Source organism: Nilaparvata lugens, chromosome X (assembly GCF_014356525.2).
Source record: "Nilaparvata lugens isolate BPH chromosome X, ASM1435652v1, whole genome shotgun sequence".
Classification (NCBI taxonomy): domain Eukaryota; kingdom Metazoa; phylum Arthropoda; class Insecta; order Hemiptera; family Delphacidae; genus Nilaparvata; species Nilaparvata lugens.
In genome coordinates, this window is record NC_052518.1 from 98,337,937 (window position 1) to 98,410,025 (window position 72,089).

At 34.8% G+C, this 72,089-nt stretch overlaps 1 long non-coding RNA gene across 1 annotated transcript; it reads left to right on the forward strand.

Annotated features, from left to right (window-relative positions):
* The first annotated feature begins 22,094 nt into the window (after positions 1-22,094).
* Positions 22,095-37,769, forward strand: LOC120354860. The gene is made up of 2 exons (XR_005573256.1): positions 22,095-22,570; positions 37,492-37,769. It is a non-coding gene; the product is annotated as an uncharacterized LOC120354860 (long non-coding RNA).
* The last annotated feature ends 34,320 nt before the right edge of the window (positions 37,770-72,089 follow it).

A 72,089-nucleotide genomic window follows, 5' to 3' on the forward strand; every position in this document is an offset into this window, starting at 1 on the left:
TTTTACAGTTATATGACGAGGCACAACAGGCTTATGCCCAAAAATGTCCCCTTTCAAATTTATACTACAGTCCAAATCAAAATCTAGGTTAAGCTACTATCACTCATCAAAATAACAATATTTATTCACACTTCAAAAAACAAACACATTATCAATTACAAATAGATATACTATGAATTCGATTTAGAATCATATACTATGTTTGCTGAGTTATTCTTCTCGTGAGATCAGCTAAGGAATATCCCACATATGCACTCGCTCACTCACTTCCATTACGTTATCGACAGATGGGAAAATTTCCAGCTGTTTTTCCAAGGACGACGTATTTATTCTTTTAATGTCCTTCAACGAGTTATCCCAGGGTTGAGACCTAGTGCAATCGAGTTCTCGTATCATAAACTATAAAATAGCAGAGAATAAAATAAGTTTAGAAAGAGCTCGAACCACCTTGCATGAGATTCTACGAAATAAATATGATATGGAGATAGATAAGATAGAGACAGAAGTGATGGTCTGCTCAAAAATCCCAGAGTATGTGTTCATCAAATTAGATAATCACGACCTGAAGTAAGTTAAAATGTTTAAATATCTTGGGAACATTATATCAGAAGATGGAAAAGATAGATTGGATATAACGCGATTGGATATAAGGCAGCTTCTTCCCTCAAACAGTCTATCGTTGGAAATAAGGAAGAGACTAATAAAGAGTTGCATTTTGAGTATAGCTCTCTAGGGGTCTGAAACGTGGACTATTGGTAAGGCTGAGGAAATTACGCATGCTTTTGAAGTGTGGTGTTGAAGGCGAAAGCTCAAAATGAAATGGACTGAAAGAGTCATGAATGAGGAGGTATTCCAGAAGGCGGTGGAAAAGAGATCTTTTCTGAATTTTCTCAGGGACAAATGACATTCTTGGATTGGACACATAATAAGGCACAACGAATTCACGTCAAGTATTCTGGAAGGTATAGTTGATGGACAAAGGGGTCGTGGGAGGCCCCGGCTGAGGCAAATGACGAAGGATTTGATTGCTATGAGCTATGTACAATGGAAGAGAGTAGCAGTGGACAGATTTAGATGGAAGGCTGCCAACCAATCAAACGATTGAGCTGAAGGAAGAAATATGATATATATCTATCGATTATAACATTAATTTATCAATATCAGTTATTACTGATATTCAGTATCAGTTTGAACTTCGAGCAGAAAGCATCGTTTGTTTTCGCTCCGTTATCTCTAAAATCCTACCGACAATAGTGAACCAGTGAATTCGGGCGTGATTTGATTTTGCTTTGTGTTTCGCCTTGACTTTATACTGTTTTGTATGGAAATTAATTAAATTTCAACTATTAAAATGTCGTGTAAAATCTGTTTTAAGTCGGTGCGAAGCAGTCATAACTTTGATAAGGTTGCTTGTGGCGTGTGTTCGGGACTAGTGCATACAACCTGCGCTGGACTTGATGCTAATGACGTTAAATATATGACGGACAATAACCAAATTTGGCGCTGTAGGGAGTGTAACTTGGAGCGACGAAAAAGTATGTCGAGTGAGGCGCCGGTGACAACCGTTCAGTGTCGTCATTATCCGATGTAATCTCATTACTCAGAAAAATAGAGACTGATTTGGGGAATTTCACTGGAGGCGTGTCATGCGGAGATTAAGGAGCTGAAGGAAAAACAGGAGACTCGTAACGAGAAATTTGAAACCTGTCTTAACACTATCGAGACTTTAACTAGGAGAGTCGTGAGTTTAGAAAAGGAGAACATTCAATTGAAGGAGCGTGTAGAAGATTTGGAACAGTATTCCAGAGTTAATATAGTCGAGATACGGGGCCTGCCTCAGCAAACTAACGAAAACCTCACCTCGATGGTTTGTAGCATATCTGGTGCTCTCGGCTGTCAGATCACGGAGGATTCCATCGACACATGTCACCGAATAGGTCGTGCTGGACCAGAGGGGCCGGCTCCAGTTGTCGTCAAATTCGTCAGGAGAACCGACAAAAACGCGCTGCTTCAAAAGAGGAGAGTTAAGCGTGACTTTTCAAGCAGACACATCGGCGGTAACACGGATCAACCGATCTACATCAATGAATGTCTATCACCATCAAGGAGGAAACTTTTCTCATTGGCCAGAGCTGCACATAAAGAGCATCGATTTCGATTCCTGTGGGTGGGAGACTGTAAAATTTTAATAAGAAAAAAGGAAGGTAGCCCAGTGATTGAACTCAAGTCAGTCGAACAACTAGAAAACTTGATAGCTCAAAGCCCATTGCCAATAATCAATGCTGATAAAAGTACTGAAAGCACCTCGAATGATTAACTTAGAAGATTTTGCGTTTAATTCAACTCTATTTAATATCGCTAGAGAATTTTTCATGAATTATATGAGCGATATAAGCAGCATTGAATTGGTTAGGGAATTGGTTAGGGCTTTACAGAATGTTAATAAATTATTAATTTGTCAATTTTCATTTAGGTCTGACTTGTTTTTTCTGTTTTTGCATATTTTTTCAGCTAAGAAGATCTCTTTCTCCCTCTGTTTAATTCTATTTAACGCGTTTAACTACATAATTGAAAATTGTTATCAACTGGTTCATATTGTATATAGATCTTCTTATAAATAATCTTACATTTTTAAATATTCCAGAAGAGAAAAACAATGAGAAACCATGTCCAACGGGATACTTACCTGAAAAACCACCCAAACATGAATTTATAAATAGTATGCTGGAGCTCAGAAATCTTCTGAGTCAACATGATCAGATAAATTCTATTATTTACTATGAAATTCTGACTAACATTACAAAAAAAAACTTATTGAGCTCTTATTCGTACCTAATAGAGATAAAGCGTAAAGAGATGAATATTTATGATAATAATCTAAGAACATTTCTATGGCCAACTAGGAAAAGTTATAGAATGGGCTTCTGCTTGGATAACGAAGGAACCTACGTGGAATTCAACGAGAGTAATAAAAGATTCTTAACAAAAGAAAAATACATTCTTGTTAGTAGAGATACACAACTCATGTTAAACGGTGAGCTGTATCAGAAAATATCATCAATTGACATTTCTGCTTCAAGTCTTCCTAATATTACGTGGATAGATGGTGTGCCAGGGTGTGGAAAGACGTTTGAAATACTGAACCAGCATAAACCAGGAATAGATTTAGTTCTCAGTCAAACAAGAGCAGGAATCAAAGACATCAGAGAGGCTGTCATTCATAAGTACGGTAAGGATTACTGTAGAAAGATAATAAGATCAGATTACAGAACCGTTTCATCTTTCATTATAAATGGAGTGGGCAAGAAATATCATCGTGTCTTTATAGATGAGGCTGTACTGATGCATGCTGGCTACATTGGTTTCATTGCGAAATTATCAGGATGCTCCGAAGTTTTCCTACTTGGTGATTCTAAACAGATTCCTTACATCGAAAGGAGTGGACTGAAAGTTAGATGGTCTCATCCTTCAGTTTTTTGTGAGTCCACACGGAAAGTGACTTTAACTAGAAGATGTCCGATCGATGTATGCTGCGCACTATCCAAATTCTATGGTAAAATTGAAACAACTAGTGGAACTCTTCGCTCAATTAGGAAGACCATCTTTAACGGCGGTCTTCCACAGCTTGATCCAGAAACACTTGTATTAACATACACGCAGAATGAGAAAAAAATTATTCAAGAGTTACTAGGTGACAGGATTGATAAAACAATAAAAATTCACACGATACACGAAGCACAAGGTCTTACTTATAGAAATGTTATTCTAGTGAGGACAAATTCAAAGGATCTAGAGATCTATAACAGTGAAAGTCATGTGATTGTAGCACTCAGTAGGCACACTCATAGTTTCAACTATCTAACAACAGCGGAGAATGATCTCATATCATTGCTTATAAAAAACACATTAAGCTTTGATGATAAATATATAATGAGATGGCAGAGGAAAATAGAGGAGAACAAGCATGGAGGGGTGCGTATGAATAAGCATGATGATGAGTAATAATAACGTGCTGGATGTGGCAAATGAACTTGATTCCGTGGATGAGATAGAGGACAGTGTGATTGAGGATAAACAACAACTCCACGTTGCTCTTCAACACTCTAATATAACTGTATTTTCTCTCAATATCAGAAGTATTAGGAAGAACTTCGATGACCTGATGATTCAACTACAGGATATGTCCCATGATTTCGATATAATAATACTAACAGAATGCTGGATCAAAAGAGATAATACACAGAAGCAACTGAAGGACTACAATATTTTTCACTCTTTGAATAATCGTACTCAAAATGATGGAGTAATTGTATATGCAAAGGAAAATCTCAATGTACAATCGGTAGAACTAAATATCAGACAGGCCAACGTTCTTCATCTACGACTTCAAACATCAAAGGAGAGATATAATATATTGGCAGTGTACAGATCACCTTCCTACGCCAGCATAACAGAGTTTTTAGAGGACTTTGAAACAGTGCTTGGTAGACTGAGAGGTCAACTTATTATTTGCGCAGGAGACTTCAACATTAATACGCTACAGCCACATCAGCATTATCAACTTGATGATTATTACGACTTATTGAGTGAACACGGTTTGAAGAACTGCATTAAAAAGGCTACCAGAGTAACAGCGGGAACGTCTTCTTGTTTGGATCATATGTTGACCAACTGTAAAAGTAAAATCTATCCAATCGTGTATCACTCGAGTATCACAGACCACTTCATTACAATTCTTGGACTGGAAGAACATCAGTTAGACAGAACAAATGGGGATGAACAGAGCTCAACTAACTGTCAACTCTCAACTAACTGTAAATCTGTCAACTTGAACGGCTTGAGGAGAGGACTGCGAGTGGAACAATGGACGGAGGTTTTTGAGTCAAATAACACAGACTCAGCTTACGAAAAGTTCCTAGAAATTCTACAAAAACATATGGAGAGCAATACACATCATTACAGACAAAAGAAGAGGATCAAGAGCATAAAACCATGGATAACACGAGGACTTATCTCAGCTATAAGAACAAGGGATTCTCTAAATAGAAGAAGGAAGCTGGACCCAGAGAACGGAGAACTCGCTAACTACTACCGAAGATACAGAAATACACTGACGTCACTCATCCAAACTACAAAAGAAAATTATTTCAAGATGCAACTAAATGAAGCAAACAATGATGTAAGGAAGACATGGAAAATAATCAAGGATGCTACAGATTCAGATCAGAAAAAGGATATACAACTGAATGCTTTGAAAATTAATGATGACATAGTCACACTGAAAGATAATCCTAGAGAACTATTGAGTCATGTAAATAATTTCTTTGTTAATATTGGAGAGAGTATGGCTAACAAAATATCTGAGAGTCTGAATAAAAATATTAACGAAATTATAGCAGATAATGTACCAGAATTGCATGTACAGAGTAATATGTTTCTTTTCCCCATAGATGAAAAGGAAATAATAAACACAATTGATTCTTTACACATCAATAGTGCACCAGGCCTAGATGGATTAGATAACAGGACCTTGAAAGGAATAAAAGATTTAATTTCTAAGCCTTTAACTCATATTTTTAATCTGAGCTTGTTATATGGTACTTTTCCAAGAGCAATGAAGCAAATCTGTGTCAGACCTATACATAAAGCAGGCGATAAACTAATTATTAGTAATTATAGACCTATTTCACTGATTAGCAATGTATCAAAAATTTTAGAAAAACTAGTTAAATCAAGATTAATAAGCTTTTTAGAAATTAATAATATTCTTTCTCCTAACCAATTTGGCTTCCGCAAAGGTATAAGTACAGAATTAGCTGTACTAGAATTATCAAAATTTGTAACTAGCAATTTAGAGGAAAAGAATAAATGTCTAGCAGTATTTTTAGATTTAGCAAAGGCCTTCGACTCTGTTTCCCATGACTTATTAATAAAAAAGCTTGAGGCAATAGGTATAAGAGGAGTGCCACTTGAATGGTTCAGATCCTACCTCAGCAATCGACAGCAAAAAACAAAGGTTGAGAACCATATGAGTGCAGAGGGTTCCATGAAGTTTGGAATACCTCAAGGAACAGTTTTAGGACCAATTTTGTATTCGATCTTTGCAAATGAGTTGTGCTCCATTCAAATTCAAGGTAGAGTTATAGCCTTTGCTGACGATACAGCACTCCTTTTTCAAGGAAAAAACTGGGAAGAAGTGTTCCAAACAGCAGAGATAGAACTCACAAAAATCACTAGTTGGTTAAGAAATAACTTATTGTCATTGAATTCAGAAAAAACAAAATTTTTAGCTTTTTCTTTAACAAATAGCACAAAACCACACATGACAACAATGAAGCTCCATAATTGTGATAGAAATTGTAACAATAATTGTAATTGCCCACTAATAGAACGCTCTGACAATATAAAGTATTTAGGAATAATAGTAGATGATTCATTGAAATGGAACAAACACATAACATATACGACTGCCAAAATAAGGAAGCTTATATACAAATTCTATCAATTAAGGCGTATCATAGACAAAGAAATGTTAAAAACTGTATACTTAACATTAGTTGAATCTCTTTTAAGGTACGGTCTGTTAGTTTGGGGTGCAGCTAACTTCAGTTTTATAGATCCATTATTTAAAACTCAAAAACGCATTTTGAAAATAATGGGAAACAGGGAAATCCAGTTTTCAACTGTAGAATTATTTATAGAAAATAGAGTACTCAGCGTTAGGCAATTGTATATATTGTTGTTATTAGGGTATATGAAAAAACATCAAAATAGGAACCATATCATAAATCATAGCCATAATACTAGAATAAGAGAACGTTACAATCAAGAAGTACCAAGAATGAATACAGCGTTTGGGCAAAGATCACTAGGATATTTAGGGCCTACAATATCTAATAGAATACCATTAGAAATCAAAGGAGAGGAAAATTTCAATAGGTTCAAAAGAAAAATTAGACATTGGTTATTCAGTATTGGGATACAAAGTAGTGAGGAACTAATAGTAAGTAGGATTTAGATTTAAGCAGTATTCTTTTTAAATAAGGTAATTTATAATTATGTAGAAAATAGTACCTCGGTTTAGTATCTTTGTACTAGGTGATGCTTAGGGTAATAGATATAGTTTTAGATTTTTGGAATTTTTGTATTATCTGTTGTAGCATAAATTAGTATTAATTTGATGATAACCTCGACACATATATTATATAGTGAGGTATCATTTTTGTAAACATTGAATATTGTTATATTATTGAAAATATATGAAAAAAAATATGTAATGTATGAATTTATGAATAAACTCCTCTGGATGTGTCGTCCAACATCCAGAGAAATTATTATTATTATTATTATATAGATACCAAGCTAATATTGCGGTTGCTTTGATCACTTTGCAATCACTTTTTATTCATAATGGTAGTTTATGTAGTCAGCATATTCTTCCCATGACGTATAATTTCACAAGATGTATTAGTAATGAGTTCATACGGCGCTTTCCAGTGTATTGCCCAAATAGTATAACTATTACAATTAGCGATATGAAAAGGTTTTGCAAAATAATTAAGTTTTCAGGTGAATCAATTACCGTGACGCTTCATAGGCTTGTTTTTTGTTATCAAACTACCTATTGTATAATAAATCTTGTAACTTACAATGACTGAACTAAGTAACGATATATTTAATTACACTCAGCATAACAACATTGTAATTGTACAACAAAATATTCGTAGTATTAGAGCTAATTTTGATGCTTTCAGCCTCCAACTCGAAGTTTTAGAAAGGATACCAGACATAATAATTTTAACCGAGATATGGGTTGACGAAAATGAGATAAGCCAGTATTATTTGACTAATTATGAGGTTCATTTTAAGTGTAATAATTCAAATAGAGCAGGAGGAGTGGCAGTGTATGTATCGGATAGGCTGTCTTGTGTTGGTCTTAATGATTGCAATATGATTAGGCCTACAGCAGATTGCAAGCACTTAGTGTTATCGTTATCTCACACAAAAATCGACTTACTGGCTATCTACAGATACCATAACTTTTCCGAAGAAGCGTTTACTAGAGAACTGGTCACTTCGATAAAGCTTATCAAAAACTCTAATTTAATTATTAAAGGTGACATGAACCTCAACATCCTGGAACAAAATAGGAACTCTGATTCTTATTTAATTAACATGGCTAGTCTCGGATTTAAATCCCTAATCAATGAACCCACTCGTGTCACTAACACTTCCAAAACTTGCATTGACCACGCATTCGTTAGAGACAAAATTAATAGTAGACTAAGTTATAGTTCTAAAGTTATTCAGACATCTATAACTGATCATTGGATGACTGTCCTTTGCATAAAAATGAATGAAAGGGAAATCTATCAAAAATTAAATGAGTCTAAAAGAGTAGAAGAAACTAAATTTATAGCACTGATAGAAAACGTGGATTGGAGTGACATATTTTTATGTCCTACCGTTTCACAAGCTGTAGAGAAATTTATTTACAAAATTAAATGTTGTATTGATCAATCTTATAGTACACAAAAAAATAATAAAAAACTTTTAAAACCATGGATGAATGTAGAGCTAAAACATGAAATTGATAAGAAGAATAGATTGTATAAATTGTATAGGCAACAGCCAGAAAATACTAATCTTAAGCGTGAATTTAACATACAAAGAAATAACTTAATAAACAAAATAAGATTTAAAAAACAGGCATATTACTCTGCTGAACTTGAAAAGAATATGACTAACAGCAAAAAACAATGGGCAATAATTAAAGACTTGACTGGTGAGAAGAAGATTAATAAATCTATAACACTCAGCGATGAAGCAGGGTCCCTAATAACATGTGATAATGAAGTAGCACGAATGTTTAATGATCACTTTTGCACTATAGCTGATGGTTTAAGAGAACAAATTATGTGTGATAATAATCAAATAAATAATGCATTCAAGAAGTATGAGAAAAATTTCCAAAGCAATAGAATAATTAAATTAATTCGATCTTTTTCTACCCGACGACCGAAGTGGAGATCTTGAACATCATATCAGAACTCCAAAATAATAAATCACCAGGATACGACAATATAACACCATCACTAATAAAATCTATAGCACACTATATCATTGATGTCCTAGTATTTATATTTAACCTAAGTTTAAGTACGGGTGAATTTCCTGCGGAGTTTAAAAAAGCTGTAGTTATTCCCTTATTTAAAAAAAATAACAGAATGCAGGCTACAAATTATAGACCAATTTCGTTGTTGTCAGTATTTTCTAAAATACTCGAGAAAATTGTTAAGAGCCGGGTCACGAATTTCCTGGAACAGCATACAGGTTCAGCAATCATGGAACTGATGTCAGGGGTATATGATAGTATCAACGAAAGAAAGTCATGTGCTGCATTGTTTGTTGACGTCATGAAAGCCTATGATATGGTTGACCATGATATTTTATTAGATAATATGTATCGAGCAGGAATAAGAGGCATTGCACACAAATGGTTCAGATCCTACCTCACTGGTAGACTGCAGCAAACTAAGGTTAATAGCAGTGTAGTCAGTGATTTTAGTGAATTGAAAATTGGAATACCACAGGGATCAGTGTTATCGGGTTTACTTTTTTTAATCTATGTGAATAACTTATGTAATGGTACTTTCAAGGGAAACTTGGTTGCATTTGCTGACGACACTGCACTCCTTTATAAATCAAATTCATTAGCTGAACTACAAGAAGACATGCAGAACGACGTCAATGCACTTAGATGGTGGTTCACTCGGAATATGATGGTAATGAGTCCTAAAACAAAATTTATCATATTCAAACTAAGAAAAGATGTCCAATTTCCCTCCCCACTCAAGTACCATAACATCAAATGCTCCTTACTTGCTGACTGCGATTGCATGGACCTTGAACAGGTCAAGAGCATGAAGTACCTGGGTGTGTGGGTGGATAATAGAATCAGTTGGCATGAACACACAAGATATGTCAAGAAAAAATTGTTGAAATATGTAAGGATATTTTATCTTCTTAGGACTGTTTGTAATGCGGAACTGATGAGAAGGATCTACTTCGCTCTCATTAACTCGAATTTTGAGTATGGCCTGGAAGTTTGGGGGGGAGCATATATAAGGCAGCTTTACAACCAATAATTATCCTACAGAAATCATTCATAAGAATTATGTCTTATAGAAGTAGATATGATCACTCTGCACCGGCTTTCAATGAACTCAGAATACTGCCAATCAGAAACTTGTATATCTATAAAACACTAAAGCTTTTTTTCGATCGGAGTGGAGAAATGCGGTTGATTAATACGCGCAGGGTTGGGAGGAATCAGCTAGATGTGCAAGTCCCTAAACCAAACCTATCTATTTTTAAAAAATTCTTCTCATACCTGGCACCAACATTTTTTAACAAGCTCCCTGTTAATATAAGAGGATGCAGGCAGAAGACATCCTTCTGTAGTTTATTGCACAAACACCTGATTCACGAAGATGTATCAAAGTATTATGACAACATTGTGTAGTAGAGCTGCAGGGTACATTATGACTGCACTAATCAAAAATTAAAAGGTACAAAATTGTTATAATCTACTCTAACAATAATGTTTTTCTAATGGCTGTTAAGCATAAAAAATCTATTGAACTTGTAATACTATTATGTAATCTATTGGGCAATGTTATTAGTTTCCTTTTTGTAATGTTCAACTGATGCTGAAGTTTTCTTTCTTTTTTTTCTTTGCTTTTGTCGTTTCAGTTTTTTAACTTCTTTCCTTTGTTCTTTTGTTTTTGTATTGTTCAATTATTGTAACAACTTTTTTATCTGCCCAAACAGGTTCAGTAACCTTTGGGTTTATTTTCCAGTGTAAAGATCTTTTGTATTTCTCTTTTCAGGGTATGTTAGCTATTTCAAGCGATTTTTTTGTAATCAGAAGTTAATGCATGCTCTGAAAGATGTGTAAGTTATGTTAAAAATGGAATTTGAATAAATCATAAAATTATTTTATCACTAATCTCATTGCCTACACGCATGTAGCAGACTTGTCATATTATGTAATTGGAAAGACATATCAATATTAACTTCGTTTACAGGCTTATTGTATGGTTTTTATTACTTACCAAATTCTATATAATAAAAACAACATGAAAACTTGTAGTGTCCTTTATTATTTAAAATATTAGCCTACAACAACTAGTTTCGACCATAACTTAGTTGAAATTCTATATTGAATGAAAAAGACTAAGAAATTGTCAAAAAACCACTGATTTATTGATAATTAGAAAGACCGGTTTCGGTTATTACACCATTGTCTTTCTAATTATCAATAAATCAGTGGTTTTTTGACAATTCTTAGTCTTTTTCATTCAATATGAATAATTACCACAATATCAACTTCTCAACTACAAAAAAAAATTCTATATCTATAAACCAGATATATTTTTGAGATTTAGATGTTGGGAGTTCGTCTAGATATCGCAGATATTTTGGGACTTTTCCATCAGGATTCATATTCAACGGCTAAATTCTTTTCATAAACTTAAAGTATGAAAAACCGAATTCTACTAGTTAAATCAGGATCAGAAAGCCTCTATTCTCAATTACTATTGAAGATCTCTCAATCACAACTGCATACTAAGCTCGATGCGAAAAATAAACTTTTTGAAAACTTGTGCTCTATTAAAATGTCGCGCGGTACTGAACACTTTCAATCTTCTATACCTGCTTCCTGAAGACTACTGGCAAAAATAGATTAGCACAACTAGTTTTATACATTGAAAGAATAAGACGTTGATATTGTCAATATCACTATATTATCACTTTATACCATTATAGTGGTATTGACAACATCAATTATTCTTTCATCAGACAACATCATCGTCTTATTCTTTTAATTATGGAGAAATACCTCAACATCTCATACCATACAATCTAATTATAGTTTTATACAATTGAATGAATCATTTAGGCTGAAACGTCATATTGGAATTGGAAAGCATTTCTCCAAAATTTCTTCAATTTGTGAGCTTATTTTAGGTTTTCTCTTATTACAGAATAACCCCGGTTAACCGAAATAAATTGGAGGGGGGAGAGCCATTTCGGTTGATCATTTTTCGTTTAAAACACTCAGTGTAATAGTCTTAAAACATTATAATACATTTATATGTATTTATTCCAGTAACAAAAAGTGCTATATTACATCAGAAAATTATATGAACTGAAAAACCGAAACCTCGGCAGCGTAACTTCCTATTTCAAAAGTAAATAAAACTCTTTGTATTGATCAGAAAGTTTGTATTCATTTTTTGTAATGTAGACACATATATAAAGTTTTGTTTCAATTAGTTTTGAATATCAAATCAAGTAGGTGACATTGCCCATTCACCATACACTGAGTAAACCGATTTCTGGCGTTTGTCATGACTCCTGCCAGCATTGCAGGCGTTAGATAGATAGATAGATCGATCGATTTAATTCTTTTGCTATCGGACCATACAGTCATCAGCAACGTCAATAGAATATTCATAACACTACACTTAATTGATTATAAAGAATGTGTGAAAAACTCCTCCAAAGAATAGAAGGGGTTTGCACGCAGAAGATCAAATAGTGATTTGCCGAACAAAGAGGTAATAATTTTTTATTGACCCTGGCAACCTATTATGTTTAGCCATTCCATCCCTGATATTGGTCTTTAAATCTTGTGGGTGCCCTTGGACGGTTTATATAATCAACGGATTTCAATAACCCCCATAGAAAAAAATCACAAGGGTTCAAATCGGGAGATTGGGCTGGCTACTCCAAATCGCTCTAGTTGAGATGAGATGTCCTGGAAAGTGTTCTCTCAATTTAAGTTACGTTCAGAAAGTTCCTGCACAATTGTCATTTTGTATAGATGACAATGGAGATCATCATGAGGAATTCGTCTCACAGAACGATTGGAAAGTGGAAAGTCCAACAGCAGATGCATGAATGCGCGTAGAACGCTGTGACGATCGCAACATTGAAACTCTCACTGCCTAATGTTCTCAGGTGACCTAATGGGCCGAGGGACTTCAGTTCTTCGTCTTGTCTCACATGCAGTTTATCTGAATGTAGTGACCCATGTAAAAATTGATGTTCGGTCCGGGACAGTAGCCAAAGAACAAATGTTTCTCAACAAGATGGAAGAGGTAGGGTAGAAAACTGCAGCTATCTTGCACTAGATCTGAAAATGAAGCAGATTCACCCTTTTGAGCCCCCAGACCACCCAGACAAGAACACTTGTGGCTTACTGCGTTGTTGGGAAATAATGCACAGCTGTGACTTGCTTTGATCCCAGACTGCCAGACATCCACCACCTTCGTCTACTCCACAACCTCCATTGGTCGATCTACCTACTCCCAGACAAAACTTATACAGACTGAGAACTTATACAGATTATTAAGATTGTTAATTCTATGCTTCTACCAAAGAAAAGGTATATTTTCAACACGAAAATTTATCCTTTCCCTCATGTAAACAGTTCATTTGTTTACATGAGGGGAATGATAAATTCTAGTGAATAACATCTAACGACCACACGTGTAGTCATTGAACTACAGTAGTACTGTATTTTATTCTTTAGGACTACTCTTAAATATAAATAAAAATTAGAAATCCAAGTACCCTTTTAAAATTGTTCAAATCATGACATGTTTCGGCTATAAATGTCCATAATATCCATTATCAATAGATCGGAAAATGAATAAATACAGTCGAACCTCTGTATAACAAAGTCGATTATCCCGACAAAAAACTCGCTGCAGAGTTATTCGTTATTGAGAGGTTGTTCTGTCAAGAAAACTTCCACAATCTTATGGATCTTGTAATATCGTATCACGGTGGTAAATAAATGAATATGGGACATACATTTATTTCCAAGAAGCTTGATTTGTACTATTAGTTGAGTTTAATCAACGTACTCAGTAGCAATATTTTTCAACTCCATTACAAAAGTTATTTTACTAATTTTTACACTACTGTTAGATTGAACACAAAATATGGTAATTTTGTCAATAGCTTCACTATAAATACTATAATAACTCAACTTTCCTCTTTTTTACTTTCTTGCCCTATTACCATAGGTAAGGAAAGTATTGCTTTCCAAAAAAAATTAAGGTACCCTGATTTCGAAATTTCTATACGTTTCAAGGTCCCCTGAGCCCAAAAACATGATTTTTGGGTGTTGGTCTGTGTGTGTGTATGTGTGTGTGTGTGTATGTGTGTATGTGTGTGTGTGTGTGTGTATGTCTGTGAACACGATAACTCCATTCCTAATCAACCGATTGACTTGAAATTTTAAACTTAAGGTCCTTATACCATGAGGATCCGACAATAAGAAATTCAATAAAATTCAAATCAAGATGGCGAAAAAATGGCGGATAATTACTAAAAAACCATTTTTTCACGTTTTTCTCGAAAACGGCTCTAACGATTTTCTTCAAATTCATACCATGGATAGCTATTTATAAGCCCTATCAACTGGCATGAGTCTCATTTCTGGGAAAATTTCAGGAGCTCTGTAATATTCTTGAGAAAAATGGCGGATAATGACGAAAAAACCATGTTTTTCACGGTTTTCTCGAAAACGGCTCTAACGATTTTCTTCAAATTTATACCATCAATAGCTATTTGTAAGCCCTATCAACTGGCATGAGTCTCATTTCTGGGAAAATTTCAGGAGCTCTGTAATATTCTTGAGAAAAATGGCGGATAATGACAAAAAACCATGTTTTTCACGGTTTTCTCGAAAACGGCTCTAACGATTTTCTTCAAATTTATATCATAGATAGCTATCTATAAGCCCTATCAACTGGCATGAGTCTCATTTCTGGGAAAATTTCAGGAGCTCCGTAATATTATTGAGAAAAATGGCGGATAATGACTAAAAACCATGTTTTTCACGATTTTCTCAAAAACAGCTCCAACGATTTTTTTTCAAATTCATACCCTGTATAGTTATTTATCAGATCCATCAACTGGCATGAGTCTTTTTTCTGGGAAACTAATGGGGAGTCCACCCTATCCTTGAGAAATGGACTTTGTAACCACCATCTCGTGCATGAGGTAGGTAGGTAGGTAGAGCAGTTTATAAAAAGTACACAGTCATAGTCAAGATATTTCATCTGTAGAACAGCTGTTTTGACGACTTTAAAAAAATCATCTAATTTCACAATTTACAAGAAGGAAAAAGTACTCTGAAAACAATAATTATATATACACATATACAGTAGTCTGATCGTAGTTGCAAATAATATGTTGCCGCCAATAATTGTCATGATGTTATTCCCCTAAATTATTCTCGTTTGAGAATGAGGCTTACAGTTCAATGAGCAAGGAAAGTTGTGTGAGTGTACCACACCAGATTTTTAATGTTTTATATGAGAAAGTGAGTAATTTTCGGTTGAATTCTGCACTTGAATAAAACTTTACGTTCAATAAACGACTCACATTATATTCAAATAGTCGAACATATGAGATATATGAGATAACTATGAGATATAGATCAAGTTGTGGAATAAATATTGTAGGAAATGATGTAAGCTTCAATCTATATATAAAGGCGAAATGGCGCTCACTCACAGAACTAAAAATCTACCGGACCAAAAACGTTCAAATTTGGTAGGTATGTTCAGTTGGCCCTTTAGAGGCGCACTAAGAACGGATTTGGAAAAATTTCCAATGATACGCCCAAAATCTGCGTTTTTCCAGCGTTTTCTCAGCCTTATCGAGAACAAATGAGCAGAAAATGTTCAAATTTAGTACAGAAGCTCAGCTAGGGTGTAATAATGTTCTGTTAGAAGGAATCAAAATTAGCGGTTTTTTGCGTTTTCTCAGTTCTTCCATCAAGTAATAGACAGAAAATGTTCAAATTTGGTACAGAGGTTTAGCTAGGGTCTAAAAATATTATGATGAGATGACTTTAATATTTCATCAAAGATACGCCCAAAATCAGCGTTTTTCTCAGCTTTTCTGCGTTTTCTCAGTACCGTACTTTGACTTTCTGATGGAATGAAGCATGCTCAAATGAAAAAATAGAGGCGAGCGAAGCGAGCCTGACGGCTAGTTTAATATAGAATAGTCCTATCCGTACAGTGTATGGTTTTCGAGTTGTATGCGAGGAACCAAAAATTGGTAGCTTAGAACCACCCCCACCCAGTTAGCGCATTGGGTAAGGGTGGGGATTTTTGATATGTTAACCTAAATAGAACTGTGGGTCAGAAATTGTTTTCTAAACTGACCTTTATTGAGCATTCATTGCTTGGACTAATATTGCACTTCTTTTCCATATTTTGCCCTTTCATTCTTGCATGATATTCCAAGTTATTCTATACTTTCTTTACTATGAGAGGTCAATACTGTCGCTCAGTTGATATCATCGATCAGTGTGGTTACCAATTCGCTTTTTAATATGAAATCGGGTACCGATGAAGCTTTAATGATATTATTATGATTTTTGAATCGTGATCGTGGTAATGTGGAATTGAATTAGGAATTTATCGCGAATTGTAACATTTTGAGTATTTGTGCTAAATATATCCATGGATTTTTTGGGTTTCTTTCTTATAACTCCCTTCTAGATATACTCCCATAGGTATAAAAATTGTGTTCCAGATATTTCGACCAAATTACATTGTCAAATGATCTATTGTTGATGTATTGAGAATTTCACTTTCAACACTAAAGCTACTATTACAGTTGATGGAAAGCTTAAAATGATGAAATATTCATCAAACTGAAGAGAATTTAATCAATCCTCTACAACCCAACGTTCAGTACTTATTTATCCGATGCATTGTTGTTGAGTAATAAGCCCTGAAAGTTCAAAAAGTTGGAAGAAAAACTGTATTTTCAAAGATTTCACACATCTAAAACTAGATATCTGGAAAACTAAAGGACATTTCACAAAACTCTACTGAAAAAAACTTGTAGGAAATTTATCTAGCTTCATTTTTGTTCAGTTAGTCATGTCGCTGAAATGCATTGTTTCCAAGATACATGCGTGCAAGCCAGAAATGTGTCACAATGTATTTCGTGACTAATGAGGGAAATTGCTTTTAGAGCTAGTTTTGTCGACGCTCGGTTATCTTTGTACAAAATCTCGTTGTCTAACGAGCGGCTTGGGCACTGTGCTACTGCTCAGCTACGCCGAGCACCCTTGTCTTATCTCACTCGGCTGCCAAGGGAGGCTCGCCGAGCAGAAGAGAGAGCCAGTTTGTCAGTGGGTCTAGAGCTGTTGAATGGAGCAGAACACGGCCAGAGTGAGTGCAACTAGTGACATGGACACCCTCCGTACCTCTTCAACAACCTCGAACTGCTCCTTCCCTAAACTGGAGTTAAAGGAGGACACGTGAGGCATTGAGATACGGCACTGGCGAGAAGGCGAGTCCCGTACGACGACTTTCGCGATTCGTGGCAGCCATACAACCTGTTTCGAACTGTGACAAGTTAATTTTGGACCAAGATCCAAGAGGACTCAGGAATATTACGAAGAGAGTCGGAATCACAAGAGGACCTTAAATAAGGATTGGGAACACCTTTCCCATCCCGGAGATCTCGATCCTGACTGCTGGAAACAGCCGGTGACCGAGGTATTGGACTCGGTGACTGCCAGCGACGCCCGGTCCCAGGGCCCTTCTATCTTGCTGATTCCAAGTGGAACAGCAAGAGTCCCTCAAGTAAGGATTGGGAACACCATTGCCGTCCCGGAGATCTCGATCCTAACTGCTGGAAACAGCCGGTGACCGAGGTATTGGACTCTGTGACTGCCAGCGACGCCCGGTCCCAGGGCCCTTCTATCTTGCTGTTCCACTTGGAATCCTCCTTGTTCCTTGAGGACCTCAAGTAAGGATTGGGAACACCTTTCCCATCCCGGAGATCTCGATCCTGACTGCTGGAAACAGCCGGTGACCGAGGTATTGGACTCTGTGACTGCCAGCGACGCCCGGTCCCAGGGCCCTTCTATCTTGCTGATTCAAAGTGGAACAGCAAGAGGACCTCAAGTAAGGATTGGGAACACCTTTCCCGTCCCGGAGATCGTATTCTCAGAGAATATCAGACTGTTCCTACTCCCGTCTCTCCATGCCCAACCCGGTTAGACAGTGCGAAAGCACGGCCCCTCTTTCCTCGAGGAAATCATCTCAACAAGGCCCTGTTTCAACCCCCGACACGAACCAGGGTGGTTGACGGACGCCACACAAAGCGTCCCGTCCCCTATTGTGGCCCACCCCAGACGCCGACTGAGTCTAGCCGGCCCAGAGCGACACTGGGAATTCTGATAGAAGACGGTGTGGGCAAAAATCTACTCAGAAATGAAAAAACGCAACTCTTAAACCACCCACATCCCTTAAGCACAAGGGGCAGGGATGAGGACTTTTGATATGTTTACCTTCTAACTAGTCCTAACAAAGCTGCGAAGTAGAATATTGTGTTCCAAACGTTCCCTCCAAATTTCCCTGTCAATTGATCCATTGTTGTTGAACTGAAGATTTTACACTCAACACTATAATGGCTGCAACAATCGTAGGGAGATGCCTAAAATGATGAAATAATACATAAAATTGAAGAGAATATGATACTCTATGAGCTCATGATTAGCACGGAATTTTTCAATCAATCGTTGAAAAGTTATAAGGCCAAAAAATGGAAAAATCGGAGCCGGGTGGGTTACTCTTCAAACTGTGACACCTTCAAGAGCTCATATCTAGAAAACTATGAGAGGTATGAAAAATGTTACAGATTAAACATAGGCTAATTTGTAAGCTTTAATTTTGTATTCGACAAAAATTTCCGAAAGACGATTATCATTCGAGATATATGCAAAAAAAAACAAAATATGGTACTTTCAAACTACCCCAACCCGCTTAGCACAGGGGTAGGAGTGAGGACTTTTGATATGTTAACCCCCTTACTATCCTTAAAAGAGCAGCGGGGTCAAAAATTGTGTTACAAACTTTTCCCTCTAAAATCTTTCATTGACTAGACTACTAGCTCTGTTGCAAATTTAAACATTTTCTGTTGATTAGTTATTGAGTAAGCCTAGAAAACGTTCAGACACCGCTGATTTTGGGCGGATCCCCAGAGTTATTTAAAAAGTCATGTAATACAACATTTTTAAACCTCAGCTGAGCCTGTCCACCAAATATAAACATTTTTCAAATCAAATCAAATTGAATTCATTTATTGCCAAAAAGAAAACAAGCAATAATTTACTCATACACATACATAATACACGAGCAAAAATAAAAATAAAATGTTGATAATACAATTTTACACATATATGCATGTACATGAGAGCAGAAAAAACCAATTATAAAATTTCTAGGCATCACCAGCAAAAAGAAAAATCTTTGCCCGCTAGTGAGAGTTGCTTAAAAAAATGTATTCAAGATTAGTTCTTGAAAGAGCTGAGGAAACGCGGAAAAACGCTGGAAAACGCAGATTTTACCTGTTTAACTTCTTAGTTGCGCCTCTAGAAGGCCAACATGCCATATTTGAACGTATTTGGTTCAGTAGATTTTTAAAACTGTTGATTGTGAATGAGTGAATGAATCAGTGAATATCAACAATATTTGTTAAATATTACATATTTGATAAATTCATTATGCAGGGGGGTCAAAAAGAGATCGGAGGTGTTTTATATGATAATTTTGATGGCCTTAATTTAATTGCAGAGATGACTAGAATATTATGGTAGATGATTGGCAAATTAAGGTTGGATTAAGGCTATACTCAACCGCACAAAAATAGTCCGATGGAAATCGGAGCAGATGAGTGCAACGTTGTCAATTAAGGGTTGAATAGTATAAAATAGAAAGACACTTTATTACAGCTATATCTAAGGTCTTCAGATACAAATATCGGTGCATCGAGCTTCGCTCGTTATTTGTATTCATTGATAAACAGAACACAATTCTCTAAAATGATTGTGTTTATATTTCACAGCTTTATTAATAGCAGAAAACGATTCTCTAAAATGATCGTGTTTATATTTCACAGCTGGCTATATGTCATCTTATGAATTTCGGGGATGCGATATTTTGATTTTTCACATACTCACTCGCTCACTCACTTTTTTACTATCCACAGCTGTTTCAGCAAAGGATGAATTATCCTTTTGATGTCGTTCAGCGAGTTTTCCCAAGAATGAGACCTAGTGGAATCGAATTTTTATATCATAAACCTACTATGTTCCAAATTTCGTGAAAATCGTTAGAGTCGTTTTCGAGATCCGTTGAGCATAAATAACCAGATATAAATATATAAAAATACAGAAATTGCTCGCTTAATATAATAGGATACAAGGGTCAAATATATACAACATAATACATTATACAAAATACAAATATATTACATTAGTAAGTTACACTATCAGTACCCTATGATAATATGTCACCTGATTTCAACTTATAAGCCTAGCTAATATATAAAAATCTTCAATCTTTTTTAAAGGGTTAGCTGCTAAGAAACATTTGATATGACTTTTAAAATTTCCATTCTCTATATTTCTTAAATTTTCAGGAAGTGGATTAAACAATTTTATGGAAAAATATAAATTTTCTTGTGTAGTAGAATAGGTATACCGACAAGTAGTCAAATTATCCCAATCTCTAGTGTAATGGCTATGAGCTATCCCCTGTTCCACAAACTTCTCCAAATTCTCCTTAAGATAATTAGGCTCTGTTGAACAAATATTGAAGGAAGAGTCAATATTCCGAGAAATTCAAAATGCTCTTCACATTGTGCTCGCTTAGAAAGCCCACAAATCAGTCGATAGCCTTTCTCAACATTGATCATCGTTGCCCACAGCTGATTATAAATAAGATGTAATTAATATTTTTATTATACACCTGACTAATTGGCAACGTCTATGGTTGCGGGGGGAGTAGCCTTGTCAGTGGCGTACGCGCTACCACAGAATACAGAATCACAGTATACATACAGTATGGAAACTTGGCTAGTACCATGTCGCAAAAATCCGCCATCTTGTTAGGAAGCGCCGCATTGATTGTGTTCATGGGAGGCTGCGGTGCATGTACGGCTTCGGTTAAGTGAGCAGTAACCAGAAACCACGTGACTGGTGCACCACTACTTGCTCCCACCGAACGAAAATCGAATTCTGGTTCACCGTTTTTAGGGCGTACTTTTGAAATTAATCGTTTACAGATCGGTGTTGACAAAATAATAAAGGTGTTATCAATATGAACATATCAGCTATTATTTTTTATCATTGATCCAATAATAATAATAATCTATAATTTGAAAAAAATATATATTGTAATCATGTTCTTCCTTATAATTTTTTTTTTAATAATTAATGATGGTTTGTGCTGTCATCAATGAAAATTTGACTACTTTTTCTATGCAATTAGTGTTAATGAATAAAACGTTTTATGGATTATTAGCAAAATGATAATAATTGAAGTTTTTTGATTTATGTATAGTAGACATTTATCTGGATAGATCCTGGCCTAGGAATGAATCAATAAAATATAGTAATCCGACTAATAGATAACATAAACACATCTTAGTTTAGTAGAATAGTCAATAAAGCTGAAAAATAATAAACTTTCCAGCCAATAATGAATGAATTTCTTGCTTTTCGACTATTCTGTAATTAAGTCCATCAATGGAATAAAATACTTTGTACGCCTCATCCTTTTTTAGTATATAGACTCTGAATGTGAAGACACAACCTAACAAAACAGCAGACAAACAACGCTTTAACTCTCGACCAATAAGAAGCGTTGATCCCGGTACCGGTTTTGTGGAACATACAAAAAATTTTTTTGTAATTTTCGAGTGGTGCAAGTTAGCATGTACGCGGTGCAAGTGAGCATGCACCACTCCACTCTGTTCCAAGATGGCGACCGGTACCTGAACTGTCAAAAGCTCCCACCGAACGCATTTTCGTGTCCTTGCTCGAAATCGTACATGTACCGCAACCTCCCATGAACACAATCATTGGTTAGATAGGCGTTTTATTGACAGTTTCCATTCTGTACCAGTATTTTTCTCTGGGGCAACACTGGTGGCTACGTCATTATATCAATTGTGGAGGGGAGTGATCACAGCGCTCTCATTGGATTATTGGATCATTTGCTCATTGAGCTTTGAATCGGCAACCTGTGAAGACGTGCGTCTGATTCTCTCGATATTCAATCGTTTTAGCATAGTCTGTGTGGTTCTAGGTTACGCAATATGCTTCCCTCTTTCGATCACCTATCTCTATCTGCAGACGAACAAAGGCTAATCAATATTATACTCCAAAGAATCGAAGAGCTAGAAGATATGACGGAAGACGAAGATAATCTTGATCCCGCCGTGATGCATGACCTCCAACGTCTCATCATTGGGGAGCCCCGCGAACCAATACAAGTTCATGGAGATGGTCCTCTCGAGGGAGAGATTACATTCAACCTAGTGTATGAATTATTAGTTTTTTATCTGCTCTGCATCTTCGTTGCCTGCATGATGTTAGTCATTTTCCAGTGCAAAGTACACTAGAGGCTCCTAAACTCCTAGATCACCAGAGATTGTCAACTCAGCTATGGTGAGTCAAAAATTATTGTTTATTCATATTTCTTAAAATCACTTCACTTACTTGGGCTACTTTATTCAAATTAATAAAAACTATATAAAACTTCTAGTACCCTTTTTATTTAAAACTTGAAAATGGCCATAGTAAGTCGAAATCTTATCTTAGTTGTTGAATTTATTGTTTTATAGTTTTAAAATATAGCAATTTAATTTTAATTTTATAGTCTTTTCTCTGCACAATATCTGTTGATTTTATATGATCCTGCTGTTCTAAAGTTTCTATCGTAATTATTGATTAAATTTAACCTAAATTTTCTGCATTATTTCGAAATATTATGTTTTTCTTTTACTGTTTTGCAACTCTCAACAGCGGGCAAAGATTTTATTTTTGCTGGTGATGCCTAGATTTTATATTTTATTCAAGTATATGTATGAGTAATTATGTTTATTCAATCAAATTTTTAATGATGTCATATTATGAAGATTTTGTAATAGGCCTATGTCTTGAATATTCTAATTGACAAAAATGAAATTGAAAATGTTTTAAATAGAACGGGTACTACAAGTTCTATACCGGTATTGTTTTCATTGATTTATAATCAGTTTTTTCTGTAGATACTTGGGTTTAGTGTCTCTTTTATATTGCTTTGAAAGACTTGTCTTGTTGGATGCACTATGCCTTTCGACTCCATGTACTGCTCATATGCTTTTAATGCGCTTGGCTTATGAATAGTTGAAGAATATAAAACATTATTCAACTATACCGTACGTATCGTACGAAAAATGACAAGAAAAGAAATTAGCTTAACACATTATGTGATGTTGCATAATGGGATATTATAAAATAATGATAACTGTGAATGATAGTATGTAGAATAACTGTGATAATGAAAAATGATTATAAGATTAGACAGATTTAGTCATGTAGATTACAAAGCTTTTCTACTTTCTCAGTGTAGATAATAGACAAATATAATGATATCATATTTTTTTAATTTTCCATACAAGCCCAGTTGCATGCACATTAATTTAACCTGTGATACAGATCAACCACTGATTAATGACAACTTAATAGAGATAATAATTAGAGATACTGTACTCGATGATAATTCGAGTTATTACTTTTAACGATGAGAAGGAATAAAATTGTATGAACTTGATAGTGTTACTGTGATGTATGATAATGATAACAGATTATTGGACCGACAGTTCCAGGTGAATCCAGTTTTCGATTTATTTATTCTATTTGTTAAACTGTGGTTTAATGCTAAATGCCCCTATTATATTAAGGCTCAATAGCAGTTTGGATCAAGTTCAACACCAAGATTAAATTAAGCTATAGCTGCATTTATTTTGATGTGTTATATTCCGAATTTAAACCGATAAATGATCCAATTCAGTTTTCAATCAGGATACGGAGTACTATCCAATGCCTGACATTTCCAACTAGTTAAACATCCCTATATGATTATAACTGTCTTGCAAGTGGGAAATCGAAAATTGAATTTTCTTCCTTTTTCACTGAACAAAGGTTCCTAAAATTAGTTTGATCCTTGTGCATATCATACATATAGTGACTTGAATGTTATTGCATGATTTACATCAAAATCTGACTCAATTTTCATAACGGAATCACTCATTTTCCAACTCAAAATTACTTTTGTACGGTACATAAAAAAATGTAATCTATACTATAATAAAATAAAGAACTGGCTCATACACGTACGGTTTAGGAAAATTATGTTTGACGTCTGAACTGATTAACTGGCTGTTCAAAGGCTAAAAATAAACTTTCTATTCGTGATATTTTTCAAAGTTTTTCGATTTGTATATCATCAAGCTATCAAAATGAAAAAGTTTTCTCAAGAAAACATTTTTTTTTCTATCATTACTTTTTGAGATATATGAGTGCCTGAAGTTTGAATATTTGGGACAGAACATTTCAAATTCGGTAAGATATAAATCCATGAGATTGAGAGGATAGATTCTTCATGGTATTATTGATCTAGTGAAGCAAAAATTTTCTGAAAATATCAATATTTGAAAAAGTTATTCAATTCACAAAAAATAACTTAACTAAAAGTTATTTTTGGTTATTTTTAGTAAATTCAATTTTTCAATTTCAATTTATTAAAAACACACAAAACAAGACAAAACAAAATTATAAAGAATTACGAAACAAATAAAACACAATAAAATGTTACAAATATAAAAACCATTGGCTTTGTGGTTGGGTGTGTTGGAGAAGAGAAAAAAAAGAGAGGAAGATACTTAGCCAACTATGGTTTCCCATGTAATAGGCAGGCAAAGAAGAGAAGAGAAGTAATGAGGAAAAAAGGAAGGGTGAAATGGGGGGAAGGAAGAAAACAGAGGAATAGGTACTCAAAATAAAGGTAAGCGAGTCCACTGAAAAATGAAAAAAACAATGCTAGAGCAGAAATCTCGAGTCATATATCTAAATGGAAGAAGAAATTACTGTATATCCAGTTTAATTTTTCCACTGATCTTATTGTCCATGAGAAAGTGATTTGGAATGAGGTTTATTATTTTAGTACCTATGTAAATTAACTGCCTCCTTATACATTCAATATTAGTGTTATAGGTTACATATTTGTTAGCAGTGGCCCTTAGATTATAATAATTAAGTGTAGAGTTTATTGTGAGAGGAAAATCGGATCTATATTTTATTAAGTACTCAATTACGGTTTTTATGTATAATTGACGTATAGTCATAACCTCAAAATCACTAAAAACCATATCCGTTGGATAGAGCCTGGGTTTGCTTAATATAGTTTTAATTATCAGTTTTTGTGCTACAAATAATTCAGCAATATGACAGTTGAAACAGCCTCCCCAAACAACTATGCCATACTGCAGAATTGACTTGACTAGAGCATGATACATCATTTTCAGGTGGTTCTTATTAAGAATTCTGTTAACTTGGTAAAATTTAAAAGATTAATATCTAATTTTTCTACATATGTATTTAATATGATCATCCCATTCAAGGTTTTCATCAATTATGATTCCCAAGTACTTAGTATTAGTGACTTTTTTAATGGAGGAAACAATCACATTTACCCAAGTTTAAATTGCACTGAGAATGGAGTCTCAAATCTTTATTCTCGTTAGGCTGCCCTACTCTATTTGCAGAGAAAGTTATGTAATTAGTTTTTTCAATATTTAAACTTAAGGTATTCTTATCTAACCACTTAATTAAAAGCATATTATTTTCAGCTATGGTATGAACTTCATTCCATGAATTACCGTGAAAAATAGCTGCAGTATCATCTGCAAAGGATATCACAGTTGAGTTTAGAAGTCTTAAATTTGAAAAGTCATTTACATAGAGTATGAAAAGGATGGGAGAAAGTACAGTACCTTGAGGAAGACCATAAGAATTTAAGTTAGTTACACTAGATTGATCATTTATGGAAGATAAATGTACCTTCTAATTGTGAAGTACCTTGAGGAAGACCATAAGAATTTAAGTTAGTTACATTAGATTGATCATTTATGGTTTTGATAGTTTGAGCTTGTAATTTACCCACATTTGTGAAATAATTGTTGAGGGAGTGAGCATCAAGTTCAGTACTCTTGTCCTTGATACTGTCCTCACCTATAACTACGTTTATTACTACGTTCATTACTACGTTTATGCACTTCCACAACTTCATGCTGTTGTTATTACAATTTTCAATTTTCCCTTTATAGTAGACTTCCTTTGCATGATTTATCATCTTATTCAAACCATCACGATAAGCCTTATATTCATTCTTTAAGATATTGTTATTAGGATTTCTTCTGAGTCTAGAATGCATTTTGTCCCGCGTGATTATTGATCTTATGATGCCTTCAGATATCCAGGGCTTCAGGGGACGAAGTCTGTTAGGTATCTCTTTTACCTTCTAGCGTTGATTGATGAGACTGGTCAAACGATCGACAAATTTATCCATAATAGTGTCAATGCTTTCATTCACGGTATAGATTTCTTCCCAATCTTCATTCCTTATGCGATCCAAAAGTGCATGATAGTTGGTTCTAGTTAATGTGTTTATCAATACGTTTCGATTATCCTTATTGATAGGAACCTTCACCAAGTATCAGAAAATTTTTGTTTTACTAGATCAACAATACTATGAAGAATATATCCTCTCAATCTCATGGATTTATCTCTTACCGAATTTGAAATGTTTTGCCCAAAATTTAAACTTTAGGCGCTCATATCTCAAAAAGTAATTAATGATCAGTAGAAAAATATTTTCCTGAGGAAACTTTTTCATTTTGATAGCTGGATGAATACAAATCGAAAAATGTCACGAGTAAAAAGTCTATTTTTAGCCTTTGCACAGCCTTAATCAACTGAGGATGTTTATAGGCCTATCTTTAATTCTTCAAGATCTCATTACGTATAGTTTTCAGTTTGTCAAGTTTTAAAATGCATCCTTGTGGAGGACGGGTTACCTGCTAGTTGAAAATGGAAACAAAGTTGAATATTTTTGCATTTCAAAGACTTTTTACTCCGGTATGTTATGAACAAAATTACTGAAGATTGGTGACAATAGTCCATTCTTCCACAGGAAGACCTCAGCAACCGAAATCCATCCTCTATATATTGAGAGCAAGCAGTTTTCTTCAAACGTTAGCAGAGTTTTCAAATCATAATTATTTTCCATAAGAATTATTCTATTCCGTTTTATTATTGGGCTATTATATTTTATGATTGATAAGAGACTAATTTAATTAATAAGTAATACCACAAATTAATTATTTTGTTTATTCAGTCTATAGTACTATAATATTATTTTGAACATACTAAAGGTAAACATACCTTTTCCTCAAACGTTATCCCTATTGTCAAATTTTCTTTTTAATTGTAAGAAATAAGGTATTCGGAAATAAGGGGGTAATTATGAATTATGATTGAGGGGTTTCAAGTCACAGAATGTATTACACACTACACAGAAATGTATTTATTTATTTATAATGTACTCTGGAAATAAAGTATCAAAAATCAGGAGTCTGGTCTCATAAGAATATCAAACTTTCATATGATAACTGGCAGGGGTGCCCACAAGGGGGGGGCATGGCGCAATTTGCGCCATCAACATTTTTGGGGGGGGGCATGATTTTTTGTATATTTTATGTCAACATTTTGAATTATGATTAAAAAATCAAGGTATTAAATAGAGATATCCTAATGTAGTTAATTTTTCCCACCTTTACAATGTTATATTTTGCTAAGTGTAACTCAATATAAAGCATAAGCACAATTGATAATATTTTGTATGCAGGAATTTTAGTAATTTTAAGCCTATGAGTTTGAAGGTAAATCTTTGACAAAAATAAATTATAACTTCATCATCCACTATTATTCTGATTTCCTTTGCTTCATTTTAATTTTTAATGGTCCTGTGTTTGAGTTTCCTTGCTGTTGTAAGAAATATGCGATATTTTTCACAGTCTCGACAGCTTTTCGATATAAACAGTAATGCAATATCAATTTAGGGCAACTCAGCTTATAGAGCATGAGATTTTCTCTCTTTTAAGACCAATCGCAAGTTTCTATCATGCATTGTACTCATTTTAGAGACTCTTTAATAACAGTAAAATCGCAAGAAAAATGAGAAAATAAAGATCATCATTCAATTGGCTGTAACTTTTGAACGGTATTGAAAACAGAAGTATATTTCATGGGAGTGAAAAGAGGAGAAAATTCATCACAACCTCGACCACTTTTTGGATTTTGCATCTGAAGTGTTCCACAAGATACGCAACGTTGCATATGCCATACTGTGAGAATGGGGAAAATATCACAAATTTCTCGCACATTCAAAGTTGCGTATCTTGTGGAACACTTCATATATAAAATCCAAAAAGTAGTCCTGCGCGACCACTCAATTCATTGGAAATTTATTATCTTTAATATTATGTAGAGAATGCTTTTTCTCGAAAAATTCAAGGTTCTCGAGATTAAATGGAAAACTTGAAAAAAATCCAAAATTTTGCGGTGAAGTCACCTTCTGGTGTGTCAGCAAATTTCAGATTAGAATTCAGCGCCCCAAAATATATATAGAACCATCGAAAAAAATTATTTCGGGGCTGTTTCCTGAAAAACGACCATTTGACTGGACTATAAGTTGTTATCCTATTATAATAGCGAGCAATTTATGTATATCTGTTTATATTTTTCTATTTCTATATCTGGTTATCTGGTTATTTATGTTCAACGTATCTCGGAAAAGGCTCTAACAATTTTCACGAAATTCGGAATATAGAAGGTTTATGATATCAAAATTCGATTGCACTAGGTCTCATCCCTGAGAAAACTCCCTTTAGGACATGAAAAGGATAATTCATCCTTGGAAAAACAGATGATGATTTCGTCTGTGAATAAATCACAGAAAATATATTTTTCGTAGTGAATAAATCAAAATTCGGGTAAGTAACAGTTTTGGGCTGTGCCTGTTAGTACTTCCCCAATCATTTTAAAGAAATGATTATCAATGAAATAAATCTGTTCATCAATGAATAAATAACGAGCAAAGCTCGGTGCCCCGATATTTGGTATTAATAGATAGAATTTACAAAATGTACTTGTTCAGATGATATCTTTATTCCAAAAACCAAACCATTTAAAGATACATTTTGTTCGACTTGTGTTATTTACTCCTGTAATGTTAAAAAGTAAATACTACCAACAACACAACATCAGTGACAACCTATTCCAATTCATGATAAATATCGGGGCACCGAGCTCCGCTCTAGAGTACCTACAAAAGCATATAAAAATTATTAGAAAGAAGAAATTATAATAAATATTCATAGTCCATACAGAAAGGTTCTATCTAATCACAGTGGATTGAGATTAATTCGCAGAGGAATGCAAAAATTTCTCTCACAAAAGCATGTTAAATTTTAATCCTGATTCATGTCACGTGAACCAAATCACAGAAGACCATCTCAAAAAGGTAGCTTATCTGATTGGTTCTACTGGAATTAATCAGGATTAAAATTTAACCGGCTTTTGTACAACTGTCACTAAGTACCTGATTGAATTATGTACAAAAGTTCAACAGCTGAGTCACAATTTTGTCTCAGTCCCACACACATGCACTCGCTCACTCACTTCCATCATCAACAGACGCCGAAATTATCAGCTGTTTTTCCAAGGATGAATAAATTCTTTTAATGTCCTTCAGCGAGTTTCCCCAGGGATGAGACCTAGTGTAATCGAATTTTCATATTATAAACCTACTATGTTTTGAATTTCGTGAGAATCGTTAGAGCCGTTTTCGAGATCCGGTGAAATACAAACATATAAACATCTAAAAATTTAAACATCAAAACATCTAAACAGAAATTGCTCGTTTAATAGTATAGGATTTAGAATACCTAAACTTGCCGAAATTATATATTGTATGAATAAAATCGTTCCAAATTTGTATGAATGTTTACCAAGATTGCTATGCAATATTCTTTTGCAATAAAGAATTATCAATGATATTATTATTCACCTTTTTATAAGTAACCTTAACATTTAAAAAGCAAAGCCTCCCTTACTTATCTTTTAATATCCTATTAAAATATGTGTCATGTAGTTTTTCCTGATGTAATGAAGTTCTTTCTAGTCCTCCCGAACAAGAACGGGTGCACTGCTAGTCTCAAAAATAATATCAAAAAAATACTTTATTTCTATTTTAAAGAGATAAGAAACGATGGTATATATTTTTACAATATTATGAAAACAGAAAGAATTCCTCACAAGACCAAAGGTAAATAATGTCCTTTGGAAGATTAGAATGTAGAGGTGCGTACAGATATACGCGCCGCGAACATGAGCAATTCACTTTTAATCAGCTGATTATATCTGTATTTTTACAGAAACGGTAAAATACAGATATAAAAAGCTTGGCATCAGCTGATTAAAAGTGAATTGCTCATGTTCGCGGCGCTTATATCTGTAAGCACCTTAAGATGTGAATTTTATTGTCATCCACTGACTAATGTTAAAAACTAAAGAGTTGTGAGTTGGGGTACTTTGGGGGGGGGGTCATTACACATGGATTGGGGGGGGCATTACACTTGAATTGGGGGGGGCATGCGCCATTGGCCTTGGGGGGGCTGGGCACCCCTGATAACTGGAAAGCCTCAATGAATGGAGCTTAGATCAGAAATATTCAGGTCTCATGTTAGCAAATATAGGCTGCCTAACTAATAAGGTACATTACTACCTTAAAGCACCCAGACCCAACTATAGCTACCTATGCACTGTAATAAACAATTCGTAAAATAATATCTTCGATTTCATGATATGAACTCAAAGATTCTCAAAGAATTTGAATTGATTCATAATATTATACAAGTGGGCTATTATTTTCATTTTGGGCTATAATCGCTTAAAAATAGGACAATCCACCTTAGATGCTTTTTAGATTCAACTTCATGAAATTTTTGTTCAGTGAGTGCTGCCTATTGTACTTGAAGAGATTTAAGGATAAGTTTCATGTCTGCACTTGAAATATAACTGTGAATTAACGAGTTTAATAGTCTCAAATCTACTGTGAATAGAATAGAGAATAGAATAGAAATGAACTTTATTCAACAAAACGATTCAAACAGTTCTCAATGTAGAAAACAAAGAAACAAATTGAAATAATAATAAACAGTAAATCAGAAGTAAACAGTTCATTAGGCATGGCATTTTGCCGTCAGCCGAAGTTGAGCCGAACTTGATAATTATAATACTTAACTCTTGAGACAAAGAAAAAGCTTTCATAAATTATATAATACAGTAATAATAAAAAATAATATATAAAATTGGCTTGGTTTGCGATTCATAACTAAACAGACTGTCTTTGAAAGAATAGATTTTAAATGTCAAATATTGAACTATCACCTGATTCATATGAGGATAGAGAAAAAGAATAAATAAAAAAATTAATAAAAAAAAAATAAAAAAAAAAAAATACACCCGTTTTTATCTGATTAATATTACTGTTATATGTGATGGATGCTCGGTAGTAGTATACACGACCAAAGATTCATATTTATAAAACAATCCATTTATCACAGAGAGAATGACCAACGGTTAGAGGATAAAAATTAAAGCATTAATAATTGAACTCTTCTATTATTTGCTTTCTATACCTCAGAGCCGCCCTCACATACCCCACCAAAAGTTTCCAATTCTTTCTATCCAAGTATTCTATGGCCTCTCTTCTTTCCAGTCTCCACTTATTGAACCATGTCTTTCTTATCTCTCCTAGAATTTTACATCTACCTAAAAAATGAAACATGTCCTCGTTTTCCTGACTATTGCACATTGAACATCTGTGTGTTTCTTCCTGTCTTTCCGGTCTGTAATTCAGCGGGAATAGAGCTCCTCTAGCTTTGAAAATAATACTTATAAAATTCCGCTTATTCCTATCATTTATATATTCTCTTATCAGACTTTCCTCCTTATTCAACAGGGCATACATGGAATGAAATTGCGCAGCATTAGCCCTATCCAACAACCACTTACCCCGAACCGTTTGTCTAATTTTAGTGACCAATAGCTGACCCATTCTGCTCCACTCACGCTTTTCCTGCAGATTATCTGGCCAGTCTATATTATTATCTCTACAAAGTCTCAGCCATTCTCCATACCAACCACATTTCTTCTTGATGAATATTTCACTGAGGATTCGCGAAAATCTATGCTCAGGCAGCGCAAGCGTTTTTAATATATAGTTGAAGTGTAGGACAAAAGTATTCACCCACATTGTATCTACTCCAGCTTCAAGGTAAATGACGTAGTTCGGCGTATTTCTTGGTAGGGATAGCAATCTCTTCATAAAAAAACTTTTGAAAATTTTCCAACTCTTCCGATTGCACGTAACCCCACACCTCAGCCGCGTAAGTCACCACTGCTCTGCTTGTAGCATTATAAGCATGCCACTTGCTAGAGATTGGTACCTCGTCATTTAAGATAAGCCTACGCCATACACTATTTATACCAAATTTTGCTGTTGTTACTTTATTTTTAAAATGTGGACGCATCGATAGAGCAGGTGTGAAAGTAACTCCCAGATATTTATATTCCTTCACCACCTCCAGTCTTTCCTCTCCATAATACCACCTCTCATCTCTCCTCAGTCTTCCCCCTCTCCTAAACACCATTATTTTTGATTTGGTCATATTCAATTCTAGATTCCATCGCATACAATATCTTCTCAAATTATTAATCATTCTCTGTAACATTACTGGGTTATCTGAAAAAATTACTATATCGTCTGCGTATAGAAGAGCGTTTATTTTGAAACCATCATCTATATAGATAGGCCTCCACCTATACTCTCACATATGTCATGCACGAAAATCAGAATCAACAAAGGTGAGGCCAAGCAGCCCTGTTTTAATCCGTTCTCAATGTTGAAACTTTCTGTTTTTCCTCCTTTACACCATACTGCAGCATTTGTATTGTTGTAGAGACTTTTTATCAACTGTATGCATTTATTTGAGAGTCCCAAATTATGAAGCTTGTAGAATAGGGCTTCTCTATTCACACAATCAAATGCGGATTTGAAGTCAATGAAGAAACAATAGGTTTTTCTTTTCTCAATGTTCAACTTATAACTTATTAAACTGTAAAGAGTAAACACGTTATCTACTGTTGAATATCCTCTTCGAAATCCCGCCTGATTCTCCTCCAATACGCCTCTGCTTCCTATCCATTCCTCTATTCTTTTCAGTAATATTCCTACAAATATTTTAGCAGCAGAGTTAACGAAACTTATAGCGCGGAAGTTAGAAACAACTGAATTATCGCCTTTTTCATGCAGAGGGAATATGATCGAACTAGTGAAAGCCGCAGGCACGGTCTCACTCGAAAAAATATTATTGAAAAACTGCAATAGTAGCTCTATATTTAAGTGGTGACTTTTTATAAAATTCTCCTGGTATCCTGTCATCTCCTGGGGCTTTATTATCACGTAGTTTGTTCAAAACTGAATGTACCTCATCCATCTCAATAGCTCTATCCAGATGACAATCCTCTAGTAGTGTTGCTGCATAATCAGTTGTGTCTCTTCTTGCTAGCGAGTACAGTTGTTGAAAGTGTCTCACCCAATTTTCAGACGTGATACATGACACATTCAATGGCTGTACACCTCTAAAATTCTTTATCAGTTCCCAAAACTTTTTCGAGTCTCTTATTGATCTTAATTTGAGCTCTATTTCTCTCAAGAATAATTTTCTCTTTTCCTTACATAGTTCTTTGTATTCTTTGGTCGCGTTCAAATAATTGTGTCTTACTACTTCAGAGCTGGTTTTTCTAAACAATCTTAAAAGGGAAAACATTTTTAATATACATTTTTCACAATCTCTATCAAACCAGCTTTGCTTCCTAAACATATTCTTATTGTGATTAGGTATCAATTTATTGCTTGCCGAATTGATGATAAGCTCATTCAGTACAGCCATAGCGTTATCTAAATTCTGAGGTAGGCCTATATGACTTGATCGACTAGCTCTTTCTGATAATTTTGAAGCATACTGATAATCGTCTAATCGTTTCCATTTCAATTTCGGCAGCATGGGGTTTACAGAATCGCGTTCAATCTCTGTTCGTTTCAACTTTACGCAAATGGGCATATATGATCTGAGAAACATTCATTGATTACGCAAAAATTTTCAACAATTAGCTAAGTTGAACTCATCGCATAATTCTATTATCTTCTCCCCTTTACGATTACTTGTCATGTCTTTGGTAACTCTAGTACAATTTATTCTAGTATCTTCGTAAATAACATGTTGTGGGATCACTTGCAAACCGTTTAGATATGGGGTATAATTAAATTACTAGTATCATCCCATTCAGATAAATAATCCCATAGACACAAAACACACACACACACATACACAAAACTACTGTGTTTACCAACCTTTTCCAAATAACTTTTGACAATCATGAATTAAAATAATCACTGACTTATTTATTAGAGTGCAAAATGATTACTTGCTCCATACAAGACTGAGAAAGTTTGACGAAGCCGGATGTGTGTTTACTTATTACTTTGTATTCTTTCACATAAAAGATCGCTTTTTTTGTCCATAAAGCATTCATTGTGGACTGTTGCTTACTGATTGTAACAATATTTATGATGGGGATTAGTTTAATGTCCGGCTCCACCAGCTAATCATTGTTTGTAACATTATTCTTTATGGGGAAGCTATTCATTATTTGTTCATTGGAATATTTTTATAGTGTAATTCAATATTCAAAAGCTGAAGGTTGTTGACTTCTGAATTTGAGATTTAGGTCTCAGTTTATTAGACTGAATAAATTACCCAGTTTAGAATTGAATAATATTATTATTGTTATATCTGATCCAAGATGGGAGGTCGGATTGATAAAGATGGCTAAAATTTTATGGAAAATGTGAATTCCTTAAATACCTTTGTTGTACTAGTAACAGAGGGTCATCGGGGCCTTGCCTGAAATACGGGAGGAAATTACAAGCTTTCTGAGTAACTGACGAGACTGTTTTGTTTGCTTTACAGACGCCAATCGCTATTAATTCCGTCTGGACTTTTATTTCTGCTTCATATTTATCTATTCCAAGTTATATAGACTACATTATTGATAGACATAGGGCTGTGTAGGCCTATATACAGAGTGAGTCTAATGTATGGGAACCCTTTAATAAATTGGAGACTTTTGTAGATATAATACTGTAACTTTCAGGATAAGTTATTGGTCAAATACTCTACCTTTTAGTAACAACTGAATTTCAACCCCTAATAAGGGGGTGACTTAGGGGTTGTAACTAAAATATTTTGAATGTAAACACCAATCGTGTGGTAAATCATTTTAAAGGCCTTTTTGAAACAAGAAAGATGGCATCGACAAAAATGTTCTATGATACTCTTATCCAAAATGGCGGCTGATTGAAGCTGCATTTTTTAAAGAAATGAGGGGTTGTAACTCAAATATTTTGAACGTAAACACCCATTGTGTGGTACATCATTTTAAAGGCCTTCTCAAAACTAGAAAGATTCCATCAATAAAAATGTTCTATGATACTTTTATCCAAATTGGCGGCTGATTGAAGTTTTAGTTTTTAAAGAAATAATTGATACTTTTTAATCAGCCGCCATTTTGGGTAAAAGTATCATAGAGCATTTTTATTAATGTCAACTTTCTCGTTTTGGAAAGGCCTTTGAAATGATGTATCACACAATGGGTGTTTACATTCAAAATATTTGAGTTACAACCCCTCATCTCTTTAAAAACTGAAACTTCAATCTGCCGCCATTTTGGATAAAAGTAAAATAGGAAATTTTTATCCATGCCATCTTTCTTGTTTTTTAAAGGCCTTAAATGATATACCATACAATGGGTGTTTACATTTAAAATATTCAGTTGTGTTAAAACACCTAAGTCACCCCCTTATGAGGGGTTGAAATTCAGTTGTATGTCAAAATGTAGGGTATTTGCCCAATAACTTATCCTGAAAGTTACAGTATTATATCTACAACAGTCTCCAATTTATTGAGGGGTTCCCATACATATGACTCACACTGTATCTTCTATCTATCTATATATATAGATAAAAACGAAATGGCACTCACTCACTGACTGACTGACTGACTCACTCACTCACTCGCAGAACTAAAAATCTACCGGACCAAAAACGTTCAAATTTGGTAGGTATGTTCAGTTGGCCCTTTAGAGGCGCACTAAGAACGGATTTGGAAAAATTTCCAAAGATACGCCCAAAATCTGCGTTTTTCCAGCGTTTTTTTTAGCGTTTTCTCAGCTTTATCGAGAACAAATGAACAGAAAATGTTCAAATTTAGTACAGAAGCTAAGCTAGGGTGTAATAATGTTGTGTTAGAAGGAATTTGCAATAACGTCAAAGATACACCCAAAATTAGCGTTTTTTCTCAGCTTCTCTGCGTATTCTCAGTACTTTGACTTTCTGATGGAATGAAGCATGCTCAAATGAAAGGCGATCAAAGCGAGCCTGCTGATCTCATCTTCAGACGGGGGTCCAGACTAGGGACCTAGGGGGACCCTGGCTAGACGGATATGGCAAGCGAAGCGAGCCTGACGGCTAGTAGTATGTACGGTATATAAATATTAGAGAGTGCAACGAGTCATTACTTGAAGCTATGAGAGCGATACAACCCCCAAGTGATTACGTCACTAACGTTCACTTAGTACTTGAGTGGCCACGGCCATTCTGACGTGAGGCGCAGAATACAATCGTATTATTTTCTCATTGGCAGAGAGTACTTGGAGTCCTAACTCCGCCCTTGATAAAGGCAACCAATCAATTTAACTGATGGCAGCACAAAATCGCAAGCACTGCCAAAAGCCAAATGGCCTACGGATATAGCTTCAAGCTATATCCCTTTCATAAACAGAAAATACCAAAACGAAATTATTCAAGTGTCAGAGGTATTATTTGTAAGCAGAGCATGCTTACTCTACATCAGTTACCTCAAACCGAATATATATTATTACAATGATATTGTAGGATCAAAGGTCTCATTCATACGTCTTGTAATAAAACAATCTGTAATAATTATATTAACTAGAGAGGAAAAACAATGTAATATACAATGACCTACCTGTAGCTCATTTTCTAGTTTCTATGATTTGTGTATAGTAAAGCGTTATCATGGCAACGTTTCTATTCTGTCATTCAAAATACTAGCTACAGGGACTGAAAGCTAGAACAGAAAGGCACCGGTATATGAAGAGAGGAGAGAGAGAGTAATTGCTAGTGTGTGAGTGTGTGAGAGAGAGATAGAGTGAAGAGTGAGAGAGAAAAAGCAGTCAACACATTGTGGATAGCCAGTATCAATAATATAATTATCGCGATACCGAAAATATAATATATTATTGCAGACTAAAGATTTGCTTTTTTTTGTATGTTTCAGATGCAGCAGAGTAAAAAACATCCGTTTATCGATTAATATCAAATTTGAATTGTCGTTTTTGACTAAAATAATTTCGAATTCTATAATGAAATTATAAAAATCATTAAAAATAAATACAAAAAAAATAAATAATAAAAAAAAATTAATTAAATATCCATTCAATTTTGTAATGTTTTTTAAGGTTAAAAGGGTTTTTCATTGTTACATCATTTCTTATTTTTTTCATGAATAATAATCATTGATAAAATGTCAACAAAATAAAAGCTATTGCTATAAAACGTCTATCACCATTTATTGAATTGAAACGATTTGATATTGTTGAAACAACCAATTTTTAAAGCAATTTGAGATGATAGTTTTGGTTGTTACACCATTATCAATCACCGGAACTTGTATATTAAATTGTTTTAATAAATCAGTGGTTTTGACATACCCAAAATCACGCTCACATCAACAAGAAAATATAACTACTATACTCTGTACAAAATTACTTATGACTTGGGAGGAACAAGCGCAGCAGAGAAGACATACAGTGGCAGGGATACAACGGTGGCGATGTTGCCGTTCTGAACCCGCCAGCGGTCTCTAATAACTAGTGAGTATTCAATCGCTCATGTTAAACTTACGAAGTTTCCAGAGAAGCACTGACTCGACTGATTGTAATCAACAAATTGGCAACTGCTCTTCCACCTATGACTCTATCCATCACTGTATTTGTCTGATCTCCCTCCGTTTCTCTGCGCAGCATATTCTTCCAAAAGTAATTTTGTACGGAGTATAGTATTCACGGCAATCTCATCTGTTATATAAATTTATATCTGATAAAGATAGTAATTTTTATCATACAAACTGTGAAAACTTCGAGGTCCTGATATCAAACATACATTTTTTATTGAGTAAATATTATATTCTGAATGATCGGTAGAAATGTGATCTCTACTAATATTGCTGCTATATATTGTACAGTAACTACATTGGAAGGTTGACAATTGAAAATCTACCGACGAGCAACAATAATAATTATTATATGAATAATTTTATTATTCATCAATTTTGGATTCCACCACGAACTGTGATTATTAATTCACTTAGAACTTCTATAAATTAGCGACTATTAGACGACAACTTATTAGCGACTATAAATAGACTGCTATTAGACAGCTAGTCGTTAATTTATAAAAGTTTCAAGTGATAATAAAATTTCAACAATAATAACTTCGTGAGCTTAGACTGAGCTTAGAAACCTATTTTGTGATAGCAACGCAACACTATGTGCCGATTGCACAAAAGCCGGTTAAATTTTAACCGTGATCAATTCCACGAGAACCAATCAGAGAAACCGTCTTTTCAAAACCGCCTTCTCTGATTGGTTCTCGAAAAGTTAATCACGGTTAAAATTTGACCAGCTTTTGTGCAACCGGGCTCAAATGAAGTAGTTGTTGGTCTTTCACATTATACTGAGTTGAATTAAGTGTTCGTAGTAAGGTGAATGCAACAAGACTAGAATTTTAGCATGTGACGTGGAATCTGTAGATGCTTCAGTCTTCAGTCACCTCATGCTGTAAACTAGTTGAGTGCTATGCAGGTCTTTTACGTGAACATACAAGGTAAATCCACTAAGTCCATAGGAGTAAAATTTTCAGGAAATCAATTTCTAACTTCTAACATCAATCATAATTTCCTTAGTGATTTTTCACAAAATAATTTCATACTGCAAGAACTTAAATATTCTTCATTTGTTTGATGATTAATTATTTAACATTCATTGCTTATAGAATTAATTAAAAGCTGATAAAAATCAAAGTTAGGAAAAATTGGACTTGGTGCATTTTCCTTGTACCAAATTAGGTCCTGTACTCACTTCCAGTCTGTGCTAAGCTAAATAAATGTGAATGTCCTATGGTGAAAATGTTGCTGAATGGTTTCTGGTATTAGTTTAATTAAATTTAGTTTAGCATTAATTGATCCTAAAATACTCTATTAAATTTATAACATAAATTTGTTTTCCATAAATTTATCGTATAACCCCGAAAAAAATGCGGGACCTCATGTCCAGTCATATACGTTACGTATACGGTCTACGTTATAATGGCAGTGGAGAAAGATAGGAGAACAATGTTGCCGAACCTCTGTCTTGTCAATGACTCCTATAGACGGTAGCTGATACAGATTTATTGATGTAATATAAACTGTTCATTCTCGATTAAAATAATCTATTATATTTTATTAAGCAAGAAGTTATGTTTTTCAATAATCTCATAATGAATTTTCATAACTAAGATGAAATATTTTGTTAATTAATTATTAATTCTACATTGTTAAAAGACGATCTGGCAACAGAGCAAAGCGAGAAAGACATAGCGCTATCCGGTTTGTTGTATGATAGACAAGGATAGCAATGCAATTGCTAATCAAATACTGTTATTATAACGTGGACCTCACTATAAATATCCTGTCATAGAATAAAACAATCTTATCTTAATCGTCTAAGTTTTCTCTGGTCCAGTAAGCACCAGTGTGATGACCTTGATTTTCTATAGCTGAGTTTTGAGCTGTTTCCGTTCTAGATTCAATCACAGATAAGGCAAAGTGATTCTATTTATCTGTTTTGTGTCTATTATCTTTTTATATCATTCAAAATAGATATAGGTGTCTATCTTTCTCACTTGTCAAGGAGTAGATTGGAAATGTTGCTCTGTGAATGGTTTGTTGGTTGAATGATTACTATTATCCTTATTACTACTACGATAATTCGTAGAATAATCTCGAAAGCTAGCTGCTGTGTAGTGTCTGTATTTGTTGAAGACCATTGACATCGCATACTTGAGTAGATAATAGCCTGATCTATTGAAATGTGGAAATCTATCTTATTTAAAAATACTTGATTGACTAAAGTCTATTGATATCATGCGCGCATGAACAATTCAGTTCATGTGTTCACAACAGCCTTTTTTATGTCGCTTAACCTTACAAGCTACAGTTATTATCAATAGTTACTAGTTTGTGACCAGACTCACCAACCAATCCATGAGAAAGTAACAAAAAATTTCATCAAAACAATATCACAGTTAAGCCTGGTTTTTATTAGTAGAGTTAGTGGTAGAGTTCTCTTGGCAAGTACTATCTTGTGAACTCTCCCAATGAAAACGTTCATGGTAGAGTACTAGTGTTTATTAGAGTAGAGTGGGATAGTACTCTACCACTTGCCTTCCCCCACCACCGCTTCTCACTCTACTCTAACACTACTATGCATATAAAAATAGTCTCGAGCTAGTAGAGTAGAGTAGAGTCGTGCCGTAGGCTTTCAAGTTTAAGAAGTATTGTTATTTATTAAAAAGTATTAATTTATTGAAAAGTGATAATTTAAATTGTATTATGATAGTAAATATTAAAGTGTTAATAAGTGTTTGAGTGTTTATTAATAAAAAAGTATTGACATTTTAAGGTTAGTTCTGTTCACTAGACAACACACTTTACCTACTATTCTCATTTGTAGTCAAAACAGTCGACCAAATAAGTAGAGTAGAGTTAGCTCGGTAGAGTTTGTATGCCAGTTACTCGACCACTAACTCTACTAGTGAAAACCAGGCTATGAGGCAACGTTGTATTGCTCATTTGTTTTATGTTCATCAGGTATTCCTATGTTCAATATAATATCGTCTATCTTTCTCACTTGTCAAGGAGTGGATTGAAAATGTTGTACTGTGAATGGATTGTCATCAGAAAAAGCAGATAACTTCATCCTTTTCTAGATCCACACCGTTAAAGCTCAGTTTCAATACTATTAATCAGGTTTATTTAGTCTGTGGTTGTAGGCTATGAGGAAATATAATGAACTACCAAAATTTTATCCCAATAATTATGAAAATAATTCTTTACCGGGTGTTACCCGATATTAAACAGTTATATTTATTTTAAAAAGTGGTATATACAAACCAATTTTACCATCAAATTACTCACAGAAATATCAAGTTTATGATGATGTATTTTAAATGTTCTATATGCCCTCCTTTTAAGGCCTCCGACGACCTCTGGACGGTAGCCAAATTCATCCCAGACTGTTCGCAAGATTATTGTCTTCTCGGACTGTAGCTATTGCATCAGTTATCCTGGGTTTAGCTCCTCAATGTCAAGTGCTGAGGGAGGAACATAAACACGATCTTTAATGTTGTTCTTCCCTTAGCACTTAAAATTGAGGAGCTAAAAACCAGGATAACTGATACAATAGCTACAGTCCGAGAAGACATACATCTTGCGAACAGTCTGGGATGAATTTGGCTACCGTCTAGATGTCGTCCGAGCCTTAAAAGGAGGGCATATAGAACATTTAAAATACATCATCATAAACTTGATATTTCTGTGAGTAATTTGATGGTAAAATTGGTTTGTATATACCACTTTTTAAAATAAATACAAGTGTTTAAAATTGGGTAACACCCGGTATATCGTTAAAGAATTATTTTCATAACTATTGGGATAAAATTTTGGTTGTTCATTATATTTCGGGTTTACCTGGGTTTTAGCTCCTCAATATCAAGTGCTGAGGGAGGAACATAAACACGATCTTTAACGTTGTTCCTCCCTTAGCACTTAAAATTGAGGAGCTAAAACCCAGGATAACTGATGCAGTAGCTACAGTCCGAGAAGACAATAATCTTGCGAACAGTCTGGGATGAATTTGGGTAGATATCGTCCGAGCCTCAAAAGGAGGGCACATAGAACACTCATAAAACATCATCATTAACTTGGTTCTGCTGTGAGTAATTTGATGTAAAATTCATTTATTTATTCATTTCCATTTTCATTAATTTACGATACAAATAAAACTGATGTTACATAAAAAATTGGTAGATAAAATAATAAGGTAGCCCTTGTGCTATTTTTCTTCTGCTATTTATTGCATTTATTCAAATGCTGTATAAATAAATTATTATTAAACGAAAATCAAATGCTGTTATTCTCCCCGAAACTTCTGCTTCTGCAAATATTGACAACAGGGTAAACAGCTAGATGGAAATTCGGGCTGACAAATAATTTTTGAATAGTAGCGCTCTTCGAATTTCCATCTAGCTGTTTACCCTGTTGTCAATCTTTGCTGTAGCAGAAGTCTTCGAGTTGATTTACAGCATTTAATTTGCATTTTCGTTTAATAATAATTTATAAACTATTATGTTGTAGCATAGCCTCCATGTATGAGAGGTGGCTAATACCATGTATTAGAGGTGGCTATGGTTGTAGTCCTCTGAGCACCTGCATTGTAGCATGGTTATAATTAATAATAATAATACTGAGGGTGATGCCCACATAAGCTCTTAGGCTTGAGCGTGGGTAATGAGTGAGAGGGATGATGATGAACAATGACTACTACTTTTTAGGTAGTCGGGACCGACGGATCATCATCTCCTCCGAAAAACGGGGTGTATACCACAGGGAAAAGGATGCTTTGATCTCTAGTAATAAAACATTATATTTCATCTCTGGTTACACCATAATACGATAATTACCGTGATATTTATATAATAGGTGTTATAAATAGAATGTTATTGTTATAGGCTGAGTATAAATGACATCTAGATACAAAAATATTTATATTTTGAAGGTCATAGTGTAAAACATATTTTTTATTGATCCACACTATAGTAAGATTATCTTCAAACTGTCGGCATTTCATATGAGTAACATCAAGTTTACCATTCAATCTAGTCTGATAGTTTGAAGTGAAGGTAAAGGTCAACAGTTTACATAAAAAATTTATTGATGGAGAATATGCATGAAGTGGTCGGAAAACCACTGTATAAGTAAGTATCTGGGCGTTGTTGTAAGTTAAACAACCATTATTGTGAGTCAAAAATGATAAACGGCTCTGCAAGTTCCGCCTTCGGAGCTTTTCCATGAAGCAGTAGACCTACTGTCAATATTGAACACTGCTATTCATTTACATAACTGCATGATTGTGTCCGTCCAAATCTAACGCTTCATACAAAATGGCAGAAATCACTGATAAGAAAGTCACATCTCCCAGTATGGAACAGATTACTCAGTATGAAGCATGCAATGATTGATCATCATTGCTGAAAGGTTATTATACATTTGATTCGTTCGAAGGTGAAATGTCTAATGAAAATTTTAAACTGCTCAACAACTGTATCAAGCGTCCAATGTTATAACTACGAATTGGCTTTGGTGAGCCGCACCAAATAATACGTGGTGAAGGTCTTCACTCTAGTAATAAAATATGATTATTATTTTTAAGCAGCGTATTTAAAATATTTTAAAGCATAAATTTAAGCAGCAATTTACTTATTTATTATAATTTTTTTATTAGTATATTTCATTTCTTTTCAATGAAACCCATGAAGCACGGGCGCACACTACTATCCAGCCAGTCGGTTGGCAAATATCTCAGAGGAGTTTGAAGTGCGTTGCAGTGAAACCACCTAGTTACTCAGATGAACAACTATGAATATAAATTATTTTTATACTAGTGACGCCTTGGGTTGGATAACTCGCTCATGAACTGTTGTATTGTAATCTTTGAAACCCGCAACTTTAAATTATCCAGAGTTAGTGAAAATTATGAAACAGCTAAATATTGTTTTACAAGAATAATCTAAAGAAGGTTTCGTTAGGGATCCTATTTGAAATGAAGAAATACTCTACAAAAATTACTCTGCAGCCTCAACATTTTTGTCCCTCATTGACCGAGCGAAGTGAAGTCTAGGATTCAAGTCGACGGTTTTGCATTACTCTGTTTAAATGTTAATAATATTATGTTCAAATGTTTATATGTTCCGCATTTACGGCGAAACGCAGTTATAGATGTTCATGAAATTTGACAGGTATGCTCCTTTTTAAATTACGTGTCGAAGTATATACAAGTTTTTGGAAATTTTTAATTTCAAGGATAATATAAAAGGAAAAGGAGATTCCTTCATACGCCATATTAGAGTAAAAATCATACTATAGAATTATTCATCATAAATCAGCCGTCGAGTGGATTATAAATTGCATGCAATTCAATATCTGAATGTAATTTGGTAAAAAATCAGCTGCTGTGTGGACTATTAATTGCATGCCTCATTGAATGTAATTTTTATGCACTATTAAATGAGCTATTGATTGCATGCAATAACGCATGCTATTAATAACTAAAATACATAGTATTGTCTCTCGACCTTTCTCTGCTTTGAACTCGGACTGACCTGTTGCCAGTATGTCTTGAAGGAGATTAGCTTTTGATGTTAGCATTTCTGATACACCAAGCCCAACAGCCATTAGCCGTTTTCACACCGATATCTCGCCGACACCACATACAGACAGGATTTACTCTGATGGACAGTATAAGAGGAGGCTGTCGTTTATAACTGAAACTGCGCGAGTTCTACTGTTCACAGAACTACAAGTGTAATTTTAAATGACCCAAACCGGATAAACACACAAACCGGAAAAGTCCAACTCAAGGAGGTGGTCGCGGAATACATTATACAAAATGATACATGATACACAGTGCGTCACGGAAGATACTTGATACGGATACACAGCGCATCGCGGAAGATACGTGACGTGACAGGCAGCGAAACCAACAGTTCACTAAATAACAAAAATAACCAAACACTAGAAATAACACTTCAAATTTTCGATCACGTCGGGGTCAACACTATAGATGTATGGTTGTACAGGTGATAACACTATTAAACTACACAGTTCAAATTATAATGTGACTTCAATGAATCTGACTAAAGAAATTAAACTACAAATACAGACAAATTTGGCAGGCCAGCTGTAGGGAATTTTCGGTGATGCGCATAGCAGTTAGGCACGTGTTGTTGGTAAGGATGTTCAAACTAGACTGCCTCACAGCCTCAGCCTCATGGAAGGCATAATATGCTATTCGAGGGAAAGGGAGGTGAAAGTTGCCAACATGGGAAAGAGAGGGGGAGTGTAAAGAGTGAGACAAAGAAGGAATGAATGAGAGTTGTGAGGGTTGGAAAGACAATGCAGGAGGTATATGCTTATAGTCTAACGGTTTTGAAAGGAGCTTGGACAAAGGTAACAGAATGTATAGAAATAAGGCAGTACAAGGCTACTAGCCTGCCAGGAATCAATGTATCAATATAAATTAATCTAGTTTTGAAAGTGATTTTAGTGAAATTATTACAGTAGAGGAGCTTGTTTCTACATATTTCATCAGTTCTGGTACGAAATATAAATATGCATGAGTGACCAATAATTTATATCGAAAAATATGAACTTTTTTTAGTTGGGTATTATAAAAAAAATCTATAATCCTATCTCTTTTGCATGAGTACAACTACATAATAGAAGTACTCATCTTTGGCTTGTAGAAAACGTAGATTAATAATGGTGAAGCAATTTATAAAAATTGTAAAATAATATTCTCCAAAATCAATACATTTCAGCGGATATTGCAGTGATCAGAGAAAACCTAAGTAGAAACGTATACAATAATTTTGTTGTTACTAGAAGTGGTATCAGAGCATTGAAATACTGTATAATAATAAAGAAATGATGCCAAGATAATATCCATATCCTTGATGATAAAGAAATCATGGATGATGCCAAGTTGAAATCAGTAAAATCAACGACACAGGAAGAAGATTTACAGGAAAATTTGAGTCCATCTTTGTTCTGCAGACCTACAAGCGTTTCTATATTGATTAAATTAGTAATCATCGGTCAAATAAATCAGAGGAATTTTATGCAACCTTATAAAGGCCATGATCTCATACTCAAACTTCTGCCATCAAATTTTCAATATTCATAAAAAGTTTCAGTTTTAGGTAGTCTACAAATTAGGCAGGACATAGTGAGATTTGTCATAGATTAAGATGGCTGGTATTTTTGACAAGGGATTTTTTCACCCATTTCTGACCGAGCTTATATTATAAATCAGCAGAAAGTTGATGGACTAGTTAGAGAATTCAAAAATCCTATATCTACAAATTTACTGCTGCCAAGTTAACAACAGAAAATATAATGTTCTGAGGTTACGCATAACCCCATTTGCCTTTCTAGGGTTAACGCGACACCATGTTCACATAGATACTAACTCAACGTGCAGTCAAAAACGTTTAATTGATTATTATATTATTCCAGCCTAATGAAATTCAAGCTTATTTATAAGTAAAGCAATCCTAATTACATGTGCATATCCATATCATAATCTCTAATAGTTAATTTGATTGGAATTCTTATACTGGAAAACATTATTATACTTGATCGAATTTTCGAATATTTCATTATTGTTACAAAGGATGAATGCATTTTTATGATGGCCATCAATTTCAATTGCGGAGTCGTTAAACACATGGCAAACATATGGAACAACGTAGCCTATAAGCGAGCAAGCGAACATCCTCAACACAACGAAGAGAACAACTTCACACTGAGCCAGTTCCCCCTCTCATTCTCCTAACAGCATCTTACCAAATCCTCTCAGGACGGATCACCATCTTCTGATCTTGAAACTTGGAGAAGAAGGGAGAGTTCTGATCTTGAAACTGGGAGAAGAAGGGAGAGATATAGTGAAATAGAATACGTAAGAAAGCGACACGCCCTAATCCGTGGGCAATGGATACGACTCACTTTAATCTCACTTCTTCTTTGGCTAAGCCTTATCCCAACCATTATGGGGTCAGCATTTCCCTCCTTCAGCCGTCTCCTCCACAAAATCCTGTCCATCTCCTCCCCAGGTCACCATCCATTATCCCGTAAATCAGCCTCCACTCTGTCTCTCCACCTCATCCTTGGACTTCCTCGCACTCTTGTCCCACCCAGATCGAAATCCTGGGTGAATTTCACTACACACTGAGAATTTCCTTGAACAATTTTGGGACAAGGGACAGTTTTGGGCTGATGAGCTTGTAGTTCCTTCCTTAATCGTTTATATGATTCATGTATGATTCAATATATAAATCAGCAGTGTTTGAGGCTCTCTTTAGGGTTCAAAAGAAAGCTTTGGGACGGGACTTTGGCCTATCTGATAGGTGGTCTTTCAGATTCATATTTTCAAGGGATGTAGCCTTCCTTCAAGGAGAAAAAATAGCGAAATCGAGCGCTTCCTGGGGAGTGAAGACATCGTCCGATTTATTAAAGCTGGCAGGATTAGGTGGATTGGGCACTTGGTGAGAATGGGTGATGAAAGGATTGCCAAATATATATGGGGGAAAGGATATACAATAGAAGAAGAAAAGGAAAGCCAAGGAATAGATGGACAGATGATGTAGAGCAGGATTTGAGAACGCTTGGAGTTCGAAACTGGGAAAGGCAGGCAGTGGATCGGGAGAGATGGAGAGGCTTTGTGAGGGAGGCCAAGGGTTGTAGCGACCTGTAGAGCTGAGAAGTAAGTAAGTAGCCTTCCTTCTGCTCCTGCTATTTGTGTGTTATAGATAGCTTTTTAGAAATAAGTAACATTTCGGGAAGGAAAGATGACCCATTCATTATTATAATACACGTTTTAGAGGTCTCATGTCTATGCATTATGCAGAGCATAAAGACTCACTTTATGAAGAAAAGTCCATACTACATGGGAATAAAAATTGTCAACAGAGGATCCAGAAAAGTGTCACTCCTGGTCAATTCAAAAATAGCCTGAAATCTATTCTTTCAACTATCTGCTTGTGATGATAAAACAGCTGTAATATTTATAATCTGTTATCTCTGTTACTAAGACACATATTTAATGTCGAATAAAGCTCGTGTTGAGTCCAATTCTATTACAATTTATTCGACATTAAAATATCAAATAAATGGGTCCGAAAAGAAAAACGAGTAAACGTCAAGATTTAATCAGTGAAGGAGAAAACGATTCGCAAAACCAAATGCTTGGAAAAATACTGAAACCAACAGTTTTATCGATTGACCAAGATTCAGATGAAGCACCGAAAACGTGGAGACATTGGAAGGTAACATTTTTAAACTTCTTAAAAAAACAGTTCAATCCCGAAAAATGATGAATTGAATGTTTTGATCAATTATGTGTCACCGAATATTTTTGAAAGTATTTGCAATTGTATATCATTTGAAGAAGCTATAACAACTCTTGAAGAAAGCTTTATAAAACCTCAAAATGTAGTACATGCACGTTACTGCTTATCTAAAGCAAAACAAACCCATGGAGAATCAATTGATCAATTCTATAATAAACTAAAACGGCTAAGTTTACCATGTAACTTTCAAGCAGTCACGGCTGACGATAACAAAAGTGAATATATCCGAGACGCGTTCATCTCCGGATTAGAATCATCGAAAATCAGATAACATCTTTTCGAAATGAAATCGCTAACTTTGCAAGACGCTATCTCACAAGCACGAATGTTAGAGAATGCTGAAAACATTGCTAAAGAATACGAAACCAGTTCAGAATATGTTAACACAGTCCTAGCAAACGAGAATAAAAATACCGAGAAAACGACTTTAGTCCGTAATTCTTACCAAAAGAAGATTCAATGCAGATTTTGTGGCTATAATAATCATACTGATAATAGCCAATGCCCAGCAAAAGGACAACCATGCCTAACTTGTAATCGAATAGGCCATTTTTCAAAAGTATGCAGAGCACGAAACGATAAAAAAAACCAAATGGTATCTGCCACAGTAATTTCAGCAGCAAATACCAGCACTGACCTCTCAAAATGTCTTGTTCCTATACGTGTTAATGGAATAGATACATTGGCACTATTAGACACTGGGAGCACAGCAAGTTTTATAGATAAGAAACTAGTAGTACAATCGAAGATGAAAACTATGCCATATTCCAATTTGATTACATTTGCTTCAAGTGCCTGCAACACTAAAACAACTGAGTGCGCTTTGAGTGAAATATATTTCCAGAACGAAGAATATAATGATTTTCCTTTGATCGTATTGAACAAATGTTGCGCTAGTGTAATTTTGGGAACGATTTTCTAAAGAACTTTTCATCCATCACTTTTGATTTCGGTGGATCTAAAGCAGCACTACAACTGAATGAAGACAATGACGCAAGAAGGCCTACTTATGAAATTAAAAAGTGTGCTCTAGCCCAAGCTACAGTAGAACCTGTCTCATTGTTTCGTGATCTTCAACCGGACTGTCGGCCTATAATAACTAAATCGAGACGACATTCAGAAGAGGATTACTTGTTTATGATGAATGAAGTCAAACGGCTTAAAGATGCTGATATTATAGAAAATAGTCATTCTTCTTGGAGAGCTCAAACATTTGTTACTTCAAGAGAGAACCAAAAGAAACGTATGGTGATTGACTATTCACAGACCATCAACAAATTCACGAATTTGGATGCCTATCCACTACCACTAATGGAAGAATTAGTCAATAAGGTAGCGCAATATAAAATATTCTCATCTATTGACCTGAAATCTGCCTATCACCAGATACCAATCTTGCCTGAGGAAAGGCATTTCACCGCATTTGAAGTTGGACACAAACTGTATCAATTCAAAAGAATTCCGTTCGGAGTCACGAATGGAGTAGCTGCTTTCCAGAAAGTGATTGATCAAATCATAGAACAAGAAAATTTGACATCATGTTATGCCTATTTAGATGATATTATTGTATGCGGAAGGACCCAAGAAGAACATGATGAAAATTTAGAAAATTTCTGGAGAGCAACAGAAAAATATGGCCTCACGATTAATGAAGAAAAGTGTAAAATATCTATGGAAAATTTAACCTTTCTGGGATTCGAAATTGGTCAGGGTATGATTAAGCCCGATCCAGATCGATTGAAACCACTCCTTGACTTACCAGCTCCAAAAAATCAGAAAGAATTGAAGCGTGTCCTTGGAATGCTTGCACACTACTCCAAATGGATAAAAGAATTTTCAAAAAAGATCCATCCACTTGTGCATAATACTCACTTCCCGTTGAATGAAGAATGCAGAAATATATTTGAATCATTAAAGAAAGAAATAGGATCTGCAGTTCTAGTGCACATTGATGAAAAAGTCCCGTTCACTTTGGAAACTGATGCCTCAGATTACGCTATTGGAGCAGTATTAACACAGAATGAGAGACCAGTGGCGTTTTTCTCAAGAACTCTTTCCACATCTGAAACTAGGCACTCTGCAGTGGAAAAACGCCATTATGCCATTGTGGAATCAATCAGGAAATGGCGACATTACTTACTTGGACGAGAATTTACACTTATCACAGACCAGAAATCAGTTTCATTCATGTTTAGTAATAAACAAACCAGCAAGATTAAGAATGACAAAATCCAACGATGGCGCCTTGAATTGTCAGAATATAAGTTCAATATAATTTATAGAGTTGGAAAAGAGAATATACCAGCAGATACACTATCAAGAGTCTGTGCCACTGTTGGATGCCATACAGATATAAAGAAACTGATAAAAATTCATGAGGACCTGTGTCATCCAGGAGTTACTCGACTCCATCATTGGACCAACACAAAGAACTTACCATATTCAATAGATGATGTAAAAGAAGTATGTTCCAAATGTATTACATGTTCTGAAATGAAACCACGCTATGCCAAAGGAACTGGCCGCCTTATAAAAGCAACTCGACCATTTGAACGTCTTAATATGGATTTCAAAGGCCCACTACAATCAAGTTCAAGGAACAAGTATATTTTAGTTCTTATAGACGAATATTCCAGATTCCCATTTGCCTTCCCCTGTCCTGACATGACTACTAATACAGTAATAAAACACCTTACATCACTATTCTCTCTTTTTGGTGTACCGTCTTACATACATTCCGATAGAGGAACATCGTTTATGTCATCAGCTTTGAAAAATTTCCTACTATCAAAAGGAATTGCCAGCAGCAGAACATCGCCTATAATCCAGCCGGTAATGGGCAAGTCGAACGGTACAATGGAGTTATATGGAAAAGTGTGATGCTAGCCCTAAAATCGAGAGGTTTGAACAACAGTCACTGGGAACAAGTTCTCCCCGATGCCCTTAACTCTATTCGTTCCCTATTATGCACAAGCACCAACTGCACACCACATGAGCGGATGTTTTTACATGCAAGAAACTCAAGTAATGGAAAACCATTACCAACCTGGCTATTGACACCTGGACCAGTATGGTTGAAGAAGATGACAAAAAACTCAAAACAAGAATCGCAAGTTGAAAAAGTTGAATTAATCGAGAGTAACCCTGAATATGCGTTTGTTCGCCACAACGACGGCAGAGAATCGACAGTCTAACTTCGCCAGCTCGCCCCATACCCCACGAGTGCCGATTGATATTAAGGGGGGAAGATTGTGATGATAAAACAGCTGTAATATTTATAATCTGTTATCTCTGTTACTAAGACACATATTTAATGTCGAATAAAGCTCGTGTTGAGTCCAATTCTATTACACTGCTCTAATAAAGTCGACGAAGTTTTTAAAATATTTCTTTTTGAATTTATGACTTTTCATTTAATTCATCATTTCATTTTTAATTGAGGTCACTCTTTATAAATCATACTTCACACTAGAGGTTTGCTCTTACCTATATTATTAATTATTAATTATCAATATTATTAATATGATGTGACATTGGCGGCTCTGAACCTGGGTGCAGGGCCCGCAATCGAATGTGGGGGCAATAGCCTGACTCTTCATTCCATCTCATCACCTCATCTCATCCATCTAGATCATTCGTTGTGTCACCGAAAAAAGACACTAAACTTATACGTTGTTCATATTACTTTGTTGTGTTTAGCGAGTAGGCTCTAGCAGCCTAGCGAATTCATCATACATTTTTTGAGTTTAGTTTTAATAGAGTTGTTGTTCAGGAGAAAATATTTCAACTCAGTCGCTAGCAGGCAATTAATTTTCGTTCCGCTATAGTGAGGTCCACGTTATAATGGAAGTGGAGAAAGATAGGAGAAAAACGTTGCCGATACTCTTGTCTGCCTTCTATAGATGGTAGCTGATACAGGTTGATGTAATATCAACTGTTCATTCTCATTTAAAATAATCAATTCTATTTTATTAAGCAAGAAATTATATTTTTCAATAATTTCATAATTGAGATTAAATATTTTGTTCATTGGTTATTAATTCTACATTGTTAATAGACAATCTGGCAACAGAGCAAAGCGAGAAAGAAATGACGCTATCCGCTTTGTTGAATGAGAGACAAGGATAGCAATACCATTGCCAATCAAACACAGTCATTATAACGTGGACTTCACTATAGGTATTAGTGGTCAACCCTACCGTGCATGTTGCTCACCCCATAAAGTACAAAAAAGGTTTTGTCACCCACAAAGTATTTTTTAAAAGAGGATCTTATCATTGTCCGTGACTCACCCTAACCCCACAAATACACACACACTTCAGAGGTGGTCGAAAGAAGTCGCTAGCTTATTTTATGAGAATTATTATCTTATTTTATGGGTCAAAATTATTGTTTGGCGATTGTGTAGCATCTCAACACTATCCATCGAGTAGCGAGAAAGCAGAACTGCACTGTGATTTCAATCAAGATTGATTAGATGATTCTGTCTTCTTCATGTAATCATTATCTTCATTGATGTCGTGGTGAAGTTTGGACAGTAATGTCCACTCTAGTACTAACGTAACAGTATTACTAAAAAAAATTTTTCCCTTCTTCTCAATAGCAATAAGATCTATTTGCATTTATATTCATTCATTTTATTTCCTTTCCTATCGATTATAAAAGTATTGTTTCATATATATATATATATATATATATATATATATATATATATATATATAAGTCTCTTTTTATAAGATCTTCAAACTCATTCGCGAAAATGGGATTACTCACTGATTTACTAAATCAGTCAAGAAAATTATGGGGCATTGCTAGTGAGGCCATATTATAGTGGGACAGGGCTATTATCCTACAGCATAAGATAAACTTAATGTGTTTTTGAAAAAAACTGAATTGTTTTTATAAGTTTTATAATAATTTTAATTCTGACTCTGAGCTTTAGAATCTGACACAGTCAGCAGTATCAGCCATTGATTGAATATCAATATTCATATTCATATCAAATCCAATATTGGATTAGATTGAAACCCCATATTTATTTGCTATACTTTGCGAAAAACAAATAGACGAAATCCCTCTCATGAGAACACAAATGGGTGATCAATCACAATATATGCAAATAGCATATTGTATAATATGACGAAGCATAATATGACTATCAAGTAGACTACGTCCATCAACATCTATATAAAGGAAAGATCTGGTTTGAACGTGATCCCTATCACGTCTGAACTACTCAACTGATTAACTTGAAATTTTGCAATATTCTTAATTAACCGAGGATGGTTATAGGCCTATTTTCAATTCTTCAAGATTTCATTGTGTCAAGTTCACAGTTTGTCAAGTTTTAAAATAGACCCTTGCGGAGCACGGGTTTCCTGCTAGTATCAAATACAGTAAATAAGTTGGTATATATTTTTAATACCTCATTTCCTCCAAATACATATTAAACAATACACATTTCCATCGATTTGATACACCTCCAATACCAGAGAATATCTTTCCCCTCCACCACTTCCACTCTTTGGAGTGTTGAAAGAAAGTAACAATGTCACACTATTTGGAGGGTTGGGGACGAGTGTTGAAAGAAACCCTTTTTCCGCGTTAGTGGTCAATGAAAACATCAGCCCAATGCTTTTCCAGTGGATAACTCAAGTGGAGTTAAACCTTTTGACAGGGACTGCTGTGATGAGGCAGCAGACAGACCAATGTTGTGACGACATACAATTCAAGCTGTCTGCACTTTCTTGAATGGGAAGCATCACAAATGCTCAAAGTACAAGTAAATCTCACTGAAGACAACCAGCTGCGTGAGGGCTGCACACTGTTTTGTCTGGCACGCTACCTTCTGTCAAGCTCTAGTCGCTTAGTGTGGTTGACTGTGAAATCGGCTTCAATTTAAACAAACATGTAGGTGAAGTGAAAGAGAGTGAATCTGTAGGTGAAAGGAACCTGAATAAAAATTTCAAATCAGTTGGACCAAACTGGTACCGAAAAAACTGGTTAATCGCTGACTGAAAACTGTGGAAGTTACTGAATAGCAGGATATTTCCAGTAAATCTCAAGTAAACCAAGAAAACTTGAACGGTTCTTTAGAGGAAATTTTCATATGTACAATAGATTGTCAGTTCATATCGAATTGTATAAATTATAAGTATTTAGGAGTAACTGTTGACAGTCATTTTCATTGGGATATTATACAAAATGTTAGCAATAGACTCAAACAGGTATTGGCCAAAATGTATGATATTAAAGATTCGATACCTAATAAATTCTATTCTATTACGATAATTTCTCGAGAGCTAGCTGCTGAGAATTTGTTGAAGACCATTGAAATCGCATACTTGAGTAGATAATCGCCTGATCTGATCTATTAAAGTGTGAAAATGAATAATATTTGACAATTCTCGATCGACTAAACTCTATTGATGTCATGTCAGTTATGAATGTATCCTCTTTCTTGTCACCACAAGCTGGTGATTATGAATAGTGAGTGACCAGGCTCACCAACCAATCCATGAGAAAGTAACAAAAAATTTCATCAAAACTGTTTATAAGACAAAGCTGTTCCTACAAGCTCTAACAATAATTTCAGTCGAAAAGCTCAACCCAGGATTGATGTACGGAGGGGAGTTATTGTTAGTAGGAACATCACTTTTATTTACCTTTGGAAGGCTAGCTACACACACATCGATTTCAATTTGTACGGTATTTTCCGTCCTTATAAATTCTATTGGATTAAACAGATGATTTCAAACAGATGCAGTTTGTCAAGTTCCCTTGAACCTTATAGAAATAATAAACACGGAAAAAATTAACATGTCCAAAATCGTTGTGTGTGGCTGAAGGCGTCATGAGTAAGTTTAAACTAATGAATAAACTGATCCCAATTGCAAATGTTTTGTATGCATCAATTAAGTTTTATTCTTGCTCAAAATTTGGTTATCAATGGCAAAATTATTCTAACAAATGAATAAATTGAATGATACATAATATAGGCCTACAATATTGTGACTTAGATAACCTACTTGAGTTGTTGAAAAGAAAACGTCTTCGACACTCTCTCCTTGGAAATGAATTTCAAAGATGCGGTTTCAATTATGACTTACTAAAACAGAAATCTTCTGTTTGCTCAAAAGTATTTGAGAACTCGCGAACTTGGCCTTTCCCACACTGACACTATGGATCTGAAAGTCACTAAACTGTTTATGATAAAATTAATTTGAATTCTGGGGTTCAAAAATGAAAGCGACTTCAAAAATGTATCATAAATACGAATTTTACAGATGTACTAATTTCTTGTCACTTGTCTACACTGATATTTTCTGCTTTAGAAAACTGTTTTGAAATTACAGAATCAGATTATGCTCTTAAGCAGGCCATTCACCATCCGACTATAAGTCCAACTTGTTGGACCACTAGTATAGAATAAAACAAAAGTCTTCTCTGACTCTACTCAGATCATTATACCAATTACGCTCTGACTCACTCTCTGACTGGTTTTCAAACTTCAGTCTTGTGGATGGAAAATAAAGGCTAGTCGAATATTGTACCTTCGTTTTGGACCTCTAGTTGATCCAACTCGTCCGACTAGTCTTCCAACATTCGACTTAATATCCATCATTTTCTTTCTACGGTGGGATGTCGGAGATCCAACATCCCTATATTCACGGTGGGATATCGGATCCAACATTGAATGATGTACTAAAAGTTGGACAAAACATCGGATAGTAAATGGCCTGCTTGAGATCAATAATCTCATTAGATAAAATTTATTGTAGAATGAGAATCATCTTGTGTTTCAGATATAAATTCTAGAGTGCAGGTGTGAGTGGTAATAGATTTAAATCTATTGAAAATATTGTAACTAGGGTACTATAGTGAGGTCCACGTTATAATGGTGGTGTTTGATTAGCAATGGTATTGCTATCATTGTCTATCATTCAACAAAGCGGATAGCACTATCTCTTTCTCGCTTTGCTTTGTTGCCAGATCGTCTTTTAATAATGTAGAATTAATAATTAATTAACAAAATATTCCATCTCAATTATGAAAATTCATTGTGAAATTATTGAAAAATATAATTTCTTGCTTACAAAAATATAATTCATTACTGTAAACGAGAATGAACAGTTAATATTACATCGATAAACCTGTATCAGCTACAGTCTATAGAAGGCATTGACAAGACAGCATCGGCAACGTTTTTCTCCTATCTTTCTCCACTGCCATTGTAACGTGCACATCACTATATACCTACCCAATACCTATGAAGCTACATAAAACAGTTCGAATCAGGAGCCACAAAATATTTCAAGTGATAAGATTTTTTTATTGGAGTATATTGTAACCTAGGTACCTAGGTAACCTAGGTAGTTTTCAGTAATGATGGGAAGCTGGATAAAAAAATTAGAACAGAGTTAAGAAAGCCATAGATACATACTTCCAACTGAAACACACAGTAGTAGGAAAAATGTGTCTATGGAGACAAAGAAAATTGGTGAGCTTAAAGAGAAGAGATAGATGGAGAAACATGATAAGTTAAATAGCCTATTTGTAGTATAACAACATATGTTTTTGAATATGTTATTACTGTTACTAAGTCTCCAAACAAACTCATTCCAATTCAAAACCTGTATAGTTCAAGTTATTAAAAACCTTTCTAAAGGTATTTGTGGCGAATCATCTGATTGCCACCTGTGATGTTTTCAACTGGCATAGTTTGTCTATCACTTGTCACAGATTTAATTTCAATATTTATCACAGAAATGTGCCAAACCGTGCAGCTGATTGCTGTTTGTCTGCATCCAATAACCGTCTTATTGTCACTGAAAAAAAATCTAAAATTAATTTTAGAATTGAAGTTGGTTCTATTATAGATCATGGTGATCAGACTTTTAATAAAAATAAAAGTAATTATAGCATGAAATAGGAGCAATGAAATGGGAGCAATGAAATGGGAGCATGAATGCGCCAAACCCTGCCTTATGCTAATTTATCATTTAAATGATTACAGAGGCCTTGATTTAAACAAATAGAAGCTTGGTGAGAGAATCAATCAATTGAGGCTATAGATTGTTCCACAGTCGGGATGCTGCTACAGTAGAAGAGGATGCTGCTACAGTAGTGCGGTGAAGTGAATTTGCAGGAAATACTGCTGCTGCCGTGTGTTTCTGGAAAGTACGAAGAGGACGCGCCAGGTAGGATGGCTGAAGGTTGGTCATAAATCATTTTCGTGAGAGTACGAACAGAGCGCGCTTCATTTCAGTGCGCGCTCTCTTCGTACCTCACTGATTTACCATTCTGACAGCTTGACAGATCTCCCTGATAATATACTACTTAATTTCTAGTTCTCTTCAATAAACCCCTTCAACAAATATCGACGTGTTGAGGACCAAATGTTGAATATTGAAAAATATTAATATTGTAAATTTCTGTTAGTGTTCTCCAATTATTGTGTTGAAGTGATTTGATATAAGCCGAATTTATTGATATGAATCCCAGTGAACTTCGATTTATGTTAACTGTTAATTATATTTTTGTGTTTAATTTTAAGGGTTAATTTTATTTTTTGACTGGAGTACGATTCTGCTAAATTACTTCAAAGCTGCTTGAAAGCTGCAATAACTTCAACAACATGGAAGTAATTTAGACTTCTATGTTGTTGAAATTATTGCAACTGAAATCATGTGTCGGCACATAAAGTCTGTCCGTCTGACAGTCTGTGTGATATAAAATCAAAACAATTTTTTATCTTAAGCACTTCCAATGTTATTTCTATATCCTGAAGAAGTGAGTCAATTTTGATGTCCAACGAACTTGACCTGTAAAAAGGTTTGAAGAATTCGTGTTCAAAATTTGAAGCTGATTGATCAATTTTCTCTAAAGTCCTTGTCGAATATAAAAACAGGCAGAAAACGCCTTCAGTAAGTCAAAAGTGAGAACTTTGTTAACGCTCGTTCTAATGTAGAAACTTAAGTTTCAAGCTATATATATCAGCCTGAATTTTGAACCCTTGTCAACACTAACTTGTCAAACTCGAAACGTAGAGGTACGAAAAGAGCGCGCATCATTTCAGAGCGCGCTCTCTTCGCACCTCACTGATTTACCCTTCTGACAGCTTGACAGAACTTTTGCATGCGCGCTGTTTTCGTTTACCTGTGTTTCTGTGGTGGATGTGCGCAAGAGGGGTGAATCTTTTCTCCAGATACTGCGGACCCTTGCCCTCGACAACTAGGTGGATATGCAAGACATAATTAATTTATATAAAGTATTGTCTCCGGTCCTTCAGTTTCAGTCATTTCAGACAAGAGGGTAGACAGGGGGTGGGGAGGAAAGTGCTGAGTGAGGATGTAAAAGAGAGACAGCTCGGATATGTCATCAGGATGGAGCAATGTAGAGGGGTAGAGCAAGTGGTGGCGGCCAGGAGAGAGGGAAAACGATGGAAAGGTAGACCGCGATTGAATTGAGAGAGGAGCTACCTTGAAGGCATGGGTCGAGAGAGAGGAAGTTCCATGAGGGAAGTGAGAAGAATAAACTGATGACTGGGAAGAGAGGTGTCGAGGCTCGGACCCCTACTGGCAGAAGGGGTAAAGGCAGAAGAAGAAGAAGAAGAAGAAGAAGAAGAAGAAGAAGAAGAAGAAGAAGAAGAAGAAGAAGAAGGAGAAGAAGAATTGAGAATATAGTACTTTTCTAGATTGACGTTGGGATATCACAAGTTATGATAAAATTATTTCACTCAACTACTATTAAGAATGAAGTGATTATAATGAATTACAATTACTATAATGAATAGTAATGACAACTATAATAATAATTACTATTATTATAATGCATCTCACTACTATAATTATGAATGAAGTGCAGTTCAGCGATCACCTGGCGAGCAGGATAAATACTAATAAAGGTAATAAAGGTAAATAATGGTACATAATTAACAATAATGGTACCAATAAACTGTTTGGTTGCTAGCAATAAACATGGTGATGATGGTATACGGTTTTCGGATATTTTATCACACATTCAAATTACTAGTAGTTCTGTGAACAGTAAACTCGCGCAGTTTCAGTTATAAACGACAGCCTCCTCTTATACTGTCCATCAGAGTAAATCCTGTCTGTATGTCGTGTCGGCGAGATATCGATGTGAAAACGGCTAATCGGCTAATAGCTGTTGGGGTTGGTGTATCAGAAATGCTAACATCAAAAGCTAATCTTCTACAAGACATACTGGCAACAGGTCAGCCCGAGTTGAAAGCAGAGAAAGGTCGAGAGACAATACTATGTTATTTTAGTTATTAATTGCATGCGTTATTTCATGGAATCAATAGTGCATAAAATTGCATGTGATGAGACATGCAATTAATAGTCTACACAACACCTGAATTTTTACCAAGTTAGATTGAGATATTAATTGCATGCATTGACGCATGCAATTAATAATCCACTCGACAGCTGATCTATAGTCTGATTTTTACTGTAATATTGGCGTTAGAAGGAGACTCCTTTTCCTTTTGTATTATCCTTAAAATGCAAAATTTCAAAAAACCTTATTGCAACGTGATGCGAAATTCAAAAAGGATCATACCTGTCAATTTTCATAAAAATCTATTGCCGCGTTTCGCTGTAAATGCGGAACATAAATATAAACATAAAGAGAAATGCAAAACCGTCGACTTAAATCTTAGACCTCACCTCGCATGGTCAATTATTTATGAAAATTTTTTTAAAGGAAATCAATTCAATGTCTGATTGATTCTGAAATCAGAAATTCCATTCTGGTTAGATTGCTATTCATATTAAGCAAACCGGTTTTCAATGGAGTTCACTTATTCGTGAGACAGGATGTGAAGCATATTGCTTTTTCTCGACATGACTGAACGACTTATGAAAAAGGGTCATAACAATAATTATATGAAGGTGATGGATTATGAGACTCCGGACAGTGAACTATCTATCTGAGTTATCTTGCAACTAAGAATAACTCACAAATGGTCCACTATTTACAAGTGATTTGTATTTTTATTTGTTGACTGAATTGTTAGCATTTAAATGCTAATTTGAGTTATTCTTAGTTGCAAGATAACTCAGATAGATAGTTCACTGTCCGGAGTCTCATAATCCATCACCTTCATATTATTGTTATGACCCTTTTTCATAAGTCGTTCAGTCATGTCGAGAAAAAGCAATATGCTTCACATCCTGTCTCACGAATAAGTGAATTCCATTGAAAACCGGTTATCATAGCTACATAGCACTAACGATAACCGGCCAACATTTTCACCAACTCAATACATACTATGTACCATAATGGAAGATGGAACAAACAATGCTTTTTCATATGCTGTTGACTTTTCATTTTTGAAATTGAATTTTTGAAAGTGAATCATAAAATAATAAATAATTAATAGTGAGGTCCACGTTACAATGGCAGTGAAGAAAGATAGGAGGAAAACGTTGCCGATCCTCTGTATTGACAATGCCTTCTATATACAGGTTTATTCATGTAATATTAACGGTTCATTCTCGTTTAAAAGTAATCAATTATATTTTATTGAGCGCGAAATTATATTTTTCAATAATTTCATAATGAATTTTCAAAACTATTTATGTATAACAAAATAATAATCACTGCAAACATCGCCTAACACTGCAATGTTCAACACACTACTCTACTCGACTGTTAATCATAATAATATAAACACAGAGGTGGATGAATACTATTATAATTTCAGATTAACCCATGAAACGTACTTGAGAAACCAATGCATTGTTATAAATCGATAAGCCGATCCCGATAAATCCGATGCATTGCAATATTTGCATTCATAGATGCACTGAAAGCATGCTGGAATGGAGTACATGGTCTGTATCTGCAACTGTACTACAGCCTATAGTGAGGTACAAGTTATAATGACAGTGGAGAAAGATAGCAGAACAACGTTGCCGATCCTCTGTCTTGTCAATGCCTTCTATAGACGATAGCTGATACATGTTTATTGATGCAATATTAACAATTCATTTTAGTTTAAAATAATCAATTACATTTTATTGAGCAAGAAATTATATTTTTCAAAAATTTCATAATGAATTTTCATAACTAAGATGAAATATTTTGTTAGTCAATTATTAATTCTACATTGTTAAAAGACGTCTGGCAACAGAGCAAAGCGAGAAAGAGATAGCGCTATCCGCTTGTTGAATGATAGACAAGGATAGCAATACCATTGCTAATCAACCACTGCCATTATAACGTGGACCTCACTAAAATAACATATGGTTTAGGGCTGAGACATATTATGTCACTATGAAAAGACTTGATGTTCTTTAAAAGTTAAGGGGTTCAAAACAAAAAGACAAAATACGGTAAACTTATAGCGATGACAAAATCTGTAAATTTATGTAGTCGTAATCGTGGTGTCAAGGCATAAAACTGGAGAGCGGTGAACCGGTGAACTCCCATGGGCCATGGCGGGCGTTCTTGTATGTTAAAAACGAGCAACCTATGAGGGTTGAAAGATATTATAAATGCCTTCCGGAAGTCCCGCCTTCCGCCTTCCGCCTTCCGCCTTCCGCCTTCCGCCTTCCTAACTCGTTATTCATTCATGACGTAACATTGTGAATGGAGGACTACCATTCTTCATTCAAATGCGCTTCATAACTTGTATGGTCTGAACCGCAACTGTCCAAATCTAGTAGCTATAGTACATACACAATGGCCGAAACCACTGATAAGAGAAAGTGCTCTCAGTAGAATCCGGTTGCAGAAAAGCCGGTTAAATTTCAACCGTGATTAATTCCACGAGAACCAATCAGAGAAGCCGTCTTATAAAAAAGGCCTCTGATTAGTTCTCGTGAAATTAATCACAGTTAAAATTTAACCGGCTCCTCTGCAACCGGGCCTCAGTGTGTAGGATGATGACAGTGATTCAGTGATTGATCATGACTGCTGAAAGGTCAACTAAGGGGGGGGGGAGGCTAGTGTATTGTGATAAAATATCACGGCGGTTGTATACAGACTGGTCTGGGGATTTATGTCCGGAGGTTTCAGTGATGATATGTTTGACACTGCTTCATTCTTAAATCTCATTTGAACAATGTCTTCTCACCTAGGCTCTTCTTAAATTCCTTGAATTCAAGTATTCTTGACGTTTGTGAGAGATGAATGTATTTTGCAAACTTTAAGTCAAGTTTACAAGAACAGAAACTTGAATCCACTATACCAATACCCTTCTTCAAGTTTCTTCTAAGCAGATGTTGAAAATGTTGTCTATTGAGTTCAAATTGGATCTTGAAGGTACAATTCAACCTACATAAATGAGAAAATCAGATAAAAACACCTGCCAGTCAATGTAGAATGTACAATGGCCTACATGTTTAATGAAAATGATTAATAAAAGTGAAACAGTATGCATTCCTATAACTAGAGAAAAGTGAATAAATTTTATATGAATTATTGCTTGTATGGTAACTTATCCTTTTAAACCGAATATATCGTTGAGATATGTTTAAATGAATATAAATATTGAGGTTTGTCCAAATTCGATTTAATTTATTCATTCATTTAGAATTCCATAGCACCGATTTTTCTATTTACAGTGTATGGAACTGTACTACTACTACTAATTCTAAAATTATTATTATTACTGAAATGAATTACAACAGTTACAAGTTTCAATACAATCAAATAATAATATTGTTATAGATTCAATGAACGTTTCAATTTATCCACAATTTGATTCCAGTAATTCTTCTTCTTGGCATCAACTTAGGCCTTCTAAGCTGATAATCTTATAATTTATTGAATCGACTTATTATTGTCATTATTATTATAAGATCCCATAGAATTTAATAGCTTTACTTTTTGTGTAGTTGAGAAGTTGATATTGTGGTAATTATTCATATTGAATGAAAAAGACTAAGAAATTGTCAAAAAAACCACTGATTTATTGATAACTAGAAAGACCGGTTTCGGTTATTACACCATTGTCAATCTCTGATAAACAGAGTTTAAATTTATAACCGAAACCGGTCTTTCTAATTATCAATAAATCAGTGGTTTTTTTGACAATTTCTTAGTCTTTTTCATTCAATATGAATAATTAACACAATATCAACTTCTCAACTACACAAAAAGTAAAGCTATTAAATTCTATGGGATCTTATAATAATAATGACAATAATAAGTCGATTCAATAAATTATAAGATTATCAGCTTAGAAGGCCTAAGTTGATGCCAAGAAGAAGAATTACTGGAATCAAATTGTGGATAAATTGAAACGTTCATTGAATCTATAACAATATTATTATTTGATTGTATTGAAACTTGTAACTGTTGTAATTCATTTCAGTAATAATAATAATTTTAGAATTAGTAGTAGTAGTACAGTTCCATACACTGTAAATAGAAAAATCGGTGCTATGGAATTCTAAATGAATGAATAAATTAAATCGAATTTGGACAAACCTCAACAGAGGTTGAAGAGATTTAGCATAGGTGAAATTCTCAGGTGGTTATAGTTATTTGAAAAAGTTAGTAACGACTTCCATTACATGAATCCAAACAAATGTCGGTGATACGTAAAACTCAATTAAACAATTATTTGTAAAACTCATAAACTCAATTATGGTGTAAGCCGGGTTTCGATAAATTGCTGAATCACACTTCAGGGCTGTCCTATTGGATCACAGCAACCCCAAAATCCACGCCCAGCGGTCCATCAATTTAAAAGGGCATGAGCAGATCGTGGCTGAATTGGCCTTGCGCTGTTGTCATTACAATAAACTCCCCAAAACGTAGTCCAACCCTCTCTTCAGTGGCTCCTTAGGAATAATATTATGTACCAATGGATGATAACAATATTATCTAATAACATAACATACTTGTAATAGACATATGATTCCAAAAAACAAACTGACGTGATATTATGATATAAGTTAGGCGAGCTGCCGGCTTCCCCACCTATTACGTCTTACTATCTCTAAGATAAGATAGTAGAGCAGCTTGCAATAAATGAATTGTCGAGGGTCAGTCTACACATCGAGCTCTGTGAAGATCTGTCTTTTTTTTTAAAAACCCAATCACTTTCTCAGTCGATTTAACTTATATTATTGGAGGAATTTGGTAAGTAGATATAGATTTAGTTATCTAATATCATTATTTATGATCTAATATCATAACATGCTTGTAATAGGCATATGATTCCTAAAAACAAACTGGCATGATATTATGATATATTATTGAAGGAATTTGGTAAGTAGATATTGATATTTTACTCTTTAAAGTTGTGAGGGGTTGCTCACTTCGGCATGTTGTAGCTTCCTCAGACTAATCATTTGACTCATTCTGATTGATCGATCTGAGGAGTTGTCTGAGTAAGCCATACAACTTACAGTAAAACGCGTCTCACCACGTAACAGTGAGTACGGCAATTTCTACTGACAAAATACATAAATTCTTATAGTATCATATTCTACTGTAGAGAAAAGTAACTACAACATCTTGAAGTGATTTCATTACAGATTACATTAATTATTGTAAACTTCTCTTTCTGGAAATTCATTTGTCGAATCGAAATATCTTCACATTGACAAGTTAATATAATACAATAAATAATAATAATGACGTTCAAATTGTTTATCATATCTGGCTTTTGCATATAATTTGTCTTTGAACTCAACGAATGTATTTTTTGAACTCTGAGCGCTCATAAAAAGTTCAAAATATCAAACTAATTTATATGGATCTTATTGGAAATTTCTTTTACTCTCCATCCATATTCTTAGAATACAAAGAACTAAATCTATTATTGTACGATAGTTAGAATTTTGAATACTATTTATGGATCTCAAGTCATAAAAATTTAAGAAATTTCCCAGTCTTTTTGCAGCCACGGTACCATTAAGAAGATCATACTTACAGTTTGTCACTCCAGGCAAATTAAAGTTTCCCCCAACAAGCAATCTATCCCCGATCACATTGACCAGCGATAACATAATACAAATTGTAATAAATTTGTACAAATTGTAATACATTTGTACTGGTCGATGACATTGACATACCCTTCAATACAGTCAAATCTTTATTATAATAAAGGTGCATATTTTTGATTACTATCAGAGTTGAGAAAGTAATCAACATTGACATTAGGGGACCTTCGCTATCGAAGATTTTGATAATTAAGCTCTCAAAACCCCGATAATTAAAAGATGATTTGATCGTGACACTCTTTTCAGTGAGTCAAATAATTATTCAAAATTCATTAAAATGAGAGGGTATGCTATAACGATTACTGTTTTTGTAACAGTACACTTCGGTATACGCCATAAAATTTTGGGATAACAGAAAAAAACAACTGAATAGTTTGTAACTTGAGGTAAGCGATTGAATGTAACTGTAGATTACCTTTAGAACACCCTAAATTAGAAACTTTTTCTAATGGATTCCTTTCCTCGAAACCCCTCAAAATGCCATTGCGTAACGGAAACTGGTCCACGTTAGAATGACAGTGGAGGAAGATAGGAGAACAGTGTTGCCGATTCTCTGCCTTGCCACTGCCGTCTATAGACAATAGCTGATACCGGTAGATCTGGTGTATTGACTAGTCATTCTTGTTTAAAATAATCAATTATTATAATTTATAGGCCAAGAAAATACATCTTTCCAAGATGTTATGCTAAATTTTCATAATTGAGATTAAATATTTTGTTGAATAATTATATATTTCTACATTCTTGAAAGACTATCTGGCAAGGTTGCAAAGCTAGAAGAGGATAGTGATATTTAATTTGTCAAATTATAGATGAGGATAGCAACACCAATTTTAATCAAATACTGCCTCTATAACACCTCACTATAGCAGACCTAGTCCACTATGATACTTATCTCAGCTTTCTTGTGATTTGAGAAACATATATTTTCCATTTTTATATTTTTCCGCTTCTCCTTGAAAACCTGGCCGTAGGTAGTATTCTTGAACGCTGAATCCGAAGCTGTTATCAGAATTTCACTATCATGGGTCATTCTCGTTTGTGTGTTCTGATAATGTTTTGAAATCTTTCCGCTACGAAAGGTTCTAATTGCAGAATGGATCGATTCGAAAAAATGTAAAGATAATAGATAATAACTAATTGGCAGCCTGACAACAAAACATGTCGCAACATGTTAAAACAGTAAACACAAGTAGTCTGCTTATCGACGTTATTGCATCGGTGTGTTGTGTGTACGTGTGTGTGTGTGTGTGTGTGTGTGACCACCAGAGAGGAACGCAACCGTGAGAAAGATTATCTTTGCGAGACTCATTTTCCTGATTTGCAAAGTATCTTTGTTGATAAGAACGTTGGCGTCTGTAGGACTACTGATGGAATGTACCTATAGCCCAATGAATCAAATGGGTCAATGCACTATATGGACATGACACGTGTGAATCCACAAGGAAAGACTGAGTTATTATTTTTTAGAATGTTGATTATTACCAACTTACAGAATCTAGTCATTTTTTCCAGACTCGAGGCATAATGCATAATATATTATTCTTTGAAGAATTCTTCATTCTTTATTGATTGATTCATACATACAACAAGTACATTATCAAAAATTATAGGGAGAGAAAAAATAAGGTAACCTTGTGCTATTCCTCTCCCAAATTTAGATAAGGTTACACATAGGCCTAGTCCGAAAAAGGTTAAATCTTGTAATTGTTCACTTCACAACATTTTCAGTTCTTAATTATTGTCACAAAAATTACCTTCAACAATATAATAATAACTGATATTAATTTCTGCTTTACTCGAAGATTAATCTGCTTTTAGCAGATTGAACTGAGAACACATTTTTCTTAAACACTCAAGTGCTCGCACCTCTTATCCTAACGCGAGTGCTCGATGGGGGTCTCTGGCTACCCCACTCAGAATAAGTTGAACTAGTTTTTAGGGGTCTCTGGCTACCCCATTCAGTAAGTTGAACTAGTTTCTTATGGGTATAATATCTTGTAACAAATTATTGGAATTACTTATAGTGATGATTTCGAAGTTATTACCAGCTGGCGAACTCGCTACGATGTGTTTTCACTTATTCACTTACCAGATGTTAGTCCGGGCGCAAAAGTCATAAATAAGGCACTCCGTGGTCATTTTCGAGTAACAACCGTGGAAGATGTCTCAATTTCTTCGTTAGGTCAAGCATAATAAGGATCGTGATGATGTTAAGTCGATATCACAGACAAACACCTCGGAAACAAGATGGCCGCCAAAATTTCAAGGGTTTTGTTATATCGCTTGTATTTCAATAACCGTTCAAGATATTCAACCGTTTTTTAAACGAAAATATTTTAAACATCTTCCTCTACAATTTTTGTTCTATAAAATTTTCCTCTAAAACGCATATTTTTTAGTTATAACCTTCAAAAGCCCAAAAAAACTTGTTTTCCCAAAAAAATGTTTGTCATCATGAAAAAAACAGGATGGCGGCAAAAATATGTCGATTTTAAAGAAATCGACTGGAATTCTAATAATGTCGAGGATATCGGATCAATTCAGCCATCTGGAAGCTCCAAAATAATCATACTACAATATCCGAAAAATTTATCCAATTCCAACAACTTTTACTATGGTGAATATAACTTAAACTCTTGAAATCAGATTTTTGGCCGCCATCTTGGATTTTTCTATAATGACAAAAATTTTTGAGATTTCCATTATGGATAATCTATCTCCACACATCTTTACGGAGAGATTGATACCATTTTCAGGTCTGTACCTTCAAGGAGCCATGAGTTACATTGTTTTCTAATTGTTCAGGTTTGGCATTTGGTGAAAAAAAGAGAGTATTTCGCTGCAAACAGTAGTTTTTTCTCTTTTTCCAATGACGCTCCAGCCGTAGAAGGTGGACATACAGCCTCCAAATAGATGTCATTTTGAAGCTTTTATAATATTCTACAACACTGTGCCAATAATATTAGTGTTTGTTCACTCTGAATACATTTACAGGGTGGAAAATAAAATTTTGTCCCCAAAAAATATAATTTCAAGAGTTTGAAGTTATATTCACCATAATAAAAGTTGTTGGTATTGGATAAATCTTTCGGATATTGTAGTATGATTATTTTGGAGCTTCCAGACAGCTGAATTGATCCGATATCCTCGACATTATCAAAATTACAGTCGATTTCCTGAAAATCGACATATTTTTGCCACCATCTTGTTTTTTCATGATGACAAACATTTTTGAGAATGCCATCATGGATAATCTTCTTCTACACTTCATTATAAAGAGATTGATACTCATTCCCAAGTCTGTACCTTCAAGGAGTCATGAGTTACACGGTTTTCTAATTGTTGGGATTGGCAATTGGTGGAAAAAGCGTGTTTTCCGCTGTAAACATAGTAATTTTTACTCTTTTTCCGAAATATGGACTTACAGCCTCCAATCAGATGTCATTTTGCAGCTTTGGAAATATTCTACACAACTGTGCCAATAATACTAGTGTTTGTCTACTGCAAATACATATACAGTGTGGAAAGTGAAATAGTGTCCCCGAAAAATGTACGTTTCAAGTTTTTGAAGTTAAATAAATAATGGAAAGAGTGATCGAAATGAGATGATTCTCTCGATCATCATTGTTTGGTTAATTCTAAACACTTTGGCGGTAAAACCAATCCGATATCTCTCACAATAACTGAATCACAGGCGATATAAAAATTTCTGTCAATAATGACCGCCATCTTGTATTTTTCAATGATGTCGAATATTTCAGTTGTTTCCATTATCAATATTCTTATTTGTCTTGTTGTAACGAAGAGATTGAAACCATTTGCAAGTCTCTATCTTGAAGTAGTCATGAAAAAATCGATTTTATAGTTCTAGCTTGTTACCTCATGCATATGGAAAAACGCACCAGAAATCATGCAGGGTTTTCTTTGGAGGGCGCTGGTTCCAAAGTTGAAAAAAACGCTTTAAATTTCATACATTTGAAATTTCTCTGTATCTCTTGCACAAAAAAGTTATAATGGAATGAAATTTGAACAAATTTGGAAAAAACGTTTTTTGGGCTTTTGAAGGTTATAACTAGAAACAATTATGCGTTTTAGAGGAAAATTTTATAGAACAAAAATTGTAGAGGAAGATGTTTTAAATATTTTCGTATAAAAACGGTTGAATATCTTGAACGGTTATTGAAATACAAGCAATATAGCAAAACCCTGAAAATCTTGGCGACCATCTTGTTTCCGAGGTGTTTGGCTTTGATTTCGATCAAAAGGATTTTATCATCACGATCCTTATTATGCTAGACCTAACGAAGAATTTGAGACATCTTCCACGGCTGTTACTAAAAAATTACCACGGAATGACATTTGCGCCCGGACTATGTGTTTTTAAACCTGAAGTTATAATTTCGATGACAGTTGTAAAAATGACGAAATGCATAAAAATAATATTATACGATAGTGTTATGGAATTCACACATGTTCATGAGTGGTATGAAGGAGGAACAGAGATGGAAACAAATAGAGGGTGACCAAGTGATGAGAGCCGGAATAGGGCAGCAGGGTGGCTCATGATTGACAGGTCCCTATTGTCTATAGGACTGAGTCACTTTTTTTGTTTACAACTGTAGGGGCTTCTAGAAAGTACTGACTACTTCTGGTTTGTTTATTGTGCGCCTCCACACTTCTGGATTGTTCTGGAATAAAAATGTTCCGGTATATAGCCTGTAGAGGGATCACTCGCCAAGAGCAGTCAGTCAGTGATAAACAAGTGAGTGATAAGCAAGACGTTCAGTGGTAAAGGCACAGTGTCAGCCGTACCCAAAGCCTGGCAGCTCCTAGTGGTAATTGTTATAATTCTATAGTGGCAGTTTTAGTGATAATTGTATACTGTCAGTTATAGTGATAACTGTATAGTTAACTATTAATGTAATATAACTATTAATGTAATAGTTATCTAGTGTTTTATAGTGATAATAATTATTATTGTCGTGACAATTGTATAAAGAAACGAGATACAGGACGGTGGTACGTGATACGTGATACGCAAACTGTGATACAGAGTCCTGGTATAAGATACAGACAGTGATAGTGTTGCATACTGTGTTGATGAGCTAGATACTAGATACTAGATACTAGCTGATACTAGTAGTTCTGTGAACTGTCCATCAGAGTAAATTCTGTCCTGTCCTGTCGTGTCGGCGAGATATCGGTGTATAAACGACTAAAGGCTGTTTGGGTTGTTGTATCTACAATGCTAGTAATTTGATGTAAACAGCTATGCTGCTATCATCAAAAGCTTACCGAGCTGAAAGCAGAGAAAAGTCGGGAGAAAATACTATGCTACTTCAAGTTATCAATTGCATGCCTCACTGCATGCAATTAATAGTCCACACAACAGCTGTGTTTTCAATAAGTTACATTGAAATATTGAATTGCACGCGCCATTGCATGCAATTTATAATCCACTCGAGAGCTGATTTATGATGAATAATTCTTTAGTCTGATTTTTACTTTAATATTGGCTTTTGAAGGAGGCTCTTTTTCCTCCATATTATCCTTGAAATGCAAAATTTCCAAAAACCTTGTATATACGTCGACGCGAAATTAAAAAAGGAATATACCTGTCAAATTTCATGAAAATCTATTGCTGCGTTTCGCCGTAAATGCGGAAAATAAAATATAAACATATAAAGAGAAATGCAAAACAGTCGACTTGAATCTTAGACCTCACTTCGCTCGGTCAATTAGAGACTGTGTTCTAATATCGGCCATCTGAATACTTGTAAGTTGATTGAATTATTGCCTATAGTAGAATTGATTATCTGTTATTTTAGTGAGTCAATTCTTTCATCTATTCAGTTTAGAGTACAATAATAATAAAGCGCAATTATAACTTGTCAGCTCATTCTATAGTTTGAGAACCCACAAAAACCATTTTTGTAGAGAATAGATTAGGAGGCGAGTTGAGAATCGGTTATGATAATGGTCTATTACGTACTACAGTATAATATAATAGTCGGACCAGAATGTAGCGCACCTACGCGTTTGAACGTCTATAACCTGACTGGCTGAAGTGACAGGAAATAGACGCGACATTCGTATACTTCCATGATACCGATGCACACGTGTGTTTGTGTCTGTTGCCAAACATTCTTCTCAGTCGGAATAGAATAGAATAGGTTTTATCGATAGTATAATGTTTTAAACCGAATAGAATAGGATTAAAATTATCGATCAATAAAAAATAAAAAATTGAAACATTATAATATGAAATAAAAATTTGAAACATTATATTATACATCTTGTCAAGTAGGTCAGGTACAATGTGTAGACATTTACAGAGATGGAATAACGCAAACAGAGACAACATTAATAGTCCAGTCACTATATATACATTGGTGCATGCAATTTATATTGTAGTTCTGATTTTTTAATATATTATTTGGGTACATAAGAGAAGTCCTGAACCAATTTGTTCATGCAAAATTTCCTTGTGCTAGATACAGAGCGGCCCAAAAACCTCGTATTTTCACCTATTTCTGTCAAATCTCGTAATCGGACAGAAAAAATTGTTCTCGCCTTTTTGTTTTAGATTATAAGATTC